This window comes from Ornithodoros turicata, unplaced genomic scaffold (genome assembly GCF_037126465.1).
Source record: "Ornithodoros turicata isolate Travis unplaced genomic scaffold, ASM3712646v1 Chromosome17, whole genome shotgun sequence".
Lineage (NCBI taxonomy): Eukaryota > Metazoa > Arthropoda > Arachnida > Ixodida > Argasidae > Ornithodoros > Ornithodoros turicata.
The window spans coordinates 2,679,648-2,751,736 of NW_026999326.1; the positions used below are offsets into that span (position 1 = coordinate 2,679,648).

The following is a 72,089-nucleotide window of genomic DNA, read 5'->3' on the forward strand; positions in this document are numbered from 1 at the left end:
AAATTTCAACTGAAACAGGCGGGATTTAAGGGCGGAGTATTTCGTGGCAGCCCCGCACTACAGCTTGTGACGTAAAGTAATCGAGGTCGATTAGTTTTGACGAGGATAGGGCCCCTGGTGTGATGTTATGTGGTGAGTGCGCTAATATGCGGCATCATCGAGCCGATACGCCATGTAAACCTTCACATGAGTGCGTAGCAGGGCCCGAACTGACGCCTTATCAGATGATTGTGATCATGTGTTTCGAAGTCCGAAACACACTTTGGTACACAGTGCGTATTTACAGCGGGGGGGGGGGGGGGTGTTCTCATCCACCTAGTGTCAGTATGGATGATAATTTGTATAGATGGAGTAATGCCTAGTCTCAGCCAACATACCCATAATACCATGCGATAGTTATTCCCCCCGGGGTCCCCCAACGTCCATGCAATGTATGCCTGTATAGGTCACATTTAAGACGGAACACTATTTTCAACTTGCAGGGTGCGGAGGCTGACATCATGAATCCTTGAGTCGTTGAGTGTCCCTTGGTGCCTAGTTTTATACCCAAGCGTGGGTTTCAGCTGTCATGTACAAGCTCCGGTACAGTAATTCTGTATTGTATATGTATAACAATAACATATTACAATAAATGTATTGGAAACAATTGTCCCAGTCTTTGTCATCCTGATAGCTAAGTGTTACAACTCAATTTAAATATGAATACCTTTGCAATTTAGCTATTAACAACGGTTAAATGTGCACTTTTGTTATTACATCTAAGAAACAAAATGAACACAATTTGGTAACGTGCAGCCATACGTCCTTAACACAACCGTTAATAGCTGAAGTAAAATGGAGCACAAGTCGTGGACGGAACAGAAGAGATGAAACAACACCACAGGCTCCTGTGCCACAGGAGCAACCTTAATTCACGTGTGCACCTGTGGCACAGGAGCCTGTGTTGTTTCTTCTTTTCTGTTCCGTCCGCGTCTTGTGCACGGTTTTGCTTCAGCTATTAATAGTTGTGTTGAGGTGAGGACGTAAGGCTGCTGTATAACGGAAGTGCTATAAATTCATATATTGCTGTAACATTGCACACGTACATTACTGAAACGTTATCAAATTGATGTTGCGAGAACATCACACAATCATACGTTGATGTGACGTTAACAATTGATGTTGTGGCAATGTTGAAAATGAACGTTGCAGATAACGTTGAAGTCGCGGACATTAGCAACATCTGAGCAATGTTACAAGCTGACATTTAGACAACGTTGCTGCAACTTTTTGTGCTACCTGGCTGGTTCCCTACCCCGTACTTTTGTGCGGAGATTTCAATTGCGTCCTTGATGCAAACTGTGATTGCATTGGAAGGTCGCGCTCTCGAAGACGACATTGGGAAACGAGAGTTTTGAAAAATATAATAGAACAGTTAGATCTGGTGGATGTTTGGCGCGAACTGCACCCAACGTCATGCCAAGTCACATGGGAGAACACCAGAGGGATGGTATCTAGGCTGGATCGTTGCTATCTGACACGCTCTCTTTCGCAATGCGTTTTGAGATGTGAGATCCGCCCACTGCCAGATGTTGGTTTCTACATTTCAGATCACCAAGCTCTGTTTTTCGTTGCTGAATGTCCACAACAAAGAAGTCGCACAGGGCGACCGTGGCGTATGGATGTGTCCCTCCTAACAGATTCCGACGTCGTTACCGACATGAACAAACACATTGCAGAATTTGTTAAGCAACATGAAGCACGACCTGAGTCGTGGGAGGAATTAAAACATATGGTACGCTCCCTTCTTAAGGAATGGAGACAACGTAAAGAAAGGGAACGAACGGACCAGTTACGAGACCTGGCAGAGAGGATTCACATCGTAGGCCGTGGTGCGCTTATGACACCCAGAATGCAAGAATATATTGACACACTTACAGCAACACGCTTGCACTTGCTCCGAGAGTCATCTTTGGTAACAAAGTGCCTTTACCACCGCCGTTTACAGTTAGGGGGACCGGAAATGTCCAGGTATTTGCATTGTACGAAATTTCAGTCAGGTCTGCGGGAGGAGGTTACTGGTTTTAGGAGTTCAGATGGCGAAATATCATCTGACCCAACTGTCGTTCGTGAAGTTTTTTTTGGGGTTCTATCGACAAAGTGCAGAGGCTTTGCCAGAGTCAGAAGTTCTGTCTAGTTCTATTTTTGACTCCCTTCCCAAAGTGCCGGTGGAAGGGTGTGAAATTTTGAAGGAACCGATCACTATCGAAGAGTTAGATGGTGTAGTAGCCAGGGGGAAGCGCAGAAAATCACCTGGGCCAGATGATTTACCAGCTGAATTGTATTACACTTTCTGGCCAATTGTCCGAGGCTTCTTTCATAAAAGTGGTGATTACGTCCTTGCTGAGTGGTGCACTTCCATGCTCATTTGGGAAGTGAAGAATTGTTTTAATCCCTGAGACGGGTGGTGAGCCAGAAAGTTGGCGGCCAATTACACTTTTAAATAATGATTACAAGTTGGTCACTTCTGTTTTTGCCGAGCGAGTAAAGCAGGTTTTTGAACACATTATTCACCCCGCACAAACATGTAGTGTTCCAGGGCGTTCAATGTATACAACACTCAGTGCGGTTAGGGATGTCCTTGAATATGTTAGGACACGGCCAATTTCTGGAGCTATTATGGAGTTAGATCAAGCCAAGTCGTTTGATTTTATAAGCCATAAGTATTTGTTTTTGTGCTCAATATGTACGGTTTTCCAGAGTCTTTTATCCAATACATTCGTCTTTTGTATCAAAACCATATGAGCTCGTTGGTAGTGATGGGTGAAGAAAGTCCATCTTTCCCTGTTAAAAGTGGGGTAAGGCAAGGCTGCCCCTTGTCGCCGCTTCTTTTTGTCATTGCTTTAGACCCATTCATTCGGGTGATCATCTCTAGTACAAAGATTACCGGTTTTCCGTTACCGGCAGGAGGGTCTTTAAAAGTGGGATCATATGCAGATGATGTTACAGTTTTCGTACGTGATGAACTGTCGTTTACACATGTGTTCCAGATTTTCAATGAGTATGCACGTGTGTCAGGTGCACACGTCAATATTGCAAAATGTAAACTGTTGCCAGTAGGAAATTTTCTGGTTCCGGCTTCCATCCCAGTGTCCGTGTGCCACCAGTTAACTATACTTGATGTAACCTTCAACTGTGTAGGTCCAATGTTGATGAACTGGGTCGATTTGTATAAAGAGCTTAGGGAAAATGTGACAGTAGCCGAGAAGTTTGACCTTTGTGTAGCAGAACGAACTTTTCTTGCGAAAACGTTTTTCTCAGGCAAGCTATGGCACCTGGCTCACGTAACATGGCCCCCAAATAGAGTTTTGAGGTGCATAAATACCTTGCTGCACAGTTTCATCTGGGCGAGGAAGACCGAGCTTGTCCCAAGAATTGCGCTACGATTGCCGCAGAGTGTAGGCGGACTGGGTGTGCCAGACTTTGAGCTCATTTGTAAAATACTAAATGTCCGAACAGCTATGAAAATCCTCTCTGGAGATTCGTCACCAGAGCAGTCTTTGTTGTGGTACCTGTTGGGAACAGCTCGCCATATGTTCAATGATATCTGTCCACTTCGAGCTGACCCCACAGTAGAAACACCCAGCAGGTTCTATAGAGCGGTAGTTCTATTCTACAAGTATATTCAAGAGCAATGTCCTGACACTGAGGTAACCAAAACACGTCCTTCGGTGTTTACCCATAGGATAGCCGAACAAGGGCTTGACAGACAACATCTGTCAACCGCAAAAAGCATCAAGTGGACGATTGTCCAGCAGAAATACGTACCTGTAGCTTTGAGAGACCTAATGTTGCGGTATGCTTGGGGTGTCTTACCCACACGGGATAGAATTTCAGCCTGGGGGATCACCACAGCAACACAATGTGCCTGGTGCACCAATCCAGAGACGAATGTTCACGTACTTTTTAGACTGTAGAATAAGCAAACGGTTTTGGGGAATTGTAAGGAGACAAACAAACATTGTGTGTCCACTTACCTGTAAGTCACGAAATGGGCCACGAAACACTCGACTCAGAACTCTGGTGACAGCAGCTGGCTTTCAGATTCTTTGCAGAGCCCGGTCTCATTGCGTAGTCCAAAAGAAGAGAACAGTCCCGATGTCAGCAATGGTTAGACACCTTCGCGTGCAAGTGCAAAGTTTGCTGTCGACTGAGCTGAGATGCCATGGCTTGCAACGTTTTCAAGCAAAGTGGGGTCAACACCCAGAGCTTATCATCCCGGAGGATCAGGTCTTTCTAAAAAATTATGAGCATCGTATGATGTAAATACTTTTGAGTTGCACATTTTGTCAAGTAGACCAAGAATGTAATAAACTTTTTAAAAAGTATCTGTTCTTATCAGCTTAATATCTGATACGAGCCCTATTTGGACTCACGATATTGATCTTGTTTTTGGCCCGAGACAGTGTGTCTGAAGCTCGCCTCGGCACTGTCAAGGGTTGCCCGGGTATTGCACTACATCCAGGTGTAGCCCACCCGTCTCGAATCAAAAGAAAGAAACATTCGGAAACAGCACCAATAAGCATCAGCCATGATGACCACAGACAGGCAAAAGAGGGAAGCGTAGAAACAACACCAAGAAAAGCAGGGAAACTACAGCAGACATAGACACAGAACACACTGGAGACAACCACTGGGAAATGTCCTCTCTGGCCACTAGGGTACACATTCATTCATACATTCAATCATCTCTCTCTCTCCCCCCTCTCTCTCTCTTTCTCTCTCTCTCTCTCTCTCTCTCTACCTGCCTTGCAATTTCCAATCAAGCATTTTTATCTCACGGGCCGTGATGCATTAGTACTAACACCCTAGTGTTCCGTACCCATATACCACGATGCCCAAACTGGCGACGTGCCACGCGCGGACGTAGAAGGCGAGACTGCGACAGAAGCGAAAGGGGGAGATGTGCAGTCTATATCTCTTTTCGGTCTTCTGGCGGATACAAGGGAAAAAGAAACACGAGTTCCGTCCACTAACATGCGCATTTCATGCACTCCGACTATCATTCTAGTGCTTCTTACACGCACCACATCATGTTGAATTTGGCGACGTGACACCCGCGGAAGCAGGTGCCGCGACCGTGACCAGAGCGAAAGACAGACGTGCAATATTTATCGCTTCTCGGCCTTTTGGCTAAGATCGGCGGTCCGCCCCTTGGTGGGCCGTGTCTTTGAACGCGCGGCCGATAACAACGTCGTCGGGGCAGTACCGCTTGCGGTGCTGTTCCGGGAAGATCTTTTCCTGATCAGAGCGTTTCTTCAGCAAGTTTCCAGCCCCGGAGTACGTGGTTTCACTATCGTCTCCCGGGGCGCGATGGCGACATCTTGCACCCCCATTAAAGAATGGGCTTTCAACGTAACGGCGCCCTCCGGGACGTCGGTGGACGAAGTCATCGACTCAACAGCCGATGTAGTTGGACTGGATCAAGTATTCAGCGTGCAACATCTGGGAGAATCAGCTTTCCAGGTGGTAGTGGCGACGGCAGCAGCCAGCCGCCAAGTCATTGGACAAGGCCTTCTACGAGTAGCAGGCCAAGATGTCAACATCGAAGAGATTGGACCGCAGCTCGTCTACGTTACATGTAGGTACCTTCCCACGCATGTGGCGACGGAGCATCTCAGTCGTGCATTGCAGCCGTACGGGAAGGTGTTGGACATAACGTACGTAAAGTACAAGGATCGCCCAAATGTCCACACTGGAGACAGAGTAATTAAGATGGAAATGAACGTAAATAACCCTGTGCCTAATTTTCTTCGAGTTAATGGCCACCGCACAACATTCAATTACCGCGGGATGCGAAGAGTATGCCGAAGATGCAAAGGCGAGGGGCATTACAAGGAGGCTTACACCAGGCCGTTTTGTTGTTGATGATGATGATGATTCGTGTTTTAATGGCGCAGCGGTAACTACGACCATAATGCGCCAAGACCATGATAAAAGCATTAACAGTTTAAGAGAAAATGATCCATTGATTCATTAAAAGGTATAAGCATTTACCAATCGAAAGGCATAATAGAAAGCTGTAAAACTAGAGTGCATTTAAAAGACCAATGTTTTGGAAGAAGATAAAAACCCGTTCAAACGGTACGAAAGCTTCATCCCCTAGTAAAAGGGAAGGATGGAGAGGTAAATGGTATGTGTAAAACTCATGGAAATGACGGTGTCGGTGGGTTTCATACAATGGACATGTGATGAGAAAGTGGAGGACGGAACTGTGTGCGCCACACCGTGTGCAGAACGGGGGAGCCTCCCTACGGAGGAGGTGACCGTGCGTCAAACAGGTGTGGCCAATCCTCAGCCTTGCGGAAACAACTTCATGAAGACGATTATTGAAAACATTGATTTCCCTATAGTGGGTTTAACTAAATGGAGTTTATTCTCATGTTGTGTATCCCAGTGCTGGACACGGGACAGTGCAGGACACGCATGCTGAATGGAGGGACAACGTTGTGTTTATTAAGGAAAAGCTGTTTGTAGGATGTGTCTTCGACACAGGGAATAGCTGGGTTATGGGTATATCCCTTTACCCTCAAGAAGTATTGGATGGACAGGTAGAACCTCCTCCTTTCTAGCGACCATTCGTTGCTTTCAACATACAGGCTTTCCACTGGTGATGTGCGGAAAGCCCCAAGAGCCAGACGCAGGCCTAAATGATGCACCCGATCAAGGGCCCTAAGCACAGATTGGCGAGCTGAACCATAAACAACACACCCGTAATCAAGTTTGGACCGGATTGTTGAGGTATAAACTCTGTAAAGGGTCTGGCGGTCCGCACCCCACGATCTATGGGACAAGATTTTCAAGATATTCATAGATTTTGTGCATTTGACTTTTAGGTGTTTGATGTGGGCCAGAAATGTAAGCTTCGTGTCAAAGATGACTCCGAGAAACTTGTGCTGGTCTTTTACCTAGAGGTCACACCCATTTAACTTAAGTGAGAGTGAGGGAAATAGTCCTCGAACCCTTGAAAAAAGAACGGAGATAGTTTTCTCGGTTGAGAAGCTGAACCCATTTTGAGTTGCCCATCTACTCAGCTCGTTTATAGCGACCTGCAGCTGCCTCTCACACACTGTTAAATTCGTCGAAGAGCAACACATTTGAATGTCGTCTACGTATAAAGAGTATGTAATGGAAGGTGGGATAACTTGTGCGACAGAATTTATTTTCACAAAGAACAGGGTGACACTGAGAACGGAGCCCTGTGGGACTCCATTTTCTTGCATAAATGGACGAGAGAGAAGTTCGCCAAGGCGGATTCTAAATGATCTATCCTACAGAAAGTTAGCGATACATCTCAGAAGGCGACCACGTATTCCAAGGGAATAAAGATCTTGCAGGATACCATACCGCCACGTGGTATCATAAGCTTTTTCAAGATCAAAGAAAACTGATGCACAGTGGCGCCTTCTGACAAAAGCTTCCCGAATGGTTGTTTCCAAACGAATGAGATGATCGGTTGTTGAGCATCCCATTCGAAACCCACACTGAAATTGCGACAAGCAGTTATTCTCCTCCAGATAGTGCACAAGACGGTTGTTAACAATTCGTTCAAATGTCTTTCCAATGCAGCTCGTGAGGGCGATCGGCCTGTAACTACTTGGCGTTGAGGAATCCTTTCCAGGTTTCAGGATTGGGATGATGGTAGCAGTCTTCCAAGCAGATGGCATGGTGCTCCTGGACCAAACTTTGTTAAAGAACTCGAGTAGAGAAATTTTAGACTGTTCTGATAAGTGTTGTAGCATTGAGTAGGTGATCCTGTCTGGTCCTGGGGATGTGACGTTTCGAAATGATAAAGATCTGAGAAGCTCCACCATTGTAAAGGGCTGGTTATACAAAAGCTCTTCACCACCATTCATTGGAATTACTCGTTTTTCTGCGTTGGATTTTATTGTTCTGAATTCCCTGGAATAATGTGATGAGCTTGAGACATTTTCAAAGTGCTCTCCGAGAGCATTGGCTTGTTCTTCTAGGCTGTTATTTGATTGGCCATTAATACGTAAAAGAGGGATGCTGTAACCGATATGCTGTCCCTTGATCTTTCGGATCCTATCCCAAACAATTTTGGATGGGGTATGACCGGTTAAAGATGACACGAACCCGGCGCCAAGATGACCGCTTTGCTTGTTTGCGTGTCCATCTTGCTTTGGCCCTCGCTTTTTTTAAAAAGCAGGTGGTTATTTGCGGTTGGATATCTTCGGAATACCCCCCAAACACGGTTTTGAAGTTTGCGCGTCTCCTCACATTCGGCCGTCCACCAAGGCTTTGGGCGCTTGGGCAGGCGGCCAGAAGACTGTGGAATGCTTTCAGTTGCTGCTTGTATGATGACTTTTGTGATTAGGTCGTTAGCATTCTCAATTGCTACATGATTCAATGGTATCAGACTGAGGTCGCACTTCTCACTAAAACAACTCCAGTCAGCGTCCTGGAGTCTCCATCCCGGAGGACGTGTTGTGAGTGTACGAGCTGCTGGAGGATACTGGGAAGATCACTTTCAAGATCACTGGGAAGTGGTCGCTTCCAAAGGGGTTTGCCTCAACTGTCCATTCTACATCCTGGACAAGTGATGGGCTGCAGAAAGATAGGTCGAAAGCAGAGAAAGTCTGAGTTGGAGTATGTAAATAAGTTGGTGATCCTGTGTTTAAGAGGCAAATCATAGATGATGAGAGGACTGCTTCCAGCATCTGTCCCCTGCAGTCAACCCTTATGCTGCCCCAAAGGGGATTATGGGCATTAAAATCACCCGAAAGTAGAAAAGGCTGTGGCAACTGACTATATAAACTTTCTATGTCTATTTGTGTGACAGTTTCTGCTGGTGGCAAGTAAACTGAGCAGACTGTCACAACTTTATCGAGACAGATCTGCACAGCCACAGCCTCCAACTCCAGTTGTACTTGCTTAGTTGGAAAAGATCCTCGTGTGACGATCGCTACACCGCCAGATGCACGTGCTGCGTCTGTTCGATCTTTTCTGAATACGTTATGTCTGCGAAGTGGATTCAAAGTGTTCGTGTTTACATAAGTCTCCTGCAGACAGAAACATACCGCATTGTATCGGTCGAAAAGATCATTGACGTCATCCAGATTTGACAGCATTCCACGGCAGTTCCATTGAATGAAACTTCCCATCATAATAAATGAAATAAAGATTGCGAGCGCGGCACAAAGAAAGATAGAGACATTAAAAACTCTACTGTGCAGCTTGGGAACCGAGAATTGCATTTAGGGGGCTTGAACTCTCCGCAGTTGTTTTTTTCTCCTGTTCATTTGCTTTCGCGCCCCTGCCACTACCACTTGTCCTCTCACGTTTCTCTTTCGCTTGGGAGAAAGTGCTTGGAAGACTCGATGACGACTTCTGCGATGCGCGGTCGTCATCATCGACCTCCATGTTTAGTGTGCTTGTCTGGGAGGGATCCTTGGTAACCCCATCCCAAACTGAAAGGGAGCCACCAGCCTCTGAAGAGGTTGTGGCTGCATTAGGAGGGCTGGCTTGTAGGCCAACCGAAGCAACCAGAGAGGACACTTGTGTCTCTCTTGTTCTGGTTGGGGAGTGTGGAGTGGAGGCCCAGGAGTCTGGGTCTCCACGGATACTCTGAGTGGTGCCACTCCCCTACGCACCACCTCAGAAAACATTCCTTTCTTTTGAAAGTCCAGCTGTGCTTTGGCTGCCTTATATGTCAGTTTTTGTTCGGTCCTGATTTTAAGTATATCTTTTTCGTCTTTCCAGCGTGGGCATGACCTCGAATATGTTGGATGGCCGCCTTGACAATTTACACAGTGAAATTCTTTGCTACATGATTCCGGTGGGTGGTCATTACCGGCACACTTTGGGCAAACTTGTTGTCCACGACACATCTGGGAGCTATGGCCGAAACGTTGGCATTTAAAGCATCGTCGGGGGATTGGAATTAATGGTCGTACGTGACAGTTAATGTAGCCAGCCTTTATCACTGACAGGAGTGTGTGTAACTGAAAGGAGAGTATTACATGCTTTGTTTGGACTTCCTTACAATCCCTTCTCATCACAATGCGCTTTGCACCCATACGACCCCTTGATCCTTCAATCCTTCCTCGATCTCTGCTTCGGAACAAGACAGGAGTTCATCCTCGGAGATCACGCCTTTCACTATGTTTAAGGTGCGGTGTGTTGTGACAGTAACTTTGATGTCACCAACCTGTTTCACTGCTTGGAGTGCGGTACTCTGTTGTTTTGTGTGGACTTCAACCTGAAGATCTCCAGTGTTCAGCTTTTTAGCATTGTAAGACTTGCCTAGAAGTTTCTCAAGTTCCTTTGCTACTAGAAATGGTGATACTTTCGCAAGGGGTTTGGATTCATTGTCATATTTTATCACAAGTACTTTGGGGAACCAGGGTTCCGGGTTTAAACTTACGACATCAAACTCTAACTCTATCGGTGCGACCCCTTTTCAAGGGTCGATCATGATTTCTTGTGATGGCTGAATCCATAAAGACATGTATGTAATTCAGTGCAGTGGGGTGCGCGCCCACCACCGAGCCCAACCAGGGGAACGTACGGTCTGCGCGTTAACACTTCCCCTGCACTTTACCCTAGTGCAGCTTCTGGAGAGTGAAAGACTGCCCAAGGTTGACCCTTGCCGCCAAAGAAGGTGAAAAGAGGAAAAGGAGAGAAGGAAGGAGACCAAGGAAGAGAAAGTAATGAAAGGGAGATGGCGACTAGCTGAATAATCCTGGCCGGGCCTTCCAGGACCACCCGACTATGAGAAGCAGGGGCCAAAGTGGTGTATTGCTTTCCCAGAGGGGCCCCGAAGGGTCCAAAACAACCTCTGGGTCCACTCAACCACCAGGATCCCCCTTTCCCCAGACACGGGATAGCCACGCACAGCTATACGTGGGGATCTCCCTCCTGCGGCGACCCAACCGTGAGTGCAGGAGGGGGCTACTGCGGCTGCTGCCAGGCGATGGGGGCGCCAATTTCCCGACGCCGGGGGCCGTTTTGTGATCGTTGTAGCGTGTCCGGTCACGGGAAGGATGGGTGTACAGCCCGTTGCAGAAGATGCAACGGCGGGCATGCGACAGCAGATTGTACAGTGCGGAAACCATATTCCGAAGTCGTAACGAGATCGCTTGCGGAATTTCCCCCTTTAAGCTCAAGGAAAGATCAAAAAGGAAGAACGGAACAAACGGCCGCCGCTGTTTCTCCGACCGTAATCAGCAGCGATAAGGGAGCCCCAGGTGCTGACGAAGATAAAAATGAACGGGAGCAGATACTAATCTGGATGATGAGCTAAACATTTCGGAGGATGGCTCTTCTATAACTTCGGCCGCTACAATGTGTGAAACGGAAACAACTGGAAAAGAGAATTCAACAGACGACGTGCAGCCCAACGATGAATCTGCATATCACCCTCTGGCGCAGCGTCTGGCCGACCTGATTCCTCCGAGGCAGTCTCGTCCCATCTCAGGAGCAAGTACTTCGTCAAGCTGGGTGACCGTTTCTACCGTTGGACAGTTTTCCCCCGTCGACAGCGCGGGAAGACCGGATGCCAAGAGGTACCGTCAAGCAGTGACAACACCTCGGACGACAGTCATCACCCTACGGAAGTCACAAAGAAGAAAAAGGTGATTAGTACAGACATCAGCATTGATGATGATAATGATACGTCAGACTCAGTATAGTTTTTATTGCCTGTTGAAGGTTTTACTCCTTATGAGTATAAGCATTGTAACCCTAAATGTACAGGGTTTTCGGAGTGAATGAAAGCAACTAGAAGTTTTTCAATGGGCGAGACTGATAAATTGTGACTTGTTGTTGTTACAAGAAACAAATATTCGCTAGCTTAACGAGGTAACGAAATTTAAAGCGCGGTTTCATGTTGATTGTTACTTTTCCTTTGGCTCTGCTCGAAGTGAGGGCGTAGCGCTGATTAACTTCAATCCTATGGTAATCAAACATCTGGTTGTTCGCTTTGATGTTGCAGGTAGAGTACTTGTTGGTGACTTTACAGTTTACGATACCAGAATTCGTGTCATAAATGTTTATGGACCTGCATCAGCAAGCTCCTCAAATCACTTTTATAGTAATTCGGATGCTTTTATGTTGGTGCCACAGCCCGTATTTCTCGTCGGAGATTTTAATTGTGTCCTAGATTCTTGTAGAGACGTACGTGGTCCTGGGTTAGGTCGTCCTACCTACATGGCTCGCGAGTAGTAACTCAAGATTTACACAGAAAATCCATGGCAAGTATTGCACTTTTTACTTTAAGTTATTTTCAAATTACTTTAAATTTTTTTTTTAATTTAAATTTTTAAAATGTATTAATTGGGCAAAATCTAACTCAGTGCAATACTTGTCGTGAATTTTCTATGTAAAACTCGGGTTGTAGAAAAAAAACTAGATAGAAAGGAAGCAGAGAGTGGGAAACAATTTGTTTGACAATCAACGACGCCATCTTGAAGAAATCATGCCGGTGCGGGCGACTGGGGGGGGGGGCACGACGGTTGCAGAGGCAGGTGGCCACCTAGTTCCAAGGTATCACACCAGATGGCGCCAGCATCGTAGCTCTATGCGAAAAAGACAGAAAACAACAAAGTACAAGCAACACGTAAAAATGGCAGCACTGCTCAACAAGTCTAGGCATGAGAGAGAAGGCCTAACCACAGCGTCACAACACTACGCGGCTAACACAATGCAGGAACCACTAGCCACACGACGGTAAGCGTGCGTCAACAGGCTTGGTACGGGACACCGCTAAACAAGTCTAAATATGCGCGTACGGCGAGAAAAGGCTTAACACGAGCACGGTAAAACAACGCGCAAACGTCGGTAAATCACTCACCTTTTCCTCCTGCGACTGCTCATCAGCCAGGCAGAAACTGAGCGGACGCAGGGACTGCAGAGGAACCGAGCACACGTCTGCTCTCCGCGACAGCCAGCCAGGAACTGAGCGAGCGCGGGGACTGCGGAGCAACCGAGCGTACGTCTGCTCTCCGCGGCAGCGAGTGAGCAACAGACTGGGATGCCGCGCTGCGGCAGCGCGCGACATCCTAGCGCTCCTAGCGCCCTCAGCGCCGCCCGTCCGACCACGGGTAATTTCGGCTCTCTGCTTCTCCCACTGCGCGCGCGCGCGCTCCTAGCAGCGACGGGTGGCTTCTGAGTTTCGGTTTCGCTCTCCTTTCTTTGCGCGCGCGTTTGTCTATGTAAAGGCAGCGCGCACTGCGCTCGCGTCATCAATACGTGAAGATGTTCAGCTACCACTCGTTACAAAATTGTTCCCGCATCCACGCTTCTTGGGAAGAAGTGGATAAGGAATGTTTCAGCAGCGAAAGTCCCCGCAACGACCTCGTCATCACTGCTTTTCGCTACGTGATAGACATGGTAGACTTTGGCAATATATGAGAGATCTCGCCGGGGCCGCTGCAGGAGTTGGTGCGTTGGATCAACGCCCCTTACAAGAACGTCTGTATAACAGTTCCGGATGGACCCCTGGGACTGATGAGCGAATTTGTGAGCTTGGCCAACGCAGAATTCAACTACATCGCTGCAGACATCGTGGACCTTCTCGCTCGTGCCATCGCTCATAGTAAGCACGCCCTGCGGAAGCAGCGACATTTGCAAGCAGCCTACATCGTCAACTTTGTCATTGATTTATTGAAATACCGCTTGGTTATTGACATGCAACGCATTAAACAGTTAGAATAACTTTGACGAGACTCTGTGTTTTCTTTTACTGAAACATGTTTATTGAATACGTACAAAAGAGTTGGACGATAGATGCCTGCACCCTCCCTGTCTTGCCTAATCTCACGAACGGGGCATTACGAGATGATCAGATGTTCCAGAAAAGGGGAATCTTCATCGTGACGTCGTCATTGCGCGGATCACGGTACTAGTACGATGACGGAATGCTCATTCTTTTCGTACACCCATTCCGCTACCACACTGCCACGATGACCCGTGCTTCTCCTGTCTGCGAGAGGAGAGAGAGAAGCATGTATCGACTAGAACTTTTATTCTCGATTACATACGCGTGCAGCTCTTTGTTCCACGGTTACTCGATGCCTGACAACGACTGTCTCGGGCTCTCTTCCGGGTTTTCCGTTGCTGCACAAAGAGGGAGTACTATCGTAATGCGATACGCGTCAAGACACCAGTACAGCTTACCGTATTCGCAGCTTCCGTAAGGGAAGGAGTGTACGGCATCCACGAGATAGCGTTTGTCGTCGTAGGGGACCAATGACAATGATACCATCGACGTTGAATAAAGCATTTCACTAATGTCTAACTAACACGCTGGGTCGACTTGTATATGACGACGAGAAGACCCAGTGTGGGATTCGAACCCAGGAACCTCCTTCACTGGACGCGACACACTAACCACCAGTCTAATTCGTACTGCGTGACGTTTTTCGTATTGTGGGGTTCGTGTCTACACACGTCACAACATGTTCAAACACGTTCAAACATGTTCAAACATTTTCAATGACGTCATAGAGAGGAAGAGAGGAACTAGTGTGTCCAGGGGCGACTTCGACGGTTCGCCACCCGTGTCTCAACACGTCCAAACATGTTCAAACACGTTCAGTGACGTCATAGAGAGGGTGAGAGAAAAACTACTGTGTCCAAGGACGACTTCGACGGTTCGCCCGTGTCTGAACACGTCCAAACATGTTCAAGCACATCTTAACATGTCCAAATACGTTCAAGGATGTCATAGAGAGTGAGAGGAAAAGCTTTACTATAAATGTCGAAGCGAACGTTTGATCGTCATTCTCGTGCCATCATGATGAGCTTGGTAGATCCTCGTAAGTAATACCCATGCCGTCACCATCGTCGAAATGTTTGAAGAGTTTCGTCTCGAGTTTACAACACTTTTGCTGCGCGTGAAGTCGGTTTTTTTCAGCCTCACATATTTCGGGAGATTGGCAGCGCCCGCTTCTTCTGCACCAACTGCGGTGGATTGTGGTCCAAAGGTACGCTTCCTGGTTATTTTTAATACGTTCTATAACCGGTCACATTTTTTCAGAGCAAAAGCATTTGACGGACCGATTGATTCGCCCGTTTCTCGGCTGTCGAACGGTACCGTTCGACGTACGTTGCGAAGGACTTCGGCTATTGAAGGAAGATGGAGAAGATGGACCATCAGTGTCACTCTGTGACTGAAGAAGATTGTACGTGTGTGTTTGAGATATAAAAAAACACGTGTTTCTCACGTTCCTTTTGTTGCAGATTACGAATGGCTACTGACGGGAGATCTACCCCTGGTCCTAACCTTCAAGCCTCCTCCGAAGACCTTCTTTTTGCGGATCGGCGATCAACTGACTGCCTGTCGTTGCGGTGGACTCTGATCGAGAAACCCCAGTCACTGGTTAGACTCGAGCCTTCGTCCGTATTTGGGCTGTCTTCCCGGCTACGAAACCAAAGCTGGAGCCTAATTCATGTGTAACCTCTCACGAGAAATAAAGAAGGTTGTCTACTCTCATTCTGTCTCAGTCATGACGCCCGAGCAGAGGTTTGCAACCTTTGTGCAAACGCGAATGTATCGGAACTTGCTGCGATTACGCGATTATATTCATGGCGATAGCTGCGAGGGAGACTTTCGCTCGATTCTCAAGACGATACCCTTACGTCTGTTCACCGTCAGTGGGAAGATTGCAAAGAAAATAAAGTGTTTCGTAGATTACAAGCTCGAGCTGTTGGAAAAGTATAGACGAGGAGAGAGAGTCCACCCGTGTCTCTTCAACGCGGGTTTCAACCGACCCATCGTCCGCGCTACTGGCTTCTCCACACATCCCTCGACGTCACGGTGACCGGCGACGACGAGCGTCGGGTCAGCACGTTGGAAGATCGTCTCGCAAGCGTCGTGTGTATGTCGTGAAAAAATAAATGGACTATTTTACGAAACGAGCTCGCTCACGAGGAGACGTTTTATTGTTTTGTCATTCTCTTCGAGGTTACAGGAAAACATGGATACACATTTTTTCAAGCTGAAGCGTTTCGACATGCGTGTGGCTCTGTAGATACAAAAAAGCCCGCAGTAAGGCGAAAAAGGTGATTGAATACACTTGTCGTTATACTCGTCCACTGCAAGTAAAGCCCTTCGAAAGTTTGCTTCGATGGGGCGAAGTCCGTAGCTGTCGAAAAACACGGCAGACCCGTCGTAGTTTTTCAGGTAGAGCACGCAGTGCTGCCCGCGCTTTCTTCGCTCTTCCGTATTAATGATTAAATAGCCGGGCTTGCGTAAAACGAAGGCATCGTCGGAAGCGCAAATGCCTCTCAGCATGGAGGAAGCGAGGGGGTTCAGGGACACGAGTTCCAAGATGTCGCTCTCGTACACCTTTTCTATGGGAAGGTGACCGTACGGTCCTTGTCGACGCACATGAGCTTGGGACACTCAGAAATCAAGAGGACGGTGACCGCGTGTGGAAGGGCTTTAGCGAAGCGTATTTGCAGGCGAACGTTTCCTTTTCGCCGCTCGTTCAAATGCGAAGGAGAAGAACACTTGTCCACGTCCAAGTTGAAGTAGAGAAAGAACCCGATCGTTTTACATCGCTCGTAGCTAGACTTGAAATGTTTTTCACCCAGTTCATTTCGAGGGAACCCAGTTTATTCGAGGGAAACTTATCCATGCTGGCGTTCGAGAGCAGGTGGACGTAGATGTCTGACGTCATTTCCCACTCTTGACCACGTCGCTGCTCGGAACCCAACTGTCGTGTTCTTTGTCGTAACTGAACCAGCGAACCAAGGAGAAGCTCTGACCGTTCACTTGCTTCTTTCTCAGCACTTTCGTTACTGGCCAAGGCTGATCGGCGTCTCGGGTTACGACGAGTACCTCCTCCGGGTAGAAAGATCCATCCACTTCCTTACCCCGGTAATCTTCCAGGTGCACGACGGGAGGGGAGGTGTCTCTCAGGCGGGAGACGGTGAAAATCTGAGGCGACCAACTCCCTTGCGAGCTCTTATGAAAACCTTTTCTGTGTAGTAGGGCCCTCACTTTATCCCCCACATTGAGCTTCTTTTTCACGGAGGGTACGACGGGCTTCCCAAATATCTTATTGAACAGCTCCAATTCGTTTTCAGGTGTGACTTCGGACGGGCTGATGTCCTGTGTTTAGTGTTGTTGTAGTCGCGCACGATCTTGGGAAGCGCGGAAACGAAGTGGTACTTTCCGGTTACTCTAAAATAGCAGAATATTCTGTCGCGTAAAGTGCGTATCACGCGTTCTGCCTGCGATGCTTCGATTACTGCAGAGAAGGTGGAATACATGTGGACCTTCTTTCGTGAGAGATACTCCTTGACGGTCCTGTTGTAGAATTCCCCGCCTCTGTCGCAAAAGATGCGTGTAGGTGCGTTACCTCCCCGAAAAAGTCTTATCATGGCCCTTTTCATTTCGGCGGGGCGCTTCGTCTTTAGCGGGAGGGTGCGCAGAAAGCGGGAGAGGGAATTGATTGCCACGAGAATGTAGCGGTAGCCACCGTTGAATCTCTTGTATTTTGAAAAGTCGCGAGGTCCATTTGCCACACGTCGTTGATCTTGAGCGCGATGATGCGTCTCCTATTAAACTTTCTTCTGACCGGATGGTGAAGCGTGTAGGCATCCAGCTTTCTGAGAATGACGACAGCCTTCTTTTTGCTCAAGTGATGCGCTTTTCTATAGCGGTCCACACACCCCAAACCACCCGCTGGTTTCTCATATCCCTCCATAAGTCGTCCACGCAATGGAGGCCGGCTGCTGCTGCTGCTGTTGAGGCTCGCGAGATTTGGGTAGAGATATCAGGCGCAATAGTTTCGAGACTTTGGGGAACCAGGAAGGTTTCTTTTCCCTTCTATGTTGCAACAAATAATTGACGAGTTCGTAAACGGAGGAGTGCCTGATGGGCTTGCCCGACACGGAGACACAACCCTCGCGATCCCAGGAAAGAACCTTCTTTAATTCCGAGACGACCCTTTCCGCTTCCTCTTCGTCCACCTCTGGAGAGAGGAGCGAATAGTCAAAGTCATTTGTAGCTTCGGACGCCTTGTTTTTATTGTCGTAGGGGTCGAATCCGTACTGCTTGAGTATGCGATACAGTGCTTGTAGTATGAGTTTCACTTTGACATCGTCACTCTCCTTCGAGGAAAGAAAGTTTCCGATGGAGGAGGAGGTGGTCACATCAATTCTCTTGGCCATTGACGAAAAGGTTCAACACAGCGGAAAGAAGGAGAGGAACCACCGACGAAAGAACGCCCTGTCCTCGCAGTTGAGACAGATAACGCTTCGAACGTTGCGGATTCTAGTGAATCTTTTTGTAGGCGAGCCGTCGTAAAAAGTGTTTCTGCTTCTTCAAACGCGCGAACGTGTCTGGAGCTAGAGCCACCTTTACGTTCAATACACTGAGGCAAATTTCGGAGAGGTGTTTCATGTCGGACGAGGAAGAACGTCTCAAGACGTCGCGACGGCGCGGAGAGTACTTTGAGTAAAGTGAGGTGAGGGTGGAGATTCATTTTGGGGCGTGGATATATTGACGTTCTTCCGGAAAGGTATTGCTACGCAACCTGTGATCCTCGTGCGTATAGTTGTGAAGATCCACGAGTAAATAAGCGTGGGGAGACGACATCGCTTGTTTATGTGCGTCCAGAAAATACTCCAATCTTTTTCTGCCAAATAGCTGTTGGCCGATATGTTCCATCTGGTGCACGCTGCGCCACAGGACGACGTAACTGGCGTAGTAGGATATAGTTCTAAAATGGCTACTGTCGAAAAAGATCTTCTGAACGAGAAAGAAGATCGACGCGTTGGCGTGGTGAGAACCCCGAATGAAAAGATCGGTCACCTCCTTCAAGGAACCCGCGTCGGTCATGTGATCGTCGACGACGATCAGCGTAGCGCGCGACGTGTCCCACTCTCGCGGTAGCTCCTTGGTAAATTTTAGGGAGTCCCCAAATTCGTCCTGCATGCTCGGCGAAGCATATTTCTGCACGTAGAATATTTGTGATGGAGGCTTGTCCACCACGTCGTTCAGGTTCCTCAGCACGTTCGCAATGAACGTAGATTTGCTGCACATGGAGGGACCGCTTAAGATACAGCGAAAAGGATGACGGAAACGAAAAGGTTCGGGGGAAGACAGGTTGCGTGCGTACACGTTGCACGAAGAAAAAGAAGAGACTGAGAGAAGAGAAATGCATCGCTTTTATTTACACGTCGTCGTCGTCCTCTACGTCGGAACTGCGTTCCCAATACAGATTATCCATGCTAAAGTTGGACTTCTTTTTCGTCAGTCTGGCCGCCGCTAAGATGCGGTCGAGCGTCTTCATCTTGTCCTGACATATTTCTTGACGCGCTTGCAACCATTCCAGGCGGTGGACTTGAAAGGCTTCCTCCACGATGCCGCAAATAAATTTGCGAAGTTCTTCGTTTTTGTCTTTTCCTTGCGACGGCGGGAAACGCAGGAGAATAAACCACGCATGGCGTTTTCCACGCATCGGTCAGAATGATGACGCGAGCGCGGTGCGCGCTGCCTTTATACAGATAAACGCGCGCGCAAAGAAAGGAGAGCGAAACCGAAACTCAGAAGCCCCCCGTAGCCGCTAGGAGCGCGCGCGCGCGCAGCGGGAGGAGCAGAGAGCCGAAACTACCCGTGGTCGGACGGGCGGCGCAGAGGGCGCTAGGAGCGCGCGTCAGTTAGTGACGTCAGTCAGTTAGTGATGGGCAAAACCACTCTTTTTAGTGAATTGATTCATTTGATTCAGTTCATTTTAGTGATCCGTTCAAAATATTTGTTCAGTGATTCAGTGATGCCACGGCACACGTGACGCAATGACGTCATCAGGTCACGTGATAGCTGACCTTACATTTATTATAAAGAAAGAGGTCAAGAGAAGAACGGCGCTTTTCTGGCAACCGCACGTTGCTGGCATTATCTCTGCTTATTACTACATACTCAAAAACGACAGATAAATTAATGGGGGATATGGGTTTATTAAAGATAAATTAATGTTGATGAACAATACAATACAATACATACTCACAATCAGCACGACACTCATAGGAAATGAACAAACACGAAATAAAAACGTTGTAACCAGAGCTCGAACATTCTCAAAACGCAAGTCGCGTCATGTTTACACTTTTGTTCGCTACAATTACCTGTTCATTCGTGTTCCATCCGTTTTCTGACGTAAACCATACCGCATGTGTGCTGTCGCTAATGTATATGCTACGGACATCGCCTTTCACTAAAGTCGGGTCTCGAGCAGTTTCATGCATATCTCATTACTTCACGTTGCCAGTTTTATCGCCTTCATACGGGGAGAATTGGACAAATCCTAATAAAAAGACGAAGGGTTACAGCGCTAGCACGGCAACGGTTGCACCCCTTTTCGAACGGATGCGTCGGGGTTGCTACCGATATTAAGACCGCTTAGTGATATAATTAAGTCGTTATCTACCGAACGGATCCATCCCCGTAAAGGATCAGCCGCGGAACACCAAACAGTCCAGAGCAAACCCGTCCAAGCCCAGTTAGCACTCACTCGATCAGGAGCGGTCAGACCATTCCGTGGATAAAGCGCCAACGAACCCATCAAGCGCGAACGAACAGTCACACCATGACTCAGCGAGCCAGACACTCCCGCCAGCCAACGGCGCGAAGCGAACGGATCAGAAAACGCGTTAGTGAGCCACATGAGCACAGCGCACAACCGCAACCGAACCACCTAACCGAGCTCCATCGCAAATGTAGCACTCAATGAATCGGTGAGCCGCACAACCATACAAAGGTTCTCCCTCGAACTCGAACTGTCGGAAGCGAACGGGCTGCTACATGAATCAGTGATCTAAAACGCACAGCAAACGAGTCACCTCGACTCAAGGGGAGCAGCAGCGCAGCAGCCAACCGTGATCCATACGCCTCTGAACTGAATCAAAAGCATCAAAAGGTTCAGACCGATTCATTTGATTCGTTTGATTCAGTCTCGCCGTCTCGCTTGCGCGCTGCTGTGCGCCCCCACCATACGCCCACACGACCACACCGTGTGCGCGCATGCGCACGTCACTGCGGATGTGTGCCTTGATTGCGGTTCGCATTCAGAGATCGCGCCGCGCCGACCTCGTCAAATGTTTTGAAATGAGTGTTTCCTCTTTTTTGTAGTTTTCGAGACCCCTCATTGAAGGTGAATCAATGAACGAATCTTTTTAGGGAAGGTGAATCGATTCACTCAGCTTAAGCTACTGATTCGTTCGCCAAGAACGAATCACTCACTCACTGCCCATCACTACAGTCTGTTGCTCGGTAGCTGTCACGGAGAGTACGTGCGCTCGATTGCTCCGCAGTCCCCGCGCTCGCTCAGTTTCTGGCTGGCTGTCGCGGAGAGCAGACATGTGCTCGGTTGCTCCGCAGTCCCCGCGTCCGCTCAGTTTCTGCCTGGCTGTCGCGGAGAGCAGACGTGTGCTCGGTTGCTCCGCAGTCCCCTCGTCCGCTCAGTTTCTGCCTGGCTGATGAGCAGTCGCAGGGGAAAAAGGTGAGTGATTTGCCGATGTTTGCGCGTTGTTTTACCGTGCTCGTGTTAAGCCTTTTCTCGCCGTACGCGCATGTTTAGACTCGTTTAGCGGTGTCCCATACCAAGCCTGTTGACGCACGCTTACCATCGTGTGGCTAGTGGTTCCCGCCTTGTGTTAGCCGCGTAGTGTTGTGACGCTGTGGTTAGGCCTTTCCTCTCGCATGCCTAGACTTGTTGAGCAGTGCTGCCATTTTTACGTGTCGCTAGTACTTTATTGTTCTCTGTCTTTCTCGCATAGAGCTACGATGCTGGCGCCATCTGGTGTGATGCCTTGGAACTAGGTGGCCACTTGCCTCTGCAACCGTCGTGCCCCCCCCCCCAGTCGCCCGCACCGGCGTGATTTCTTCAACATGGCGTCGTTGACTGTCAAATAAATTGTTTCCCACTCTCTGCTTCCTTTCTATCTATAGTTGTTTTTCTACAACCGGGGTTTTACATAGAAAATTAACGACAAGTATTCAACTGAGTTAGATTTTGCCCCATTTAACAATTTTAAAAATTTAATTCAAAATAAAAAGTGCAATATTTGCCGTGGATTTTCTGTGTAAATCTTGGGTTGAATGATTACTACTCTCGCGAACTTAAAAGACTGATTCACCAGTACGCATTAAATGATGCATGGGTGCACCTGCACGGTAGCCGATTTCAGTATACCTGGTGCCGTAGACAGTCCTTCACACGGCTGGATCGCTTTTATTTCCAGTCAAGCACACAATATAGAATAAAGAAGAGTCATGTTGTTGTTTTTTCTCCGGAAATAGGACACATTTCGGATCACCTGCCCGTGATCACGGCCATACAATTTAGCGGGAAACACAACATGCAACCGCGCGCGTGGCGGTTAGATAGCAGGCTGTTGCGCGATGAATCACTCATGCATGAAGCCGAAGATAAGATCAAGGCCGAATTGAGCGACGCGCTGGAAGAAGGCGCCGCATGGGATACGATAAAGATAATTCTGCGTGACATTTTAATCGCGGCAGGTAAACAGAAAACGAGAAAAGACACCGCTGCTCTGCGTGATATTTGGAAACGAATGCAAATTGTTAAAAGAGGCGGAGCGGCTACGCTTCTAATGCAAGAGTATTTAGAAACTCAAAGGGAAAGATATTACCGTACACTGCGTCTGACCTCCCGAACTGCTTGTGTTCTTTTGAACAACAACAGACCGGTGAGGAATACGGACTACATGAGATACGTAAGGAATGGTGAAGTGGCTCAGAAATCGAACACACGCATAGAAGAAGTGCGAATGCCCTCAGGGGATACTTCACGGTCTCAGAAAGGCATAGAGGATGTTTTTGTGAATTATTTCAAAGAACTGTTCCAAACTCAAATGCGCCAGCAACAGGGATGTCCACCGCTTTTGCTTAAAGATTTTTTATCCGGTCTGCCCCAGGTTCCACAGGAACTGGAAGAACAAATATACAAACCGGTTACAATGACGGAGCTAGTGACGGTTTTAAACGGAATGAAGGCTGGCTCGGCGCCCGGGGAAGACGGCTTAACTGTGGCTTTTTATAAGCGGTTCATGTCAGTTTTGGAACCCGCATTCATCAAAGTCAACGAGTTCCTGAGAACAGGAAATGTGCCGGAATCGTTTGGGAAGGGCCGCATTGTGCTTATTCCCAAAGGCAATCAAGCCGAGGCAGGAGACCCGAAGTCATGGCGCCCTATTACTCTCCTGAATGTTGATTATAAGTTGGTGGCTGCTCTTCTTGCAAGGCGTCTAAAAGAGGCACTCCCTTACGTAGTTTCCCCGTATCAGACAGCGGCGGTGCCCGGAAGATCAATATTTTCATCGCTTGTTTTCATTCGAGACATTATAGCGTACACCGATACCCACCTCAGGAGCGGCCTGGTCATTTCCTGGGATCAAGCGAAAGCTTTTGACTGTATTGAGCATGGATATATTTATATATATATATATATATATACAGTGTATTAAGACGTTTTGGTTTTTCTGATCATTTTCTGTTTCTCTTGAATTCACTGTATACTAATCTGCACAGTTATTTCATTCTCAATGGTAGAGTGACGAGCAATTTCGATGTGATCAGAGGGGTGCGTCAGGGATGTCCCATGTCGCCGTTGATATTTGTGTTATGTAGAGACCCTCTCTTACGACGGATGAACCAAAACAGGTCGATAATGGGACTCCCCTTACCAGGAGGAAGTATCGTGTCTGCTACCGCTTATGCAGATGACATTGTGTTGTATTTGAGAGATGTATCCAGCCTGCAGAACGCCTTTGGTGTTTTTGACGAATATGCTCGATTTTCTGGAGCACGGTTAAACAGAGATAAAAGTAAGGCTCTTTCTATCGGAAACGTGTGCCCAGACCTTCCTGCTGGAGTAACCCCCACCGAGTGCTTGGCCTTGTTAGGAGTGCATTTTGACAAAGCAGGGGTAGCCTCTGATAATTGGAACCTGTTATTGACAGAGTTAGAGGTGAAAATAGCCGTTGCGCGCAGCTTTCAACTGTCATTTCAGGAAAGAGCCTACTTAATTAAATTTGTTTTCAGCGCTAAACTCTGGTACGTTGCTAGAGCTGCGCGCCCGCCGACGGTGTTCAGCACGCGTTTTACGTCGTTGTGTTTCCGCTTTTTCTGGAACGGTCAGACTGAACTTGTATCGCGAAATGTGTTATGCCCTGCGCGAAGTGAAGGGGGTTGGGGTCTGCCATGCTTCCCAACATTTTGTACCTTGCTCGCAACTCGGAATGTTCTGAACATGCTTGATGATGTAGAGTGTTTCGCAAGACCACTGGTTATGTATTTTCTTGGCCCACGCAGTAGAGTATTGGTACCACGTGCCTTAGGCAACTTGTGCCCGAGCGCTGAGAGCACTCCACTGTTATATCACTTGATCACCGGAATGTTTTTAGAGGTGGAACAGATGTTTCCTCAAGTGGCTATATAGGCAGTACCTGTTTCACTAACTTGCGAACAGATGTGTGCGAGGCGTGTGGGCCCATTGCCCTGAGTTCAAAATGTCAACGCGAATTGGATTGAACTCACACGTCGTGACTTACCAAGTGACCTGCAAGATTTTTTATGGAAAGTTGCATCCGGCGTACTGCCCACTCGGGATCGTTTGGTAAGATGGGGCGTTACGGCGGTGTCCACATGTCCTAGCCGCACATACGAAGAATCAAACAAGCATGCGATTCAAGAGTGCGCACAGACGAGAACGCTTCTTGCTTTGGTTACTAGGATGTTTCCTTGCAATCCCCGTAGAGGTAGACGTTCTAGGCTCGAGAATCTAATCACAGTGGCGGCTCTCTTTGTGGCTTGGCCCAACAGGTGTATATCAGTGGCGAGGCATAGACGACGTATGTCCATGTTTCCAGCTTTGATTCGCCTGCTAAAATAGTTGTGGGTCACTTGGAAACACAGCTCATAGAACTTGGTGAAGCGGTGTTTCTAAGGAGGTGGGGCACGAGATATATTCGTCTAATAAATGGGAAGGTGATTCTGAGCAATACGCCCATTTAGGCCTCGCCTGACAGGGTGGACTGTAAAAGTGTATATATAAAGTGCATTTTCATCGTGTATTGCACTTTGATTGTTCTCTAGAAGTTTACACATGAGTGGTGGGAGGATGTTAAAACGGGGCCAAAGAAATATTTCAGAAATGGGGACGGAAAAGGTCGGCAGAAAGACGACATGCCATTTACTCCATCAGATGGGGTCTTAGATACCTGAGAAGCACTGGGCTTGGGTCAGCAAGAAGCTTACAAAGAATTGCAGGAGGATCTTAACTCTCTGCTAGTTAAATCTTCTTGGGGAGTCAGGCCAGAGAGTGGCCAAGTAGTTCCCACTCTGCGGGAAGGTGACTCAAAACGGTTGCGTAGAGAGAGGCAAGGACTCAGTGGAGTAATGGATGGAAATGGAACTAAGCAGGTTATGCAGGACGAAATTGAGGAAGTTTGTGTCAGGTTTTATGAGAAACTTTACGCTTCTCATGAGGTAGACGAAGAGGCTTGGCAGAAGCTCGAGAAGATGATCCCAAAGATCGATGGAGGCTATGAACTTTTTGAAAAAGAAGTTTGTACAAGTGAGCTAAAGGAGGCGCTGTCTTGCCTTGCTGATGGTAAAAGCCCAGGAGCGGATGGATTACCCGTAGAATTTTATAAGGTGTTTTGGACTTTCATTGCATTACCGTTGACAGAGGTAGTGCGAGAAAGTTTGAACGAAGGCTCCTTACCTCCATCAATGCAGTTTGAAGTTATTAAGTTGATATGCAAGGACCAGAAAAGAAGCACTAACCTGAAGGCTTGGCGACCGCTAACCCTAATGAATCTGGACTACAAATTATTGGCCAAAGTGTTGCAGTTGAGACTTTCTAAAGCTCTGGCGACCTTAATTTCGCCTGTCCAGGTTTGCTCTGTACCCGAGAGAGGGATTCAAATGCATTTAAGCGCTCTGAGGGACATTTGCGCCGTTGTTAAACGTAAAAATATTCCTGCGATGTTGGTCACATTTGACCAAGAAAAGGACTTTGACCTTGTTGGACACAAGTACCCTTTTAGGCTTTTAGAGGCTACAGGCTTACCCCAAACCTTCAGGCGCTATGTGGAACTTCTGTACGTGGGTGCAAAGAGCGTCGTAGACGTTAATGGGAAGCTGACTCGCCCCTTTAGGATGCGGTCCGGAGTGAGGCAGGGGTGCCCCCTCTCCCCCCTGTTGTACGTCTTATGTGTTGAGCCGCTGTTACGTTGGCTTGCCCCAAATCCGAGCATTGCCCGAGTGGCGCTGCCGGGAATTGGTTCGAAGCCTACCCTGTTCGCATATGCAGACGATTTGACCACCTGCACATCTGACACAAAATCTGTGGAGGAAGCTCTGGATGTTATGGATGTGTACATGAGAGCCTCCGGGGGAAGACTAAACAAAGCGAAGTCCTCTATTGTGTCAATAAACGGCGCAGTCGGTAGGACTACAGTTGGAGACATCCCGGTGGTGCAAAGCGGTGGTGTTTGGGGTTCACTTCGCAAGGGGCGGAGCGTCAGGAGAGTCCTGGAAAGAAGTTGGGGACTCACTACTGAAACTCAGAGAGGAATATAAAGGGGTTGTAGTAAGCTTTGGTGAGAAGCGTCAGTTTATTCTAAGCCATATGCTATCAAAGATTTGGTATCTTGGAATGTTCTTTCGCCCGTCAAAGAAAACGGCCAAGGTTTTGACAAGGATTGTGTTGTCTTTCTTTTGGGAAGGAAAGTGTGAGAAGGTTAAACGTTCTGTAGTACAGGCGCCAGCTGTCTATGGCGGATTTGATATACCTGATATAGGTCTCAAATGCGAAGCTTTGGCCATGGCCCAAATTTGTAGAATCCTAGATGATGATGACCATATCGCGAAGCCTTTGATGCTTTATTGTATGGGCACCGGGAGTCGAGTGTTTTCGGGTTCCCTGAACCACACGGTCCCAATGGCGGAAACGCCCACGGTTTTCTATTCGCGAATCGTAAGGCATGCAAGAATCGTTCTGCAAGCTGTTCCCTCTGGAAGTTTGGCGTACATGCCTACGAAGGATTTGTAGCTGTACAAAAGATTTGGTATGAACGACATAAGAATAGCGCCCTTGGAAAATAGGGGACTTGTGGTACCGAACTTGCTACAAGGGGACAGGGCCGATATCGCTTGGGAGTTGTTCCACAATATACTGCCTGTTAACACTCGAGTTTTTAGGTTCCATTTTGTGTCCTCCATGAAGTGTGACGTGTGCGGTGGTATCGAAAACCACCGTCACGTGTTTTATGAATGTGTTCTGGCTGAAGCTTTGTGGGGCAAGGCCGCTACTGTCTTCCGTGTACCACGAATAATGTATGAAACAGTACTGTACTCTGACCCACTCCCAGTTACTACTGGCCGAGTTCTGTCCTTCGTGCTCCTGATGGGAGAGATAAAATATGAAATATGGAAATCAAGAAAGAGGAGGATATATGGAGGAACCAGTGAATCACTTCGGAAATCGTCCTTTTATATTGGGTTGAACATCCGTAAAAAGTTACAAGCCGAGTTGGATACACTTGATGAAATGGATTTTAAAAGGCGATGCAAAAACCACAGGCTTCTGTTCTCTGTAGCAGAGAAGAAAGTCAGAGTTAGCTTTTAGTGCTGCAGGGCCTTTGGACCGGGTAATTCTCGCGGAAGATGGTGACTGCCTTTGTTGCTTGTTTATGTGTCTGCACTATAGTGCGTGTGTAATACACTGTTAGAAAAATTTATACCTTTTGGGGTATAAACGGCTTGTCCCAGGGCGTGTACCTTTTGAGGTATAAACGCTATACCTTCCTCAAGGTATACTATCTTTATACCTTCCTGAAGGCATATTATTTGCACCTCAGGGTATAAACATATACCTCCTAGAGGGTATATTTTTAAGGGCTTTGTGGTATAATTGAAGAAAACGGTAATATTCGATTTGTTTCAGCGTCATATCCGAGTGGCGGCTTCCCAGTCCCAGCGCAGCTTTCCACAAATATCGGAAAAAAAGGACCAAAGGAACGATAACAAAAAAGAAAATACCTGGAGACACTCGCGCACAAACTCACAAAGCATGGATGTGAATGGGAGAGGAAAGAAATTAAGTAACAATTAGCATTACATTGGAAACCAAGAAGCAACACCAACAAATATTAGGAAAATATTTCCAGGAGCAGTTGGCATTTGCTGGAGAACTGATACATACACAACATATCGCGGCTACACATGGTGGAGACCATCCTTCGCGCGGAAAGCAACTTAAGAAGTGAGGGCGTGTAAATTTATATATTTTGGGATCAAATCATTGGCTTCCAGATGTCACTACCCAATATAATTAGAATCCTACTGTATTACTGACTATGTTTTTAAATTAACTTATTGTTTAACTGAGACGATATAGTCGCCGTCACAAATTAATGTGATCCCAGATGTTGTGGGAGAAAAGGTATACAAAACGCTGAAGGTATAAACGTAATATAGAAGTACTTTTTTTATACCCTCAGCTGCCGTGGAAGGTATAGAATCAGTGATCTATACCTTACACATGGTTTAAACAGGGTATAGACAGTGGTGATGAGGTATAAATGTCGTACTCTAGACCTTATTTATACCTTTTTTATACCATTTATATGCCTTTTCTTCTAACAGTGTAGTGTTTTTGTAACGGCTTCTTTGTGCTGAAGTTCGATTGTGATAGTTTGTACACGTGAATTGTACAGTGTATTTTATTTTCACAATAAATCTGTTCTTATCAGCTTAATATCTGATACGAGCCCTATTTGGATTCACGATATTAATCTTATTATTGGCCCGAGACAGTGTGGCTGAAGCTCGCCTCGGCACTGTCAAGCGTTGCCATGGTATTGCACTACCTCCAGGTGTAGCCCACCCGTCTCAAATACAAAAAAAGAAAAATTCGGAAACAGCACCAATAAGCATCAGCCATGATGACCAGAGACAGGCAAAACAGGGAAGCGTAGAAACAACATCAAGCAAAGCAGGGAACCTACAGCAGACATAGACACAGAACACACCGGAGACAACCACTGGGAAATGTCCTGTCTGGCCACTAGGGTACACATTCATTCATTCATTCACTCATTCAATCATTCATTCATTCTATGTATCTATCTATCTATATATCTATCGCTATCTATCTCTCTATCTCTCTCCCTATCTCTACCTACCTTGGAATTTCCAATCAATCATTTTTATCTCACGGGCCGTGATGCATTAGTACTAACACCCTAGATAGCTAGATAGATAGCTAGATAGATAGATAGACAGATAGATAGACAGTTAGATAGCTAGCTAGCTAGTGTTCCGTACCCATATACCACGATGCCCAAACTGGCGACGTGCCACGCGCGGACGTAGAAGGCGAGACTGAGACAGAAGCGAAAGGGCGAGACGCGCAGTCTATGTCTCTTCTCGGTCTTTTGGCGGATACAAGGGAGAAAGAAACACGAGTTCCGTCCACTAACGTGCGCATTTCATGCAGTCCGACTATCATTCTAGTGCTTCTTACACGCACCACATCATGTTGAATTTGGCGACGTGACACCCGCGGAGGCAGGTGCCGCGACCGTGACCAGAGCGAAAGATGGACGTGTAATATTTACCGCTTCTCGGCCTTTTGGCTAAGATCAAAGTGTACTCCTCTTGGAATGCGCGGCCCGTAAAACGGTCGTCGGGGCAACATCGCTTGCGGTGTTGTTTCCGGGAAGATTTTTTCTAAAGTCCTTGATAATATGCTCTGGTAATATCTCGTAATATGCTCTGGTCTCTCTTCAAATCCGCGTATTGATCTTTCGATCTTTCGCGGTGGAGGGAGGCGAAAGGGAGCCGGTCCTTCATATTTCGAGAAGGGCCCCTTGATAACGCGGTCCGCCCCCGGGTGCACCGTGTCTTAGAATGCGCGGCCCGTAAAACGGTCGTCGGGGCAGCATCGCTAGCGGTGTTGTTTCCGGGAAGATTTTTTCTAAAGTCCTTGATAACGCGGTCCGCCCCTGTGTGGGCCGTGTCTTTGAACGCGCGGCCGATAACAAGGTCGTCGGGGCAGTACCGCTTGCGGTGCTGTTCCGGGAAGATCTTTTCTTGGTCTTTCGATCGCCAAAAGGTCTGAGAGTGGTGATACTAAGTACCTCTCGCGGCGTGCCGTCCTTTTCAGGACGTTTGGAGTGTCGCGCTTAGAGCAAGGCCCCTCTGTGGGAGTGGTTTATAGCACCTTGCCTCGAAGCAACCACTCTCACAGGTGGTGTTAAGTAGGCAGCTTGCTGCCTACCGCCCTTTTCAGGGCGAGGAAGACCAGCTGAAGGAGGGCCCACTACTGGGCGTGGTTCATTGCCCCCTTCTGAAGCAGCCTGACCCGGGGCTGGTTACCTTGTGACTATGCCAGGGGGCATCCCACCGACATCCCACCGACAGGGGGTGGGGGGGCATCCCACCGACAATGCCGTGGGGAAAGCGGCACCGGACAACAGCTCGCCGCGAAGCAGCCGACCTCGCGCTATGGACGCCGACCCCCCCGCCACCTAGGGTGACACCGACAGCGACCAGACGGCCCATGGCCCAGCCCGCCACGTCCCTGCCTGCCTGCCAGCCCACGCCTGGCGCCTTGGAGGCCGTTGACTCCGAACTGCCACCAGATCTCGTAGCGAATACTATGAGCACGAGCACAGCAACGTCGACTCCTCCAGAACCTGGACCCAACCCTTGCGGCCCTTTACAGTCGCAGCCTGGTGTCCCTATACACCACCACGAAGGACCGGTTTTTACCTCCTCTGTGAGGACACCGACCCTTGGGACACAGCAGAATGCACAGCCTCCTGGCCCTCTACACCACGAACATGAACCGGCCTTTACGTCCTCTGTGAGGACACCCGCCCCTGACACACAGGAAGATTTGGAGCTTCCAGCTGCCGACGACGTATGCCGACGAAACGAGCGGCGTACAACCCACGAGGGACGGATCGACACTGACAGTTTATTTCCCCTTACGGGACCACTTCAGCTGCTGTGGAGATGACTGTTCGGTGTCGTACAGATCAGCGGTATGGACATCACAGAGGAGCTCCCTGACTCGACATCTGGAACGGGCCCGCAACATTCGCATCCAGCGAACACGCTACCTCTGCTCCGACTGTGGTCAGTCGCTTAACGCAAGGCCCACATCGCATGAATGCAGCCCTGCCAGCCGCCAAGCTAGCCCACAGGAACGACGCAGGTATGCTCACAAATGCGAAGTATGCGGGGACACGTTCCCAACACGGAGAGTACTAGACAATGACCTCATAAAGCATAGGAGGGACCAAGCTAGGGCGGCACGAGTAAACCAGTGCCGGAGGAGCGGCGCTGGAACCACAGCAAATAATACGCACAACGACGAATCACAAGGAACTGAAGCGCCACAGGGGCCAACCACCCATGAGAACAGCGCGGCTCTCAACGGGCTCACCCAGCTGAACAGCACGGCCCTCAGCGAGCTGAACTCTACACAGGACGTAACGATCATGGAGAACGACGCTCCCCACAGCCATGAGGGCGGCGAAGCCGGCTACTCCTCCGTCTCTGTATCAACGATCACCGACAGTGCTACCCCAGAGAAAGACGCCTCCCACGATGGTCCGACAGCCAGCGCGGAGCTAGTCGATCCAGCTCTGAACTGCAGTGGTCCCAATCCTAACTGGGACGCCAATACCCACAAGACAGAGCCCTCAGACCAAAACCTACGATATCCCCGAAGACCTGCTTCAGGAGTTCGTCAGTGAAGTAAAGAAACACCTGGACTCGGCAAAGTCAGAGTCAGCCTGGACCTCCTTTGAGGAGACGCTAGCAGATGCCACCGAAGCTGTTGCCGCCGCAGTCAAGATCCGTAATACACCGCATCAGGATAGACTCAGGAGGCAAATCAACCCTGACAACCCGCGATGCACCCAGCGAATGTACAAAAGGAACCGACGCCAGGCCGTGAGGCTTATCACGCAGGGGACTCAAGAAAGGTGCCCCATATCGGATGAAGTGCTTACAGACCACTTCCGCCATGTATGGGAGGAGAAACAGGCGGACACCGAACTACTTTGTAGCAGGACACCGGCGAAAGAGGAAATCAACTGAGAGCCATTCTCCCCAGAAGAAGTGAGAGCTCGCCTACGCCGCTGCGAAAGCACAGCTCCTGTAGACGACCAGTTGGCATACGCCCACTGGAAGGCTGTTGACCCGGGATGCTACTTCCTGGCAGCAGTATTCAATGTATGCCTCCTATACAGGCGGGTACCGAGCACCTGGCGTGCCACCAGGACGGTGCTCATCTACAAGAAAGGAGATCGCCAGGACCCATCAAGCTGGAGGCCCATCCCTCTCGGGAGGACGATTGCAAAACTTTATGCGGGATGTTGGTCCTCCAGGCTGCAATGCTGGATCCAGGACGAAGAAGTCCTATCGAAATGCCAGAAGGGATTCCTGCCTCACGATGGTGTGTTCGAACACAACTTCGTGTTGCAGGAAAGGTTCAACAACGCGCGCAGTGGAGGAAAGGAGCTATGTGTAGGGATGCTGGATTACACAAACGCATTCGGATCTGTTCCACACAATGCCCTAGTGGACGCCGTCAAAGGAGCAGGGACCGGCGCAACATTTGTAGAAGAAATCCAGGACATATACTTGGAAAACACGACCACCATACTGAGCAGCAATGGATGCACCGAGTCGATACCTACGCGGGCTGGTATTCGTCAAGGATACCCGCTGAGCGGCCTGCTCTTCAACCTGGTGGTGGACCCGATCTCAAGAAGAATCCAAGGGGAAGGAAAAGAACATCGCATCTTAGCATACGCTGACGATATTACAGCCATGTCTCCTGACCCTACGACACTACAAACATACATCAACTTGGTCGCGTCCATGTCCACGAAGTTAGGGCTGCAGCTAAATCCTCGAAAGTGCAAGACCCTCCATCTGTCCGGCACTCGACCCGTGGGACTCAGGGATATCACCTTCACAGTGCTGGCTAACCTATACCGGCGCAAGGACCGAGGAATTTGCCAGTCCCCCCTTCCTCGGAAAGCCAGTGGGATTCAACATCTTGCCCGAAGGCTCAACAGTCAGCGATGCCATCGCCACCAGCCAGAAGATCCTGAACTCCATGTTGTCCCCCTGGCAACGACTAGACACAGTTAAGACATTCGTCTTCCCAGCGCTGAATTTTGAAATGCGGCTTGGTATACTGGGGAAGACCGAGTGGCAGAAACTTGACAACGCACTCCGACCACTCCTGAAAAAGACGCTGTACTTGCCCACAGGGGCTACGAACGACTACCTTTACGGCAGCAAAAATTCCGGAGCGTGCGCCATTCCTTTAGCTGCCGAGTTGAGCGACCTGTCTCGCATCGACAGCGCGTTCAAGCTGCTTACATCGAAAGACGAAGAGGTCAAGCTCCTGTCATGGAATGCACTGGAAAGCACCACCGAGGGAAGGCTCCGGCGAAAGGCAACCGAGCGCGACATGGAGGACTTCCTCTCAGGCGAAAATGAAGGTGAATTCCGTGCCCCCTCGTCAGGCCTGAGAAACCTATGGACAGAGGCTAGGTGGGAGGCTAAGTCACGTGGGAGTTCACGGACAAAGAGCCGTACCTCACATGCGGTAGTTCCAGCGTCACTGCACTGCAAAGAAGGCGCGTCATTGCCACTCTTCGAAAGGAAATCAGCAATCGTCGAGACGAAAGTTTTAAAAGCCTCCACAATCAGGGAAAGGTAATGGAGTGCGTTGCAGCGGACCCTTCAAGCAGCCACTTTCGTCGCTGCGCCACCTATACCAGGTTCTCTGATTGGAGGCTCATTCACAAGGCAAGGTTGAACCTCCTCCCACTCAACGGTGCACGGCCTTGGCAATCAGGAGGTGACACTAGATGCCGAAGATGCGGATACGCCAGCGAAACGCTGCCGCATGTAGTATACCACTGCATGAGGCAGAGCGCGGCCATGACCGACAGGCACAACCGTGTTGTGGACAGAATCAAAAAGGCAGCCAGTGGCCGATATACAATAATGGCGGAAAATCAACCCATTGGAGGCACAGCGCTGCGGCCGGACCTCGTCCTTCAGAAAGGAGAAGAAGCGGTAATCGTCGACGTGTGCTGTCCATTTGAAAATCGGATATCTGCCCTTCTCGAAGCCCGAAAAGAAAAAGACAGAAAATACCAGACAGTGAAGGAAAACCTTCAGCGACGTTTCCAACGAGTATCCATTGAAGCCGTCGTTGTTGGTGCCCTAGGGTCCTGGGATCCCCGCAACGACAGACTCCTCAAGAAGCTGTGCTCGAAGACCTACGCAAAGAAACTCAAAAAACTGTGCGTGAGTGACGTGATAGCTGCCTCGCGCGACATATACGCCGCACATATCACGACGAACTCGAATAGGTGATCGCGTCCAAGCGACGACCATAAGACTTACTGTACATAATGATCTAGTATACTATCATTGCCTAGAAAAATGCCGTTAACATGTATAAAAAAGACTCTGTTCTTATCAGCCTAATATCTGATACGAGCCCTATTTGGACTCACGATATTTTTGGCCCGAGACAGTGTATCTGAAGCTGGCCTCGGCACTGTCAAGGGTTGCCCTGGTATTGCACTACCTCCAGGTGTAGCCCACCCGTCTCAAATCAAAAGAAATAAAATTCGGAAACAGCACCAATAAGCATCAGCCATGATGACCAGAGACAGGCAAAACAGGGAAGCGTAGAAACAACACCAAGCAAAGCAGGGAACCCACAGCAGACACGGAACACACTGGAGACAACCACTGGGAAATGTCCTGTCTGGCCACTAGGGTACACATTCATTCATTCAAACTATCTCTCTCTCTCTCTCTCTCTCTCTCTCTACCTACCTACCTACCTTGCAATTTCCAATCAATCATTTTTATCTCACGGGCCGTGATGCATTAGTACTAACACCCTAGTGTTCCGTACCCATATACCACGATGCCCAAACTGGCGACGTACCACGCGCGGACGTAGAAGGCGAGACTGCGACAGAAGCGAAAGGGGGAGACGTGCAGTCTATATCTCTTCTCGGTCTTTTGGCGGATACAAGGGAGAAAGAAACACGAGTTCCGTCCGCTAACATGCGCATTTCATGCAGTCCGACTATCATTCTAGTGCTTCTTACACGCACCACATCATGTTGAATTTGGCGACGTGACCCCCGCGGAGGCAGGTGCCGCGACCGTGACCAGAGTGAAAGATGGACGTGCAATATTTATCGCTTCTCGGCCTTTTGGCTACGATTAAAGTGTAGCCACAAAAGCAGCCACTTTCTTCGCTGCGCCACCTATACCAGGTTCTCTGATTGGAGGCTCATTCACAAGGCAAGGTTGAACCTCCTCCCACTCAACGGTGCACGGCCTTGGCAATCAGGAGGTGACACTAGATGCCGAGGATGCGGATACGCCAGCGAAACGCTGCCGCATGTTGTATACCACTGCATGAGGCAGAGCGCGGCCATGACCGACAGGCACAACCGTGTTGTGGACAAAATCGAAAAGGCAGCCAGTGGCCGATATACAATAATGGCGGAAAATCAACCGATTGGAGGCACAGCGCTGCGGCCGGACCTCGTCCTTCAGAAAGGAGAAGAAGCGGTAATCGTCGACGTGTGCTGTCCATTTAAAAATCGGATATCTGCCGTTCTCCAAGCCCGAAAAGAAAAAGACAGAAAATACCAGACAGTGAAGGAAAACCTTCAGCGACGTTTCCAACGAGTATCCATTGAAGCCGTCGTTGTTGGTGCCCTAGGGTCCTGGGATCCCCGCAACGACAGACTCCTCAAGAAGCTGTGCTCGAAGACCTACGCAAAGAAACTAAAAAAAGTGTGCGTAAGTGACGTGATAGCTGCCTCGCGCGACATATACACCGCACATATCATGACGAACCCGTATAGGTGATCGCGTCCAAGCGACGACCATAAGACTTACTGTACATAATGATCTAGTATACTATCATTGCCCAGAAAAATGCCGTTAACATGTATAATAAAACTCTGTTCTTATCAGCTTAATATCTGATACGAGCCCTATTTGGACTCACGATATTAATCTTATTTTTGTCCCGAGACAGTGTGTCTGAAGCTGGCCTCGGCACTGTCAAGGGTTGCCCTAGTATTGGACTACCTCCAGGTGTAGCCCACCCGTCTCAAATCAAAAGAAAGAAAAATTCGGAAACAGCACCAATAAGCATCAGCCATGATGACCAGAGACAGGCAAAACAGGGAAGCGTAGAAACAACACCAAGCAAAGCAGGGAACCTACAGCAGACATAGACACAGAACACACTGGAGACAACCACTGGGAAATGTCCTGTCTGGCCACTAGGGTAGAGATTCATTCAATCTGTCTGTCTATCTGTCTATCTATCTATCTATCTATCTATCTATCTATCTATCTATCTATCTATCTATCTATCTATCTATCTATCTATCTATCTATCTATCTATCTATCTGTCTGTCTGTCTGTCTGTCTATCTGTCTATCTGTCTATCTATATATCTGTCTATCTATCTATCTACCTATCTACCTATCTATCTACCTACCTATCTATCTACCTACCTACCTACCCATCTATCTACTTACTTACTGACTGACTTACTTACTTGATGAGGCATTTGAGGCTTTGTGTGTATTTTTCCTTGCCGTGTGTTCCAGCCTCAGGCCATAAATTGTCTCATATACTTATATTGTTCGTTTTGTATAGCCTTATGTCCAAGCACAATGTTGACAATGTTGACTATTGTAATTGGTCTGAGATGCCATCTACCACCTCCCAAGTGGGTTCGGAGTTCAAGTTAGCGAACGTCAAATCTGAGATTGAACCAGAATTTTTACTCACCCTTGTGTTTTGCATAATTGCCTGTGTCAACCCGAATTGATGCGCAATAATAATAATAATATCGGTGCTGGAAGAATCTCTACCATAAGGGATAAGATTTACCCAATCGATATCTGGAAGATTAAAATCACCACTTAGTATAAGCTTTGCTACTTTGTCGAGGTTATTGCTCATGTATTTATTAAACGCATCCATGACAGAGGGGGATGATCCAGGAGGACGGTATACGGCAGCATGTAGTAGTTGACATTGTCAATACAGAGTTTACACCAGACACCTTCCACATCGTCGAGTGTTTCTAACAAGACATACTCAAAAATATCTACTTGCTACTCCCCCACCTTTATAACCTCTGTCTTTTCTGATCACATTGTAATTAGACGGAAACACTTCAGAATCTCCAATATCATCAGTTAGCCATGTTTCAGTGATAATAATAACGTCAGGCATTAGAGAAGTGCAGATTTCTTCAAATTCAAGCGTTTTATTTAGTATACTTCTTCCATTCAGATTAACAACCGAGAAAACACGAGGTTCTTAGCAGACTCCGCTGGTGCCTTGATTGTTATTTCTGTATTTCACATACCTTCTCCGAGGAAGCATTGTATTGATATTGTTTTCCATTTCTGGTAAGCGTGTTATATCGTAACCGATGATTCTTCTCTACCCCACGCCTGCAGAAAGTTCGTTCTGCATCCACGGAAGCATAGATCAGTTTCGAGCAGAGTAATGGTCCTCAATGAGCAGTGACACATAACCGATGCACTGAGCCAGCAGTATATATATATATATATATATCCAATATCCCCAAGACAAATGATAATGATGCGTGTTTTTACGTACGTCACTGGACACACAAAAGCTGCCTTGCAACGGCATTCGAAACTGTGACCAAAGCAAGTGTCGTGGTGTGACCCCCTCCCATTTCTTTCGTGTTCCGTATCCTGTAAGGCACACCGAAACCGTATTCTCACATACGTTCGGCACTGAAATGAAAGAGACGCAGAAATGGCTAATTCCGAAAAGAAATACCTCAGTGTTTTGGTCGGGTATTACTGTCCACAGATGAACATTCAATGAATGTTCTCGCATTCCTATAGCGTTTATCTTTCGAAGCAAGCACGCGTGAAATGAATACGTTTTAACGCGTTAGTATTAGAGTCCTCGGTACGCAAGAATCGCGGCGTGGTGTTTCTGTAGCCAGGGCGCGGCGCGCATGCGCGGTGAGTGGAGAGGGAAGTAGAACAGGAGAGGGAGGGGGCGTGTGGGGAGCGGGGCGCGGGCAACCAGCAGTTGATGGGCAAAATGACTCTTTTTAGTGAATCGATTCATTTGATTCAGTTCGTTTTTGTGATGTGTTCAAAAGATTCTTTCAGTGATTCAGTGACGTCACGATGCGTCACTTGACGCGACGACGTCACGGTGAAGTCACGTTACCGGTGATTCCGGCAGCCGCACGCTTGTGTGGTTATCTCTGCTTATTATGACACACTCACAATCAGCATGGCACTGATAAGAAGTGAACAAACACAAAATCAAAAATGAAATGCGGGCGTGCACGGAAGTTTAGTTTTTACGCCTCCTCGTGCACATTGAGCTTTCGTCGACTCAGCAACACTTGCTTTCACGCCCTTGTCATATATACATGCCAGTATTGTATTACACAGGAATCTGGACGAGCCACCACTGATGCCCAGATGACTAGTAATTCAGAAAATCGACATTACGACATCGAAGTCGTTGACATTAACATCGAACGCCCAGGTGCCTGCTCACGTTCACACTTGCACACAGCCTGCACGACCACCTTACCTTCCGAACGTATGCATGAAATTCAGTCAGCTCACCGGCACAAACGCGTCGGTAAGAGTCCGGCAGCTCACAGAGGATAGCACAGGTCGATGAACATACCCCAACCTCGAGCTTCAGCCTGGGACTAGCCAGCCCCAAGTCCTTCACAACGAGCATGGCAACGATTGCATCCACTTTTCAACGGACGCGCCAGGCTCCTACCTAATTAAGACCGCTCAATGAGATAGTTAAGTCGTTAGGTGCCGACCACATACATCCCCAGTGAATGATCAGCCAAAGAACACCAAACATCAGCAAACCAATTCACGCCCCGTCCCCACTCACACGATCAGGAGCGGCCAGACCATTCCGTGGATCACGCCAGGAAGCGCGAACGAACAGTGCATGAGTAGCCCAAAGAGAACGAATCACGTCATGAATCAGCAGCGCAGACTGAGAATAATTCCCCAGCGACCGCCGCGAAGCGAACGGACCGGAAAACTATTCAGTGAGCCTCACGAGCACAGCGCACAACCGAACCACCAAACCACCTTCCATCGCAAATGGATCACTCAATGAATCGGTGAGCTGCATACGCACAACCATACGAAGATTCCACAACCCCAACCTCCCTATGCCCAAACCTCGAACTTCAAGATGGGACGCTGTGACTATGAGCCAACACCGCCCACACCAAGTCCCTCACAATGAGCACGGCAACGGTTGTATCCCCTTTTGAACGGACGCGCCAGGGCTGCTATCGTAATTGGGACCGCTCAATGAGGTAATTAACTCGGTAGCTGCCGAACGGATCCATCCCCTGTGAGGGATCAGCCGAGGAACACCTAACATGAGCCAAGCCCTGTTCCCACTCACACGATCAGGAGCGGTGAGACCATTCCGTGGGATACGCCAGGAAACGCTAACGAACAGTCCCGCAATAGGCACGAAGAGAACGAATCACACCATGAATCAGCGAGCTAGACGAGACGGAGAACGACAGACCAGTGTTGCCACACTTACAGATTTATCATGAGATCTACCTACTTTTTGAAAAATCTACAGATCTACAGAGATCTCTTGAAATCTCATGATTGTTTGCTCCAACGAATGGGTAACTCAAAACAGTGTTTCGCATCAGTTCACAAAACGACCACGACGAAAAATATCAGCAGAACGCGGGAGTGACTGTTTTACCGACTATTTTTTAGAATATTTTCCGGCGTTAATTTGATTAAAACGAAGAAAAGAAACAGCCTCTCAACGACCACCATAACTGGCCTCCTGCATACGAAACGCATGCTGTTGGGTCAAGCTGCTTCGCCTTCGCCGTTGACAAGGATTTGACCCGTCGATCACAAAACTGGCGGGGCTCGCCGGAGGAGAAGGACGTCTACGGCGACTGAACCATTGGCGAGCCTCAACGCAAAATCAGTTTTCTTGAGTGTTTGTGTGAGCGTTACCAGTTTCCCTCGCAGACTTGACTTGACTGGCTTTGAACTGAAAGCACAACATTTATTGTTCACGTCACGCATGTACGCTTTCATTATGTCTGTGGAAATAATATATCGAGCTTTATTGTTTTTGTGGTCCATTGTGATCCTCGCTCACTGTGATGGTGGAACGAGCAAGAGAAATGTTTCTACTACACGCGATGCGTTATTCATGTATTGGAGCGGCTTAGCTGATGTGAATACACGTGTCAAAGTATTAAAGTCTACAGGCAGTGACACTTTTTTTATTGTGATTGTAGCGGACACCTATGTCTGCTACAATCATAAAAAACGGGGCATAGCAAACCGAAACCGAAAGTTCCAACGCGTAATGTCGGAGCGCTGCAGCAATAAATTCCGGCTGTGGTCTTCAGCAGTGGAACAAAATAAGCCCTTGCTCTTCCACTAATTTAGAGACGCAGGCAGATATTCCAGATTTGAAGGCAAAAAGTTCAAGAAACTGAGTTTTGAGTGGCTACAGATTTTTAGCTCGATCTACAGATTTTTCGGACTCGGATCTACAGATATTTTTTTTTTTTTACGTGTGGCAACACTGCGACAGACAGAACGACAGGGAGACGCCCAAACGGCACGTTTGTCTGCGGATGCTGTCCTCCGTTAGCATTGTGTAGGGCCGTGTGAAGGGTTGTGTAGCGTGTGTGTAGCGTTGTGAAGGGAAGTTCCCAAAGGGTTTTCAAGTTCTAATGATTACGCATTCCCGACGGATCCACCAATCGATCGACCTTGATTTTTGGTTGTTCCTGATCAGGTTGAAGCTGAGCTGGACTGTACAAATAAGACTCGGTTTGCACGTGAGACCGGACCGGGGAGATATCCCCGTCAATGCACGTGACGTCACGCGGATCAACGAGTCCCCATCCCTGGCGTGCATTCACACGGTGCGGGGAGAAATTTGCCTGTCGCCTGCAACCGAACACCGCGCCCTCTCCCGCTCCGTGAGGGAACGGCGATGCCTTACGTAACGAGAGTGCAAAGCTCGGCCTGTTTTTCTTGCTGTTGTTTGAACAATTTGTGCGTGTTGCGCTATCGCAATCAATCGTGTGTTTGGGAACGCAATTATTTCTTCCTGTTACGCTGAAGACATGGATTTACGATGGGAAAAACGTCTTTGCGCTACCGCAGCTGTTTTGGCCCTTGCCGACGAGGAAGATTATGGTGAACCGACGAAACGGACTTGCTGGACGAAGGACTGCGTAGCTAGGAAAGAGCGCAGTGCCACTTCGCTTTTGTATAAAGAGCTCGTCTCAGAAGATCCGAACGAATGCAGGCGGATGCTCAGCATCAGTGAAGAGCTATTTCAGGCTATCCTATCGCGGGTGGGGCATCGGCTGGAGAGGCAAACAACAAACATGAGACGCCCCATCCCCCCGTCTGATCAACTCACAATTACTTTGCGGTATCTCGCAATTGGTAAGTGTTCTATTAGCATATTTTCTGTAGCAGATTTCCCTGTTTCTTATTTCCTCATGTACTATTCTCCATTGGTGCTAGGTTCATACTGATGGATCTATTTAATTCCGGGGGAAAGTCAACACTACCTGAACCGTCAGTTTAGGCTGGGACATATGAGAGTCAATGGCATTCTCGTTGACACCTGCGAAGCCATCTACGAAGAGATGAGATAAGAGTTTCTTCGCGTCCCTCGGACAGAAGACGAGTGGCTGTCAGTAATTGACGGCTTCAGTATGCTATGGCAATTACCTGTATGTATCGGAGCCCTTGATGGGAAACACGTCGCCATAACAAAACCCGCGAAATCCGGTTCACTGCTATTTAACTATAAGAAATACTTCAGCATTGTCCTCTTCGCTTTGGCTGACGCACAGTACAGGTTTCTCTACATCCATGTTGGCGCGAAGGGTTCATGAAGCGATTGAGGGATCTGAATGACTACCCCTCTGGCAGCAGCCAGAAAACAAGATAGGGCATATCTTCCAGGGTACCTCTTCCTACGCAGCAGTAACTACACATGCCTCCTGTCAGTGACGGGCAAAGTACCTCAAAATTATACTTAAAGTAAAGTACCACGTACCTGGTGTCATTAGTACTTCAAGTACAGTACAAAGTACCCAATTCCAAATGTACTTCAAGTAAAGTACAAAGTACTAGGCAAAGTACTTCAAGTACTCATCAAGTACATCGCCAATTTATTTGTATCACTTTCCATATCACTGTTTAGTATCTGTGTCTTGCTCTTTTGGCAAAACTTTAGTGGGCATCCTTGACAAATGCTCTGAAACCATAAAGACCTAGGTTAAGTGCTAATCAGATGTTATAATTTGCAGTTACATGTAGAGAGGCAATCCGTCGGCTGTGCTGGCAAAATAGTATTATACCTTCACTGATTCAAGATCACCCGCCTAGTGTGGTGTTTCGGTACTAATCTTCGGGTATAGCAAGCTAGACAATTTTAGGGGGAAAAGTACAAGCCAACAGAGATTGTACGTTTCTGGGCATTCCTTGCTGCTTTTTGAAATAGAAGATGTTTAAAAAAGAATATGAAGGAAATTAAAGAGGATGAAACAAGATGTAAGCCTTCATTTTTATACGACTGTGATATGCAGCAATGTAATCCATGTGACCAATTAAAGAAACGCAAAATGTAAAAATGAAAGCATGTGTGTCTTTCAGAGTGTTCATCGTGTAATGCAATCACACATGGTGATATAAATTGATTATTAATTGCTAACGAAGGAAACAATATTAAAAAAAGCATAGAACCTTGCATTGGGAGAGCTGAAATTACAATTGACCAACTCATTGTGCTGCCGGTTTGCATTCCATGCATTTTACTGAATCATAGAAGAGTCGATACTTTTTTAACATTTCAAGCCTCGCAACAATAGATTTGCTTCAACAAATATGCCCTTTAAAAGCACAAAAATCCTTTTTGGTAAAATGTCATACTGGGAATCTTGGGACTGCATTTCACTAGAAGCGCTAAAATGATGTCAAGAAGACGAAAACTCAGATATATAGCCCTATCTGTGTGTTTTCGTCTTCGTGTTGTCATTTTAGCGCTTTTAGTATAGGGTGCATTTTTGATACTCTTTTGTGATGTTTTGTCTGGAGTCCAGATTTGGGGGGGGGGGGGATATGTTTATTAAGAAAAAGAAAGGAAAGGTTCCAGATTTGGGTACTTTAGTACTTGATGGGAAAGTACTCAAAAAAAGTACTTCAAGTACAGTACAAAGTACACGATTAAAAATGTACTTAAAGTGAAGTACAAGTACACATGAATGGACTTAAAGTACTACTTGAGCGCTTGGTACTTCAAGTACTGCCCATCACTGCCTCCTGTGATAATTGGCGATGATGCATTCCCCTTGGGTCATCTGATGGAACCATATGAAGGTTCCAGCTTTAATGGCGATCACCTTATTTTCAACTACAGGTACGCAGCTTCATTATTCAGATTCGTTAACTGGGTCGCTTTATGCATTTTCTTTCTTCAATTTGCTGCATACCATGGCTTCAAATTTCTTATTCCATATCCATCCCAAGGCTGTCCCGGCCTCGAAGGGTAGTAGAAACCGCATTTAGGATGTTGTCGAACAGATTTCGCTTTCTGCACACTACACTACAAGCAGCACCAGATAGAGCAAAGGCGTACGTGAAAACAGCATGTGTACTCGCAGCGGGCAAGACCAAGTCTGGGCACGTGAACCAAGCGAAACGACTTGAGGCATGCACCTTCCCGACCTCCTTCCGAGCAGAAGCCGTCCTTCTACAAAGGCGTCGTATTATCGTGATCAGCTCTGTCTCTATTCCTCGGGTGCAGGAGCTATCCCGAACCAAAACGAAAGTGCATTTAGCAATCTCTAGCAGGAATTTTCCGCGCAAATGAAAACTCGTGTAGACCCGGAAAATAGACACATGTGCTGTGTACTGCATGATACAGTGAGACTAGTACTATGGGTGGCAATCTTAGTTTCATTCATAACTATATGAAGGAGGATGAGTGAGAGAGAGTGACCGGTTTGTCCCTTCGGATAACACGCCCTGGAAGTCGCTGGGGAGGCGTGCTAGCTTAGCTAAATTGGTAGAGCCCTGGACCGGTAATCCAGAAGATGTGGGTTCGAGTCCTACAGCTGGCTAACCTTTTCAGTGATTTTCATCTTCACTTTAGCATATCTGTGTGTTGGCACCATTCCCGATTAATTAAAGTTAACTTCATAATCTACCATATTTAAGTATGCAAATAAACCACACACGTATCTGTTAGGTGACAAGTAAGTATGTGCATCCTTGAAAGCATTTCAAATATACAAGAAGATGGCACGTTAACTTTCGTTCACTTCAATTAATAAAATCGGACATCACCCTAAGGAGAGCGTTCTGGCATCCCGGCTGCTCTGCTTTGTGCAGCTGTCCCAGGTACTCGTCAATTATCCCCCCCCCTCTAATATGTAGGACTATTTTGTTGTGCTGGGGTTTCAACAAATGCTGCAATCCTATTTAAGGATGCCGTTCTTTCTGCGAAGGAGTCATCGGTAGTCCTCCTCTTTCTTCGTGCCTGACGCATGACTGTGATTGGCGTTCCCGCTGTGGCACATGATCCCTCAGAGGAGCTTCGTAAAGTTTCATTCCTCCCAGATGAGGTTTCCAGTTCCACATCCGTTGATGGCAACGTCCCGTAAGGAACTATGTATGGGCCTTCCTCCAGTTCAGGGTTACACACAGTTGATGGGGCTTGAGTGTTATCCTGACTTAGAGTTCTGACTTCACCCTTATTTCAGAGTGTGCTTGGTATTACAGGCTTATCCAATGGCTTGAGCAAGATGTTTAATTTACCCAATGTCACACAATCTGCCTATACAGACAAGCACATAACTTACCTGTGAGAACACTCCATCAAATCATCAAATGCGTCGGTCATGTCCCTTGCAGCGGTACTGCATGCCGTGGTCAGGAATGACAGGACGTTGAAAAATTTCCACGTTCGAACGTACTGCTCTGCAGCTCCCTGGCCACTTTTGGATACCATTTTCGTGGACATAAGGAGTTCTTTCAGTTCCTCTCTGGAAGCAAAGACGAAACAGTATGAACAGTTTGTTCTTCGCCTCACAACATGTTCTTCAGATTAAAAGCCCCGGTCGGAAGGCACTGCTCGCGGAAAGGAGAAATCTCGGTTAATCGACCAGCAATTTCCTAGGAATTGTTTAATGCAAGATTTTAATGCATGTCCAAGTTGTAATTCTAACTTAAGCTTGCGATCCGCTTGTCCACGGGAAACAAGAAAGTAACAATGCGTGCGACACCGCGGCCTACACATTGCGCTGCCACGGCAAGTCGCCACTCGTAATTTCCCCCGAATACCGTGCCGATACCACGCTAATACCGAATACGACGTTGATAACGTCACAACGTAACGACAGGTCACCAAGCGCTTCTTACTGCCTCGTCAAAAGTTATGCAATGAACCTCAACCCTTATACACTCACACATTCACAGTCAATGATCAACGTGGTTAGTACAATACAAGTAGATAAAGACGACCGTGTCATTTGCTTACCAACAGAGAAGGGTCCCAAGGAAGGGAATTTCAGCTTCATATCCTCGGTGATGTGGTCCCACAGCTTCCTTTTCAGATGAATATTGCTGTACGACTCGCCCGCAAGGTTTCATAGCGTGGGAAATTGCTCTATCAAGGATATGAAGAAAAAAAAAACACTTTCATCTCTATACACCACGCGTTTCGCAGGAGACGCCATTGCGATCAGGCTTGCCGCTGGAAAGACGCGTCCTCAGATCTCCCGCCAGAGTCGGGGACAGTTTGCTCTTGGAGGGCAAACGGTCCACAGTCTGGACGGACGCGATACGGACGTCGGACGTTGTCGTATTTTGAGGACGTACCCTCTGACGTGTACGCCATCAGGGGGATCGGTCCCCGGCGGATGGTCAGAATTCCTCCCTCGTGTGATCCCACTATAAGTAAAGGTGTCTAGTTTCGAAACGGGAACCGCAGTCGCGACAGGGGAGTTTAGGAACTCACGAAGGGAAGTGACTGGAACTAAGACAATAGGACACATTCCCTCCTAAGCCTTCCTGTCTGCATTGCACATGTTTTACTCGTGCTGTTTGTGCCACGTGCTTAACATCCCCGACTACTTAAACTTTACGGTTCGAAACAGTCACTCTGAGCTGAAGTTAGAGAAATTCATGAGAAATTGCATCTCTGAGATTATCCAGGACAGTTGTCATATCCATCAGTGGGAAAGCTCAAAATGAACTGAGGGTATGACATCAGCGGGATCCCACTGTAAATGAACCCACTGGTCACCTTCCCAAAACATCTATTTTCTTGCTCAAATGTCTCATCCAGCGTTGATCTTTCTCATTCATATTATTTTCCAATCATGTTCCATAGAAATCTTAGGGAGAGGGCTTAGAAGAAAAGGCGGGGAGAAGGATCGGACGAGAGCAAGGGACTTGAATGGGAATGTTCCCTCTCTGAATGTACTGTACCGTAATGTACCGCCCGGAGGCAGTTCTATTGAATCAGCCGAGGGAACGTCGCGTATTTTTAGCGCGTGAAGATCGGCACGATTACGAAAACTGTTGGCAACGCTTCCTCCGCCGCTTCCGTTGGCTACAGATTTTGTCACTGTCCGCTCCTACCCGGGCTCGTAGCTCGTAGCCCCTCCCATTTCAGAGCCAACTTCCTTACCTCCTGAAGAGAAAATCTGTCCTGCTGCTTTGAGGTTGGTTTAGAGTCCGACGGAACTGAGCAGAACGGCGCGTGGGGCGACGCCAGCGGCCGTCGTTTACTTTATAGTTCGGAGGGATAAAGCGAAACGTGGCGGGACGACGGCGCGCCGAGTGGACGAGTGGAGCATGTCTTTACTTCTGTACCCGTGTTCACCAGCCGACTTAAACCGTTGGTGTTGTGACGGCGTGTTTAAATCGATCACGTGATCTCTACGGCTAAGAAGAGCTGTCCGTTGACCACAACGCACGGGCATTATTCACATTGTGGCGAGATGGTCGAGAGGAGGAAGAAAGTAGCAGACGACAGGACTGAGAAGAGGAAGGCTCACGTTTATTTTTTGATTATGAGGTTCTTAACGGAAGAAAACTTGAGGCGGCGCTGGCGGTCCTGCAGGTTGTTGGATCAGGGTGTCGGTAATCGGCGGTTATGCCTACCTCTATTTCTTAAAGGGGCACTAGAATGCAAAAACAAGTTCACTTCAGATTACGTTACACGTTATGTTAACTTCGTATTTCTTATCATAATTCAAAGCTTTGATTCCATTACGAAGCTACAATCAAAATTATACCGAACTTTTTCTTTCCTCGGTGCTAAGCAGTGAACGACGCTTCGGCTCGGGCTCGTCGGTGTTTTTAGTGTATGCTGCCATAGAGCAGTCGCAGTCAAAAACACAGTGCGTGTTGCGAAGCGGACTGGCGTCGCTGTACGAAGGACATGAAGATAAATGTTGTGAGTGGAACATTCGCCAGAACTGTTGTGTCAGTGAATTGGCATTGAAAAATTCAGCAGTGCGCATCATGCCGCGCATATTCGCAACACTACGTTCGGACCCATTCCAAATCCACAAGCCCACGATAGGTATGCGCACGCTTCTCCTACTGTCTCACTGGGTGCCGCCAATCTTTGCCTCTGGGGATCCCATTCGTTGCCGCCAAAGACGGCTTTGTTTTCATTGCGCTTTTCTTCTAAACGATAGGGTTCTGTGAACTGGTTTTGTTTGAACGATACTAATTGAAACACGGCATTTCGTTTGAGAGCGATTTGTTTCTGCATTTTAGTGCCCGTTTAATAACAATCTCAGCGAGATATGGTTGATGTGGTCGCTAAAAAGTGCGAACTGTGTGCGACTGCAACGATCAAGTTAGCCTCTCCACTGAAGGGACATTCCATCAGCGTCTTTTATACGCTTTCGAGCCTGATGCATGTTCGCAACGTGTGTGCACGTTCTTGATGACGGTAGGCTATGTAAACAGAAAGAACATTGATGCAAGGGTGGCCTTATCCTGCATGGGATTCCCACACGCATAACTTTTACGGTGTTATGATTTCAGGAAATCGACGTGGTACTTTCAACGTGTCTCGAATATGCAACGCGTTAGATCATCTCTTCGATCGCTGTGTTTCTTTGGAGTGCGACTCATACGGAAAACGCATTCAGGGTGCTGCCTTGTTTACGTCCTCGTCCTCTGTGTGTGTGTGTGTGTGTTTTCCTTTGTTTCTTTAGCGTTGTTTTTGTCATGTTACTCAGGGCGTCCCTGCTTGTGAGCGTGGAAGTTGCTAGTGTCGCGATCCCGTGTCAGCACGGTGTTGTGCTTAAATCTGACTTCCTTTATTTCTGCATTTCAGCATATAAGATTCTTGTAGAAATCATGAAGTACTAAATTGATTGTTCTGTTCAGCCAACAAAGATTCATCATTACGTTGTGACTGTCTCTTGCTCAGATGAAATTTCACAAAATGGGGACATACCTAGTGTATATATTTGTCCTTACCGTTGTTGAGCGTACTTTTCATCTGGTATGATGACGATGATGATTGGTATTTTTGTGGCGCAGCAGCAAGAAAGGCTATAATGCGCCAAAACGTTGTTAACAGTGCCATCAGTTCAAAATGGAATGACAAGGTTAAAACCAGTGCATGATACAAATTAATTCAAGTATTCTGCTTTCAAAACATTGTTTCCTTAAAATTACAAGGCATTTAAAAACCGGTGTCACTAATAGAATTATAGACACTACTAAAGCGCAAAAAAAAAAAAACATTCAGCAGTAGGGCTGGGTGGAGCGGTAGGTGATTTCTATAAAACTCACGGAAACGTCGATGACGAAACGATTCGTATGATGGGCAGGAAAAAATGATGTGTAGTACAGAGAGGAGTTCTTCACAGTGCGTGCACTCGTGTGGCTCCTTCCGACGAAGGAGAAAACCATGGGTGAGTATGTCCAGGTATTAGCCGTGTACGAGCAACCTTGTGTGATTTCTTGTCGAAACTTTGTGTGGGGTGTCCTATGCTATTTTTAACGACCTGGAGTTTATTGTGCGTCTGTGTGTCACAGTATTCCTGCCATCTTTTGTTTATTGTTTTCCTAAGATGAAGCTTCAAGACCTGATAAGGCAGGTGAAACGGTTTCACATCAGCCGAGGGTGCAGCTGCGGCAGCTTTGTCGGCAATCTCGTTACCTGCTATTTCTCTGCAGATGATCAGAGAGAGACCTTTATTGGCTATTCTGCTGCCCATGTACTGTAGTCGTTGCACGAGGTGGTTCTTCTGTGGTTCAATATTACATGTCGATTGTAAAGCACTAAGATAATCTGCGCATATGACAGATGATTCCATGTTACTTTCTAAACTAAAGTTCAGAGCTAAAATGGTGGCATAGACCCCTGCGGTGAAGATGGACGTGATGCTCTTTAAGCAGTGCAACATGAACCGGATACCATGGCACAAGAAACATCTGTACTTGTTTTCGACCCATCTGTATAAATTCCAGTATGGTTCCGAAAACTACTTCTCAGGTGCTCAAACTGTTATTGTGGCACTTGGGAAGGGGCACATGTTTCTTGTACTTCGTAAGGTAGCAGTTATATTTTAGGGGTGGTTGCCAATGAGGTACCCTAAGAATGTATTCGGCGATCATGTAACTGTAAGCAGTAAAGCCATAGAGCTGAATCTCATCTGATCGCATGCTAAAGGATGGGGTAACTGCTGGTTTGTTTAAGCCGAGTTGCTTAAAACGTGTGGTCTTAATGCAGGATAAAGAAGGGTTTTAAGGGTAACCTCTTATCCTCAGTGCATACAGCGTCGCAGCAGGCCTTACTACAACCGCACTCGTGTGATGTAATATTATATTCAACCAAGGGTAAACAGCGGGAGGAAGAATTATGTGCTTAAGGGGAATGATGGGGTGGGCGGGGGGCGACTCGGTGTTGGTTTGCGTGCTGTGCGAAATATATTTGAGCGAACCAGCGTCTCTTTCAAAGTGTTCTCCGAGTCGCCGGGCGGTCCGGCCTCCTCGTGGCACCCCCTGGGTAACGGCCTCCAGTAGCCGGCTAACGGACCGCCCGAGGCCTTTGGCCGCGTTTGAGGCTAACAAGTTGTGTTCTCTTCTGTAGGAAGTTCCTGGCTAAATTTTCGCCAGGATCATCAGCCTCAGCACTATACCTGAGTTCATTAACATCGTCGACACGGCCACCAAGCTCACTGAGCGTGAGAAAACTTATCCGCCCCAAGACCTCATACGCCCTGTTTGTGACACAAGAACCACCTCAAGACCTAAACTGGAGGACCACTACAAGGACCACAGCCTTGTGCTGCTATGGAAGTGCGACCTATGCAAGATAAAAACGTCCACATCAATCAAGACTATGTCATCCCACTACACGAAATGTAAGCGGAAGTGCAGCCAACCGGACGGCGTTCGGCCTGGTGGGCCCCCGTTGGCCGCCGGGGGGGGGGGGCTTCTTCGGCCCCGTCTGGGGATGTGTTGGCGCCTGTGGGCGGACCTGTTATGAATTCAACAAGCTGTGGCACGAGCCAGATCTCGCAGCATCCTACTACCAATGATGTCAGCGTGGCGCCCAACGGGAGCAATGGCTCTGAATCATCTGCCTCAGGCGACCTTTCTGGTCTCTCCGAGGCCTTAGCCCTGGCCGATTTGACGCCGCATGGCGGTGATCCCTTTCTAAGAGGTATGGCGTCCACTGTGAACGAGCTGACAAATACGATAAACGATAAAGGCATGCTTAGCGAGAGTCACGAGGTCCGCTCATTTGGTGCTGTACCTGCCTCGCGCGGGGGTGTGGTGCCCCTTCCGTCGGCCACCCAAGGGCAGCCGGGGCGGATATCCATTCCATGGCGAGGGCATCTACGACCGATCCAAGCACCGCCTTGGGGATGGACGATCGCACGTCACGAATGATTTGCATACCCGATGGTCCGATGCTGATCTACGGGCCCTCGCCCATTTGGAAATGCAGTTGGAAGGTCATCCCCTCATAAATCAAGAGTTCGCGAAGAGGTACCCTTCTCGGACCCTAATGTCCATCAGGATAGTGCGTCATCAAGAGAGATATAAACGAATTTTACAAGAATGCAAGACGTCTGAAGGCGTCGAGAGCGCAAGTGGTCCTGGTCTACCTCACTCCGGCAACACCAATCCAGATCCCCCACTGACAACTATTGGGGAAGATGAGCTTCGCTTAAACGAGAGCCACTGCTCCAGGGACTTCGAAGCCGAGGGTTTGAAGGATCCTCATCACCTATTGAGGGAGAGCGAGTCCACAGAGTACAGAGTCACGCTAGCCGACGTTCACGCTACGTACGACGCACTATTCTCTACACCCTCTGAGCCAATTGCTGGGAGTCTGCATTCCGACAGCAAGACTGAGGTGTCACTTGCCCCAGTAACACCTGCTGAGGTCATGCATGCGGTTCGCAACATGAACAAAAACGCTACTCCCGGGCCCGATGGCCTCTCTCTTCGGGACATGGAAAAGATTCCAGCTGTCGTCTGGGCTTATGTTTTCACCAACTTCATCATCTTCCAAGACATCCCTAACGCCCTAAAGGCTTCCAGGACAGTCTTCATACCAAAAACAGCCAATCCTAACTCAGCTTCCGAGTTACGCCCGATCTCTATGTCTTCTGTAATCAGCAGAACCTTCTCAAGAATACTCCTCGCGAGGCTATCCCAAGGTACCTCCTTCCACGCCCTTCAAGGCGGCTTTGAAGACGACAGGTCGACCAGTACCAACCTGCTACTTTTACAAGGAGCGATGCGCTTTTTGAAGAAAAAGGAGGGCAGCCTATTTGCCGCGAGCCTGGATATACGAAAAGCGTTTGATGCCCTGAGCCACCATGCCATCTACGAGGCCCTCAGAGGTAGGGGTACAGCGGAACTGCACATTAAACTTTTCCGGAACCTCTACACAAACACCAGTACTACGTTCTGCCTCAACGCCGAAGTAGATGGCAAAAGGGTGCCCACCATGCGCGGCATAAAACAGGGTGATCCGTTATGCCCCTTCCTTTTCAACGCAGTCATGGACCCTTTTCTACAACGCGTCAACAGATCCGGCGTGGGCGTGGAGGTTGCTGGTTCCAACGCATCAGCTATGGCCTTCGGAGACGACGTTCTCCTAATGTCATCGTCTGGAGGGGCTCAAAGCCCTAATATCGGAGTCTAAGAAATTCTTTGCTGACATTCATCTATCCCTGAATCCACTTAAAACTCAATATTTTGGGTGGAAGTACAACGGGGTTTGGAAATGGTACGACTACTGCATACCACCGATTACGATCGCGGGAGTAGCTGTACATCCTCGAACCAAAGACGTCCCCATTAAGTACTTGGGGCTTCGTCTCTTCGTAAATAAGGCGCCTCAAGTGGAAGGCCCCTATGCTGAAAAGATCCTGCACCTCATCTCGAAGGCTTCACTAAGACCCTTGCAGAAGTTACGTTGTATAAACTGCCTGGTGATGCCGCGCTACCTCTATATTCTGTCCAACGCCTTAAACGTTAGACAAGCGGCGCCCCAGTGAGACAAGCGTCTGCGTGTCCATATTAAGAAGACATTGCACTTGCCACAGTCATTTCCCAACATTCATGTTCACCTTCCCCATCGTGAAGGGGGTCTGGGTATGCTCCAACTACAGTGGACCGCGGTAGCCGCCCAAAGGAAAGCTCTTGCACGCATGGCCCGACTATCCGATCCCTTCGCTGACAAGATTTTATCGGAGACCCTGGGCGATATTTGTGAAAAGACAAGCGAATACCTGCGAGTCCCATCTTCAATAACGAGTGAGCACAACTTGTCCGCGGCCCTGAAGGATGCCCAGAAGATTCGTGTCAACAAAAATGCGGCCTGCTACAGCAATGCTGGCATTGTTTCCCATCGCCGCGATCCCGTCGGCAACTGTTGGATACGACCTGATTGTCCGTGTCTATCGGATGGGGACCGCATCAGGGCAGTGAGACTCCGCACGAATCTTTATCCGACGCGGACGTTGTCTAATAAGCATGCAGCGGACCCGGCCGCACTCCTGTGCAGGTTCTGTGGAGAAAAGAACGAGACTGCTTACCACATCCTGCAGGAGTGCGACCGCGTCCATTTGTCCCGCGTGGAAAGGCATAATTATATCGCAAAGAATATCATGCGACTGGCTCAGAAGTACAACCCGGGTATCAAAGTCGACTAGAGTAGCTTGATGGGCTTGTTGGTACATGACTCAGAGAACAAGGGGCAGTCAAAAACAGGGACAACGACACAAGAAGACACACAAACAGAGGAGCCTCTGTTTGTGTGTCTTCTTGTGTCGTTGTCCCTGTTTTTGACTGCTCCTTGTTCTCTGTATCAAAGTCGACCAGGAAAAGCTCTTCTCCTTCGACGGCGTACGGCTCCAACCGGATATAGTTATTACGCATGGTAACAAGGCCACCATCTTGGACGTAGCCGTCGCATGGGACGCCTCATCTGCAACCTTGGAGGAGGTCAATAGGGCCAAAGTACGAAAACATACCTGCTTGACAAGCTGTTTCCCTGATAAACAGGTTAAAGTGCAAGGGCTCTGCTTCGGAGCACGCGGGGGCACTTGCTTCGGGATGACGACTGTTTTGCAAGGACTGGGATGCACCACCGCGGATCCGGCTTAGTTGGCGCCAAGGTTATCACCGGAAGTTTAATTTGTTTGATCCGGTTCAATAAGAATGTCTAGATTTGAGTCGACTCTGCACTTAGTTAATTTTACCAGTCGGCTCTCGGCTTTACTGGGCTCGTTTTAAAGGGACTGTAAAGTGAATTTCAACCCAGGGTTATCTTATGATTTTATGAAAGCCTAGGAAGAGTACATCTCAGTTACGAAATATTTCTTTTTAAATCCTTTCTTTCTTTGAGTAATCGAATTTGAAAGATTGCATTCGAACGCAAAGCTCAGTACTCCCTCAGACACAACACTGGGTTGGCTCGTGTTGGCTACGGCTAGTCTCGCTTTTCTAATCCGCCTCCCGGTCTGTGGCGAACGCGTAATGTTGTTTTGAGGTCCACGTCGTGCGATGTTGATTTTTCCAAGCTTTAATGCCCTCGAGCTTGTGATAGTCCAGCAGTCACGCCCGCAAAACGTTTGTTCGTACGAGTGCACGCAGTAGACGCAGTATGACACGACATCATCCGCAGAATCGTCGACGGAGGATGAATTACCGTCACTGCAGTCACCTAGCCGCCGTGGGAAACACTCTTCATGTGTAATGAAAATGTTGAGATCCTCGCAGCGGAAATATTGCATTGCTGTTTCGGTTCAGGTGTCCTTGTGGCAGATGCGTGCCGATGCCGACGGCTGAAGAATGCCTTTGTTGCCGCGAAATGAGCCGTTACTGAAGCAGTACAGCGGTTGCATTTCAACAAATCTGTACTTTAAAGTACTGTGGCTGAAGGGTGAGTTGCTCCAGGTATCCTCTGCTACGTGAGAGAAAGCGACGAGTACGCTGTTAAGAGGAACAGCAAAGTGAACAAGTGAGCTCATCCATGTGTGCCTTTGATTTATTAGTTAAGTTACATATCATAATTTTACGTTGTCCATGATACATGCAGGAAGTTTCGGTACGTTGCCTACAAACAGTTTACCTGGTTGCTCAGGGGACCATTAGGAAAGAAAGCACTGCAGAAAAGTCCTCGAAGCATGTACTGTACATGCCATAAGGGAAACCTTTCCTTCTGAGGCATACAAAGGTTTTTGCCTTTTTGACGTGTGATGCAGTAGTTGCTGTCTGACCATGTATATGTCTGTTTGCTTTCACTCAGATGAAGCTCTCAATTTTCTTTCAGGTGCTTGAAGGCAGCATTGGATGCCTCCCATCTTGACAGCAGTACACTGGATGGCTTGGTTGTGAACACTGCTTGATCACAACAGTATCCCTTTCATGAACAATACAGGTCTGCCATATACCTTTCTGGAATAACCAGACAGCCATTACACAATAAAATAAATTCTACAGACATCAAGGCTTGTATTGTTGCTTTATTGATCACTGTGTTTATGAATGAGCATACAAGTGATAGCAGTAAACAAGCAAACAATGAAGGAGAACATCCCCATACTGTATTCGTATCAATTTGCAAGTGCTACTTCGCACCAACCAGTAACGCAATGTATGTATGCTTTTTTTTATATTCTGTGCAGTGCACAGGTGTTTGCCGCAAACACGTTCCAGTCCATAAGCTCTAAGAGAACATGGGCTATCACCTTGCCTATAATCGATTTATATATCGATATAGATATATATCGATTCAGCTGCGATCGTATCAAGGGTCAATTTCTATGTTCCACATTGCAACACTAGAACCCACAAAACATTTTATGTATGTGGTAACAGTTACGAGAAATCGCCATCTTTGAGGGTTCAGATTGTATATAACCCCCATTCCGGGGTTTTTGATTTGTTCAGTGGTGACCTATTTGGCGTCGTACGCCAACTTCGATGCCTCCTTCATGATGGGTCCAAAGCTAGGCCAGTTGTTGCCTCACCATCTACATGGGTTTGTCTTTGTCGTAGTATTTGTTTTTGTTTTATCTTATGTAATTATGGTGTTTTAATTCATTTCTTTGTATTGACTGTCTGTATGGTGCACCATTAGGGAGGCCCTCTGGCCATTCATGGGCACCAGAAAAATAGAAATAAATAAATACATAAATATAACATCTCGTGTTCATGACTTTATCAGTATAAGAAGGCCTGGGGTCATGCCAATGGCATCAACAGTGGCTTCTCTTCAGAGGCATCCCTATCGCTGACAAAAATTTCAGACCTTTTCTATGTCTGTGCACATCCATCTTTGCAACACTTTCTCAATTTCTTATTATAAATTTCCCATGTTTTCCCTCATGCCAGTCCAACTGCAGCCATTGGTGCGGGCTCAGGCCTTTTGCAGACCGCTACTATTTCACTGTAGCTCACATCTTTGCAAGTTGTTGGTGTTTCACTCAGGAGGTGATCTACATCCTCTGCGAAGATAAGATATGGTCATGGCTAAGTGTCTTCCCTATGCTCCTTCTACTGAAACATGGTCCCTCACGGCTGTCATGGCTGTTGAAAGCGTGCCAGGTCAAACCTAGACACATTATCTCGAAGCTTGTATACATTGTTTCCTGAATGACAGCTGATTTGTATACGTAAGCTCATACTCATAGCTCTGCATTTCCCTCAGAATTGGAACTACACCTGTAAAGGTGGTTACAAGTACGCTGCATCCACTGGTTTAGCTCAGCACATGCACGGCACTTGACTGCAGGTTCAAGCTTTTTCTTAACCCATCGGTATCTTAGCCCTCTGTTACAAGATCCTCTTGTGGACTACATGGCCACTAAGCATTCCCGAGCATGGCATTTGCATATTGCAATTGTACAAGCTTGTTCTTTTTACCTTTTACTACATCTACCTTTTATGTCATTGTTGCAGATCGAGTTATTGTAACTGAAAATTCAACTACGCAGTGCCTGTGTGCCTTGTTTTGTATTATTTTTTCGTGCCCTCAATACTTTCTAACAAGAATTTGGATTTCTTCCTCACTACTTTCTTTGTTCCCTTTCTCTAATGTACATCAGTATAAATATCTCTACCATGTGTGTCTGTATCATACCTAATGAAGGACAGACTCTATTCGAAAGCTTGTGTTTCAGTACGATTATTTGCATGTTTCAGTCTCTCATGACCGTGAGTTGATAATCCTACCTGTGTCGCGAAATGGAGCCTGCGACCTTTCTGGTAGGTGTTGTAGGTGATGTCTGTTGAGGTCACTTTAATATTAATTAGCTCGAGTAACCACAGAACTGGTCAACAGCAAATACTACAAGGTGTCATTTGAATCTGTGAAAACATAAGGCACTATGAATTCACACCTTGGCTACACTGGTCCCATTGAAAAGGATTGTGCAGCACAGCAGATGTTCCCTGCAGCCATCTTGTTCACTTCTGGCCGACGTTTCCAAGATGAATTGTGTTCACTTGGGCACTCTGCTTTTGTGGTGAGAAGTGTTATGCGAACATATGTGGCCTCTTTGTGAGATGCACCGGAAGTTCTGAATATGATGCACATTTGATGTACTTCTTCTGGTCTGGTGAAGCAGAGGGCACAACACTGCAAAGTAGAAGAGATTTTCGTATCTGCAAACTTGTATCAGCAGGCCATTCAAAACTGTTCTCTTCAGATTTCCAGAATGACTCAACAGCTGGTTCCACCAGTGGTGAAGATATTGTGATATCATGCACCTGCAAGGCATGCGGAAGTTAAAATGTTAAACAAAACAAGAGCTTGACCCACCTGTGAGCATGAGTGTGTATGGACAATAGGTGTTGAAGATTGAGAGGTGTTGACGGTAAATCATGCGTTGACAGGCTTTTACTTCTGAGTTGCACATTCTTATCAGTCACGATGGAAGCCTGTGTCGCTGATATGAATGAAGAATGCGGTCAGTATCTATAGCGTATAATTTATTTGACACTTATTCTCCTGCGAGAGCTCAGGGCTCCCCAGGGGAAGGGGGATATTGCGTTTGGTACATTACGCAGCGTAGGCATCACCAAAATCGATTTAAATTTCAAGTGAACCACACATATGTATTATTCCTGTGTATCGGTAAATACATATCTCATCTGCACTGGTGTTCGCATCCTCAGACGTCACATGTTGAAACACTGGTGTCGGGGCTGCCGTCCGTGTGAAAAGTTTTCGACCGTCCGCTGCTACCATTTCGTACGAGCCGTCAGAGAAATGGGTTGAGCAAATACGGCGAGGCTCACGAATGTCTTGACCAAGCGCTTGCAACAACTTTCGTTTCCGTGCATTTTCCATTGGAATCTTGTGGTTCACAACATCCCTTGTCGAAAGAGCACACTTGATGTATCCCCGAACATTACAGTAGATACCTGGCATCGTCTCAGGTGAAGCTTTGTTCAATTTCGGCACGAAATGAACTTTTTTGCGTACACAAACCCCGCAAGGCCGCAATAAACGCCGTCGCCGTGCAATATGGTTGGGAGGAGAGAAGACAGAGGGCGCTGACCGCGCTGACAGTATTTTGGTATACTGTTTCTTCGATATTTTGAAGAATTGTCTCGGTAGTTCTTGTGATTCTAAACGTAGTGTTTATTGGAGATTAGTAACCGGTCGTAAGTTCATTGTATATTACATAGGTATCACGTGACAGGAGTACTCCCATCATGACTTTTTTAGCTGTTACGGGGCGCAACCTACCGTCTGATTTAATTTTTCTAATTTATGTTGTGTAGTAATTAACCCGCTTTGAGTGCTTAGGCTCTGTGTGAGGCATCACACAGGCAAACACTACCAGGTCACACACCGAAACAGGGGGATCAAATTTCACTTTACAGTTCCTTTAACCTATTGTTCACCAGTTTCTTCTTTTTGCTACCAAGAGGAGACATTAGGGCCCTTGGGCAGCCCGATTGGAAAAAAATCATAAAAGTCCATATAGATTATGTATGGACCTGTGTGGACTCTTACGACTTTGAATGGAAATGCTATGGAACGCTATGGAATGATATGGTCTTGCCGGGAATTGCTATGGCAGTCATATGGTCTTCAAACACTACGTGTACGGACTGCTACGGTGCACGTATGGAATCCATATAGCATGTGCGGACTTCTGTGGTGGCCGTATGGATTCCATAGAGAGCGTGTACGGAACTCCATGGCAGCCGTTCAAAGTCCGTACAGCGAGTCTGCGGACTTCTGTGACGGCCGTACGGATGTCCATACGGCAAAATATTGTGTGTACGGAGTCTCTTGGCAGGCATAGAAAATCACTCATATTTGGCTGAAGCACGACTAGATATAAAATGTACACGTTATGCGCGCATCACGGTGACATGGTTGCTGCTTTGCGCATGACGCGACTAACTAACTGCCGGATCTTAAAATAGGCAGACAATATTGAAGTAACATGTCTATGCTGGCCCTTTGTTCATACACCGTTTCCTGCGTTCCGCTAATTGTGGCGATTTTCTGGGGACATCACGAGTTACCTTTGTTGTGATTTGACATCATTCGCAATGCCAAGTGAGCGTTCTGTGCTTTCATAACACGGAGCGGAACGGTGTTTTCATAACCTGAAAATGCAACGATAACACAGAAACCGAAACAGACTAACTGCCGGCTGAAAATGGCGATGGTCGTCAGCATATGGCGCTCTGATTATGGGGCACTGTTATTTAATTTGAGAAAGATGGTTAATGCTTTGCGCAAAGCCGAAAATCGGTAGGAAATAATATTTAAAAATTACTCGTTGCAAGATGCACTTAGCCTAAGGGGCTACGTGTCGCTATGTTTTTGGTTTGGGGCGCTGATCTCTATAGTAATAGGCTGGATAGCGGATTGAGGGAGCAACCGTACGGTGACCGGCCGCCATCTTGGGAAGCTCAAAACATTGCCGTCCGCGACTCAGCTGCATTATCTGCATGCGCCTTTGCGTAGCATTTTTGTGGTGTCATGCCCGCCTGCTATGGTTATGGGTGTGCTGACCGTACTGGCAAGGCACCGGGGACGACATTTCACAAGTAAGTGACTTGGTTTTTCAAATAAATGTGATTTATTAGTCCACGAGCGGGGTGACAAAACGTTGCTGTTGAAGCATGTGCGCGGCACTTTGTGAATCATACCTCAATATCTAAACGTTAAACTTTAGGCCGTACGTTATCTGGATAGAGTCACTGTGATAGTCTAGACTTCCTGCAGTTCATGGGTATGGTTTCGGCACGCAGCAGGCGTTGAAGTGCGCTTGTCAGGTGTGGTATCTACGGCTCAGTTTGTTGGTCACGGTATCGACGATTGCTTGCTTGGATTAGCCTTGTCATCCCTTCCGTAATTGATGGCATAAATTGTTCAATGCAGGCTCCCTCACGGCCGCCCAGAACATTTAAAAAGAGTGCGCGGTAAATGTCAGGCTAAAGGACTGGACGCCGTCGACGACATCACTGGTCTGCAGCAAACATTTTAAAAACAAATGGAACAGAACGGGCCAAACCGTTCGACTGAGGCCTGACGCTGTGCCCAACAAGTTCGACTTCCCAGAACACCTTCAGAAAGTAATAATGCATGCGTCATGTGTAGAGGCCGTATTGATATGCATCGAAATGCGTGATATGCATCGAAAAGTGTGGCCTGCCTCGGCCAAATCTCGTTGTCAACGTTGATATGCACACACGCACACACATGCATGAAAAATTCATTAATCTTGCTCAAAATATGCACCTCTAGGAATTCACTTGCATGCATTTAAAATACGCAACAAATTCACTGGGGCAAAAGTATCTTACTTTATGTAGTGTACAAAAAGCATGCAGAGTTGAAAGCATAGACCGAGACGTTGCCCGTCAAAAGGAACTTGTTACAAAGTTACTGTGTGAAAAATGTATAAGTTAATAACTAAGTTATTCAGCCCGAAACGTAGCTCGCGGTTACAGAGTTACTTAAAAAAAGAACGAGTTACTCCCAAGTTACTTCGGACACAAAATAGCACTACACAGGTGCAGTTGAGTTCGACCCTGAGTTACCTGCGTTGAGTTTTCTTTTATATCCAACAATTCGAACGCCTTACATCTTATTCCCTGTGGGCATACGATGGTTCAGCTTCATTTCAATAGCAGCAGTTCTTACTTCCTGAACAGAATAGTACTGTCATTGACTGGACATCACGTTTTATGACATAAAATGCCGTGGAAGAACCGTAGAGAAAGCAAGGAAATAAGTGGACGTGAGTGAAAAGCGAATTAAAAGTAACTTGGAACTTAAGTTAAGTTACTTTGGCAAGGTTACCTGAAAAAGGAGTTCCTCTGAAAGTTACCACGGCGCAAAAGTAGCGAGTTAAGTTATATAGTTACCAAGAAAAGGAACTTAGTTACAGTAACGAGTTACCTCGAACTCTGGTTGAAAGTGTGTATTTGCATGCAAATCTAGCCTCTAGAATCATGTTCCCTAGTTAAGAGTTTCAAGCGATGGTTGATGATTGGAATCAGTACTGCACGAAGGGCACCTTAAAGCTGCAGAAGTCCAATATATGAAAACACTCCTGAATTATGCATTCATATGCAGTAAAAGCCACTCCATATTGGATAGGACAATACTATATGGGCAAAAGCATATAAAGAAAAAAGTATTGCATGAAAATTTTGCCTAACGTACAAACTCGTATTAGTGGGACATGCAAACACACCAGCCACATGTCTCTTTGGTGCGTTCCAGCATGTTTACTTTACTTAGAGACAGTAAGTAATTTTTCAACCTCGAATGTCTACTCTTTATGCTCCCTTCTTAAGTTTGCGACAATATATGTTTGAATGCAGCCCAAATGAAAACAATGTGATCCGTCTGATCAAAGAAGTTTCCCAGTGCTACAGCAGTATCGGACTGTACCACCTTGCCAAGGAATATACAGAGAAGGTGACAGCCAGGCCTCACTGCGAAAGAAATTGTCAAGGTTGATCATATTCAGCAACCAGTAATGCACTCTGCCCACTTACCTGATTGACTGCTTCAAACTTGTTGTTGCAACTGGACTTGTGATACTTTGATGTTGAAGCTCTCACCACAAGACCTTGGTACTTAGCCTTTTTATGACTTATTCACTCTACCTCAAGTCATTTTGAACTGTCTTTACCGCCATTTACTTCCCCAGTGCACATATTTCTAGTCGATATGTTTTTATCGTCATATAGCCTTTATGTCATATAATATCATTCTAGTCCTTTGGAAGTGCTTCAGTGCCGTTTGGCATTTCGTGTCATAACTAGTCATATCTAAACTTCCTGTGCAAAGCATAATGTTTATACCCAAGCATATTAAAGCGGTTACATCAACAAACGTGCCAAACATTCCTTGGCATTCCACACCCCCGAGCAGAAAGGAAATAGGAGGAACACGAGAAGCAACACGCTGCACACGCTGACAGACGACAAAGGAAACCTAACACAACAAATACAACACCACACAAAACCCGCAAATCACATAATCGAAGTTCAAAGTACAAAATTGGAAGGAAACGACCTCACACGAGTACAAAATAGACAGGAAATAACATGTATGTGACGGGATTTCACACAAAAAACGTAAGGAATCCAATCACGAGGGATTTCTGCAGCGATCCGTGGCAAAATTTTAGCGAAGCAGCAAGGGAAGCGCTCACAAACAGCAAAACTTGTCACAGCTTACATGCATTCCAATGGGCTGTAATGGCTCTTTTGAGCACCGCAATATGGCGCCCGGTTGGCGTACCCTTTCCCGCGATACCCTCACCCATCCGCTATCCAGCCTTTATACATAGAGATTAGTGATGGGCAAGTCAGTTCACTTTTGTGAACTAGTTCATTTAGTTCAGTTCACTTCACTGAACTGTCTAAAAGAATAGTTCATTCGTTCACCTGTTCGCAATTAAACACAATCGATTAATATATAGTTCCAAACTTTAAAGTGGCTCGACCAAGAGCGAGATACAACAAAATGATCTTGCAATTCAGTTTTCCAAAGGTTCGAGCACATCAACATAACAAACGCAATCTTTTAGGTCGCTTTTTTATTTTGCTTGAATTTTCTACGTATATTTTTAACGAGAAAAGTAATGCACAGAACAGTATGCAAGGTGCCGTTGTCGTTCAGTGTTACAATCGTGTTTTTCTGATCACTTACGGCTGCTTGCTGCGAGCTTGAGAACACAGAAGTGTGATAGAGTAACTGCAGTTTCAACTCATTTCATTCAAATGTGTGAGAGCTTGAAGAAAAGTACAACGTCTAGCGTTGTGGAGAAAAAAATGGGAAGTTTGCAGTGCATTGCTGCGAAAATAGCGTGACCGATCCAGAGCGTGCCAGCCACAAGCAGTCGGCCCAAAGTCAGAACATAACGGCGCCACTAGCAGTTCACAACTGCCAGGGGGAGTTCAGCGCATCTCAGCGCAAAACATCTAACAGATTGACTCTTCTTCAGCGTTCGACATTCATATAGTTCACTTGCCCAAAGTACTTCACTCCATACGGCGTTCAAAGCCGCTCCGCTGGCTCACCCTGCCCCCGCCACGCACGCTTTTCCTGAAGCGCATGCGCTGTGGACGAGCAACAGCTCTGACAGGCAACGGCTGGCCCTTCGAGTACTTCAAAACGACCCGCGGCATCGTTTAGTTCTTTAGTTCATCCAGTCCAGTTCCTTCACACCTTCATACAGTCCACTTGAGGCTCTCTTTCCCCGCGCCGCCCGCGCTGTTCCTCAAGCGCATGCGCTGTGGACGAGCAAAAGCTCTGACATGCAACGGCAGGCCCTTCGAGTACTTCAAAACGACCCGCGGCATCGTTTAGTTCTTTAGTTCATCCAGTCCAGTTCCTTCACACCTTCATACAGTCCACTTGAGGCTCTCTTTCCCCGCGCCGCCCGCGCTGTTCCTCAAGCGCATGCGCTGTGGACGAGCAAAAGCTCTGACATGCAACGGCAGGCCCTTCGAGTACTTCAAAACGACCCGCGGCATCGTTTAGTTCTTTAGTTCATCCAGTCCAGTTCCTTCACACCTTCATACAGTCCACTTGAGGCTCTCTTTCCCCGCGCCGCCCGCGCTGTTCCTCAAGCGCATGCGCTGTGGACGAGCAAAAGCTCTGACATGCAACGGCAGGCCCTTCGAGTACTTCAAAACGACCCGCGGCATCGTTTAGTTCTTTAGTTCATCCAGTCCAGTTCCTTCACACCTTCATACAGTCCACTTGAGGCTCTCTTTCCCCGCGCCGCCCGCGCTGTTCCTCAAGCGCATGCGCTGTGGACGAGCAAAAGCTCTGACATGCAACGGCAGGCCCTTCGAGTACTTCAAAACGACCCGCGGCATCGTTTAGTTCTTTAGTTCATCCAGTCCAGTTCCTTCACACCTTCATACAGTCCACTTGAGGCTCTCTTTCCCCGCGCCGCCCGCGCTGTTCCTCAAGCGCATGCGCTGTGGACGAGCAAAAGCTCTGACATGCAACGGCAGGCCCTTCGAGTACTTCAAAACGACCCGCGGCATCGTTTAGTTCTTTAGTTCATCCAGTCCAGTTCCTTCACACCTTCATACAGTCCACTTGAGGCTCTCTTTCCCCGCGCCGCCCGCGCTGTTCCTCAAGCGCATGCGCTGTGGACGAGCAAAAGCTCTGACATGCAACGGCAGGCCCTTCGAGTACTTCAAAACGACCCGCGGCATCGTTTAGTTCTTTAGTTCATCCAGTCCAGTTCCTTCACACCTTCATACAGTCCACTTGAGGCTCTCTTTCCCCGCGCCGCCCGCGCTGTTCCTCAAGCGCATGCGCTGTGGACGAGCAAAAGCTCTGACATGCAACGGCAGGCCCTTCGAGTACTTCAAAACGACCCGCGGCATCGTTTAGTTCTTTAGTTCATCCAGTCCAGTTCCTTCACACCTTCATACAGTCCACTTGAGGCTCTCTTTCCCCGCGCCGCCCGCGCTGTTCCTCAAGCGCATGCGCTGTGGACGAGCAAAAGCTCTGACATGCAACGGCAGGCCCTTCGAGTACTTCAAAACGACCCGCGGCATCGTTTAGTTCTTTAGTTCATCCAGTCCAGTTCCTTCACACCTTCATACAGTCCACTTGAGGCTCTCTTTCCCCGCGCCGCCCGCGCTGTTCCTCAAGCGCATGCGCTGTGGACGAGCAAAAGCTCTGACATGCAACGGCAGGCCCTTCGAGTACTTCAAAACGACCCGCGGCATCGTTTAGTTCTTTAGTTCATCCAGTCCAGTTCCTTCACACCTTCATACAGTCCACTTGAGGCTCTCTTTCCCCGCGCCGCCCGCGCTGTTCCTCAAGCGCATGCGCTGTGGACGAGCAAAAGCTCTGACATGCAACGGCAGGCCCTTCGAGTACTTCAAAACGACCCGCGGCATCGTTTAGTTCTTTAGTTCATCCAGTCCAGTTCCTTCACACCTTCATACAGTCCACTTGAGGCTCTCTTTCCCCGCGCCGCCCGCGCTGTTCCTCAAGCGCATGCGCTGTGGACGAGCAAAAGCTCTGACATGCAACGGCAGGCCCTTCGAGTACTTCAAAACGACCCGCGGCATCGTTTAGTTCTTTAGTTCATCCAGTCCAGTTCCTTCACACCTTCATACAGTCCACTTGAGGCTCTCTTTCCCCGCGCCGCCCGCGCTGTTCCTCAAGCGCATGCGCTGTGGACGAGCAAAAGCTCTGACATGCAACGGCAGGCCCTTCGAGTACTTCAAAACGACCCGCGGCATCGTTTAGTTCTTTAGTTCATCCAGTCCAGTTCCTTCACACCTTCATACAGTCCACTTGAGGCTCTCTTTCCCCGCGCCGCCCGCGCTGTTCCTCAAGCGCATGCGCTGTGGACGAACAAAAGCTCTGACATGCAACGGCAGGCCCGCGAGTACTTCAAAACGACCTTCATACAGTCCACTAGAGCGCAGCGTCACAGCCACTCAAGGCCACAGGGTTTCGCACAACACTCGTATGCACATATGCACAGCCACAGTGGTGTTCTCCCGCCCGCACCTCTTCATGCGCGCATGCGCTTTGTTAGTTTTACAAAACGTTCATAGATGGCGCAGATGTGAGACTAGCTTCAGTGACTAGCGTATCAAAGCGTATATGTTGTGTATGTCCAAGAGGCCCAATGAACTGAACTGCGAAACTAATGTTTTGCTTGTTGTCGAACTAGTTCGTTCAGTTCACCCGAATGACTAGTTCAATTTGAATGGTTCGTCCACGAACGACACATCACTAATAGAGATCAGTGTTTTGTGATGGCGGACGTAGGCGAAGCACGTTGTTTCTGTGTGATCAGTTTCCTTTTTCAGCGAAACATTTCTTGGCTACACAACGTATTTTAATCTGCGTGCAGTGAATGTCCTCGTGATATATGCGGACAGAGTGGAGGTAATTATTACAGTGTCGAGGAGTTTGCACTTCCACGGAGGATCGGTGGCCGATTTTAACCCAACGGCTGTTTATGCCTACTGGCGAAGAAATGATGGACTGTTATCCCGAAATTGTGCCGATAATGAAAGGTGAACACAGAAATATTTGTTTTGATGTGATAATCAAGTGATACTGAATGTTATCTGTGTTTGCAAAATGCATGCGTGAAGTTTGAAAATCCGTTGCAATCCGTTCAAACAAAGGAACATAACTCAATCACGAGAGGAGAGTAAGATTCGCTACAATTAGCAACAGTAGTTTAGGTATCGGGACCCGGCTGATTAGCTTTGGAATAAGCGTTGAAATATTTTTCGTAATCGTCATTGCAGACACAAAAGCGCCTGCCTTTGAGGATTGCTGGATGGGGTTCTGTGGTTTGTGATCTCTGACTTGGTCGTGCGCGCATGCGTTGGAAGCTTACATGTTTGTGTTTGCGGTGTGCCTCGGCTACTTCTCGTCGTTTAGGTAACTACATGTTTGAGATGCACGTTCTTGAAGGTGTGGTTCATGTCGCTGGAAAGTACAAGTGCCCTGTGTTGTAGACATATAGCATTGTTGGCCCCAGAATCGTAACAAATTCACCTCTAAAAAATCCTGTGTTATCTTGTCAAACCATTGCCTTTGTCTTTCTAACCTCTTAGATAAAATAACACATGTCAATTTCTCATAAATTAAATCAATTGGATATGAGAGTAATTCATGATTAAATTTTCACAAAATAGAGTCGGTAATGGACTGAGTCGCACGTCTATCCAACATAACGAGAATGAGCCGAGGTCGGCTACAGGGCGTGGACAACACGGCGTGGCTCGCTTGCTTACTGAGGCCATCCTTCCTTTGCTCTAAAATCTTGTTTTAAAATTGGTTCTATAACTCACAAAAATATCCTGACATATATATGAACATGACCGTGTTTGTGTTTGTTTGTTTTTGTCCCTACCTAGTCTCGGGGTTTCAAGTCATGAATGAATGGAGTATTGTGTACTTGTAATGTTTCCACACTGAATTATTTACATGCACGCCATGCTTTGTATGACTGACTCGTCTGACTGTGCCTTCTGTAAAATGCTGTTTTCCAGAAAACATACCTTATAGAGGCAGTGTGACGTCCACAAGCAGGTCCACAGATTTTTTATGCTGGTGACATGGATGCAGCTCTGTGGTAGCACTACGCTTGAGTACTTTTTATATCATTGGGAGAGAATGTGAATTGCATTTTGTTTCTCATCACTTCTCACATATACACAGACAACCATGGCAGCATCAGTTTAAAATGCATAAAGTCAAAGCTTGGACCTCTGTTAATTTTATTACTCCCAGTCTGCATTTGTTAATGTTTTTGCAGTTGCACTTTTTTTTGTAGGATGTTACTATGGAGCAAAAGTCTATGTTCGTAAATGCGTCTAGTGCTTACGTTAGGTTCTGTTAAAGCTGCTGACACCACACAACAAATACTGTGGCATGAACAATGAAATTTACAGCTCAGCATTGCTGTATGTATACAACACAATCAACAGCATTCTCTGTAAACTATTTTCAGATTGTTTCGGATTGTTGTGTTCGTTCTGGTAGTGTCCACAGGCACAGGGCAATCCGAAAACAATTTACAGAGAATGCTGTTGATAGTGCCTATAATACCATTAGCACTGAACCGATATGAACCGTCATCTTTTATTCCAGAACTGTCTTTCTAGTACTCGTATAAAATCTTGAACGAAAATTTTCGGTTTGGCAAATTGGCTGCTACTGTAACTGTGTCTTTATCACCCATCACGTCACGATCATGTCCCATCACGAATAAGTACACTGAACAACAGGCCCTACAACTTTTGTTCCGTTCTATAAGTTGTCGTCCTAAGCATGCCAACTACCCTGCACTGCTGTTGTTTTGTCAGGCTCCCACTGCTGCACTGTACACCATGCATTACACGAGCTTCTTATTCTATATGTTCCAGAGCTGTTTATTTCCATATTGCTGACGAGATCTTAGTATGGTGCAGCTCTCCATGCTAGTACAGCAATGCCTGAGTTATAAATTTCATTGTTCATGCCACAGTATTGTAGTTTTATTACAGTGTGTGTGAAGTCTTGCGGTACATTTATCAGGCCGGTTTAAAAAAAATTGCAGAGAGAAGTAGCAAGAACAGTGTGGTCTCCTGAGGAACCCCATGGAGCGTGACTGGAAAACGGTGCCAGCAGTTGAAGGACAAGGATGTGGGCATTGGATTTCCGCAAACTGTCAGCCATCACAAGTATGTGTATTTATTCTGCCAGAACATTGAGCATGTTTTCTATTTTGTCGACAGTATACACTTGTTAGGAAGCAATCTGGTGACATTTAACGTTGCTCGAATTCCTGCCTCATCTGTCAAAGCTGTCCACCAGGAGTCACCATGCAAAATATTCTCTGCCCTGTGTTATAGCTGTGCAGTTGAATTTACAGAAAAGTGTTGGAGAAAGCAGTTGCAGATGGCGAACATAATGCTTCTGTGACGTAGTGAAGGCGCCGTGCGTTGTTTCTTCGTTTTTCTTTGATTGTGCAGTTCACGTGCTGCTTTTACGTTCTTGAGCTATGCTGCTGTACAACACTGGTCACAGCGGAGTAGCATACGTCCCAATGTTCTCTCGTTCTGCGATGTGCTTTCTTCACGAGGCGAATGATTTTTCAAAGGTGTGCAAAACAGAGCTCTCTCGCTTGTTCAGTACGTCACCTACGCTCAGGGTTCTTCAGCAGGAGCTGCTTGTTTGCACTTCAGCACTCATTCAAAAGAGCCCTGAGATGACCTCTTTGTTACTTGTTTTTGCGGCTGTGGGGGCTGTTCTGAAACAAAATGCCTCTGTTTTTGGCAAAGGTCTCATAAATCCTCCCATTCTTAGAAACATAGAACCCATCAGTATAAGCCAATCGGTATGAGCTGAAAGGTGTTAGAAAAGAGAAGTGCAGGTGGACATTCTGACTTGACGCAAAGATATGCCTTGAGGCTGTCTGAGGCGGCTCTCTCAAGCTCTTCTTGCACAACACCCCGTGCAGGAAAAATGTTTTGTGTTATGTTTCCTGAGCGACTGTTTGACAGACGAAACCTGGTTTGGAGCCGCATGTCATGCCACCTCATTGCTCCTCCAAACCCGTACCAATAATTAATATGGACTGATATTTGCTTGTATTTTTCAGCTTTTTTTTTTTTTGGGGGGGGGGGGGCTGAGGAGGTGCACATTATGTTTGCATTTAATGGGGTGCACACTTTTTTTTAGGGACATAATATGCGCCCTTCAACACTTTCTAAGACCATTTTTATGTTTTGTAGAGTTCCTGCAGTCTCCCATTGATCCTTCCCAGTAAACCACGAACGTCTAATGGACATCTAGAGGATGGTACACAGTGGATATTTGGATATCTAGTAGACATCTGGATATGTCCAGCTAACGTGAAATGGATGTACTATGGATCGTCGGAAGCTCATCCATACTGTATAGATGGATATCTTCTGGATGTAACCGCTGGACATTTGCACATCCAGTGGACGTGCTTTTGAGGCATTGCGACGTCTAATATACGTCCTGTCGAAGTTCCTGCCGGATTAACATACGACAACATATAGACCAGATTGCAAATCAACTTTTTCAGCTATTTTGTGTGCGTGAACAGCGCAAATGCCGTAGCCGTGGCCGTACCCCACCCAACACGGCTTGGGCATTTCTCAGTAGCCTCTGTTGGCGTACTGGATGGAACATATACTAAAATACCAATAGCTGCGGGATGTTTGTTAACTGTAGTGGGGGCGAAAACGTTTGTAACGGTGACGAGGATGTGTTTCTGCAATTAATTCGTACGTCTGCAATGAGTCAAACTGCCCACTAACATTTCTGATATTCCTTGCTAACAAATATTGTGTTTGTAATTCAGGCTATTGTATATGATGAGGTTACCTACTGAGTGGAGCTGTCAAACTGACAGGTTTCCTGTGTTGGTGGAAGAGTGCTACGTAGATACTTTGCAGAGAGCAGGACGCGAACAAATGGGAAAACTTGCTTTTACTTGTTCTTCAATTTCTCACGTTCTCGCAAGATAGATTCGCTTTCTTCTAGCGCTACGTAAGACGTACGTAAAAAACGTCTACGTAAAAATTACTATTGAATTGATAATCGAAAACAACGTTTCGTAAACGTACGTCTATATTATCGTATGTTATCCGGTCGGAACATCGATTGGACGTATATTAGACGTCGCAATGCCTCACAACCACGTCCACCGGATGTGATAAATGTCCCATTGTTACATCCAGAGGATATCCATTTATACAGTTATGGATGAGCTTCCGACGATCCATAGTACATCCATTCCACGTTAGCTGGACATATCTGGATGTCTACTAGACATCCCAAATGTCTTAGACGTTTGGATCTTTCTGGTATGTCTAACAGACATTTGTGGTTTACTGGGTTGTAGCTTCACTTATGAAGTTGTTTTTACGTTATACAGTTGCCCATCGATAATTGGGACTCCAATATTTTGAGTTGTGCAATATTTCTGACAAACTCGTGGCTTTATCAGGAGCCTCATAGAACACGTGTATTTAGAGTTCCGGTATTTTCAGTATGTTTTTCTTGGTCCCTGCTCAATATTTCATACCAGTTTTGTTCTGAGCTGTTGCTCTATTGAGCTGAGCTCAAAACGCTTCCAACTTTAACAGAAAGCTATTTCCTAAATTTTTGTTCAGATATACAGGGCATCCTGTTACTTTCCAAGTGATTTTAGTGTGTTCAGGGCACTTTCACTGTGTGAAAGCTATGTGTGGGTATGTGGGTGCAAGCTTTTATTATATAGTTTACACTCTACGTACTATTCGTATGGGCAACCTCTATGGGCAACCAGCTACATGTGAGACCACCAACACAAATGTTCTCACTTGTGCAGATTTCTGTGGACAGGTGGCACCACTGCGCACAGCCAAAATCTCAGCGGGTCAGCATCGGCTAACCACTGCTCACAAGAATCCGTGTAGGAACTCTATCCTTTGACACAAACAAAATCGTTCGGGACAGATCGATTTTAGACCCATTTTTCTAGTACTTAATGGGATTAAAATTATCACCTCGGGTCCATTTATTCTGTGACCGGCCAACAAAATTGAAGGAAGCGCGAAACTCAATTTCTGACGACTGCGGAAAAATTTCCAAAATAAAAGGTAAATTTCTGGCACTATTAAGTACTAGAACCCATTAAGATCTTCCATTTAAGACTTATTTTATGCAAATTGAGCAATTCCTTGCGAAGTTATGCGGTTGGAAAAATGCATGAGGAACGCCATTGGGGCAAGAGGGTGTTACACCCCCTCAATTCGAAACTTTGCGTGTTACAGCCTCTTCCCGCCACCATCAAGAAGGTTTGTCGGTTACCAACACGCTCCCCAAAAAAATAATAATAAACAATCAAACCAGCCGAAGACTGCTTATTTTCAGAAGATATATAGTTGGCAGCAGAGTCACGTTCGACACAAAAAATGATTGGTAAACCAACACCTCCTAGATAGCGTCGGGCCTGCGCACTTACGTCACCTATGGAGGCCTGTCCTGCTTTTTGATCTGTTTCGAGCTTTCTTCTCGTTCGCTCTTTCATTTACTTCATAGCAGCATCCACAATAGTAACAGCAGGCCTTCCTTTGTGACGCTGGGCGAAGGCCTCCTCCTTATCTTGAAGGTGTTGGGTAAACTCTGCTCAAATAAGTCCGAGAAACCGAGAAAAAGGAAGAAAGGTGCAATCGTAAACTGTGATGATAAGGAAGCAACGGACGTCATATCAAAGTTTCCTTTCATCGCACCAAGAGTAGAGTCGCGCAAACGTCCGTGATGTTTCCCGCAGATAATCGCTATTGTTCTGGAATTTTTGCGAGCGTCTGATTCGCTTTA

The 72,089-nt window shown here is 47.2% G+C and overlaps 2 non-coding genes and 2 pseudogenes across 2 annotated transcripts; all 4 read left to right on the forward strand.

Annotated features, from left to right (window-relative positions):
• The first annotated feature begins 4,348 nt into the window (after window positions 1-4,348).
• On the forward strand, window positions 4,349-4,520 carry LOC135372886 (U2 spliceosomal RNA; annotated as a pseudogene).
• A 24,241-nt stretch (window positions 4,521-28,761) lies between these two features.
• LOC135372920 (U2 spliceosomal RNA) lies at window positions 28,762-28,933 on the forward strand (annotated as a pseudogene).
• A 5,582-nt stretch (window positions 28,934-34,515) lies between these two features.
• Window positions 34,516-34,698, forward strand: LOC135372925 (U2 spliceosomal RNA). The gene has a single exon (XR_010416178.1). It is a non-coding gene; the product is annotated as a U2 spliceosomal RNA (small nuclear RNA).
• A 1,336-nt stretch (window positions 34,699-36,034) lies between these two features.
• On the forward strand, window positions 36,035-36,233 carry LOC135372908 (U2 spliceosomal RNA). Its single transcript, XR_010416166.1, has one exon. It is a non-coding gene; the product is annotated as a U2 spliceosomal RNA (small nuclear RNA).
• Window positions 36,234-72,089: the final 35,856 nt, after the last annotated feature.